This window comes from Argiope bruennichi, chromosome 1 (assembly GCF_947563725.1).
Source record: "Argiope bruennichi chromosome 1, qqArgBrue1.1, whole genome shotgun sequence".
NCBI lineage: Eukaryota > Metazoa > Arthropoda > Arachnida > Araneae > Araneidae > Argiope > Argiope bruennichi.
In genome coordinates, this window is record NC_079151.1 from 142,199,465 (window position 1) to 142,259,881 (window position 60,417).

General features: G+C 28.1%; 3 protein-coding genes across 4 annotated transcripts; 1 reads left to right on the forward strand and 2 right to left on the reverse strand.

Moving 5' to 3' along the window:
• Positions 1-1,802: 1,802 nt before the first annotated feature.
• Positions 1,803-23,811, reverse strand: LOC129976656 (polyadenylate-binding protein 2-like). Of its 2 annotated transcripts, XM_056090346.1 has the most exons (9): positions 23,654-23,811; positions 18,772-18,881; positions 14,239-14,341; positions 10,977-11,041; positions 9,672-9,778; positions 9,054-9,141; positions 8,426-8,553; positions 5,566-5,642; positions 1,803-1,886 (listed from the first exon to the last, which is right to left on the reverse strand). In XM_056090346.1, the coding sequence occupies exons 2-8, from the start codon at positions 18,877-18,879 to the stop codon at positions 5,615-5,617; spliced, it is 627 nt and encodes a 208-aa protein (XP_055946321.1). In that variant the 5' UTR covers positions 18,880-18,881; positions 23,654-23,811; the 3' UTR covers positions 1,803-1,886; positions 5,566-5,614. The 2 variants fall into 2 exon arrangements, with proteins under 2 accessions (XP_055946321.1, XP_055946330.1); XM_056090355.1 differs by lacking the exon at positions 5,566-5,642.
• Positions 23,812-28,239: 4,428 nt separating this feature from the next.
• On the reverse strand, positions 28,240-34,535 carry LOC129966652 (COMM domain-containing protein 2-like). Its single transcript, XM_056081156.1, has 5 exons — positions 34,340-34,535; positions 32,230-32,307; positions 30,685-30,767; positions 30,349-30,522; positions 28,240-28,733 (listed from the first exon to the last, which is right to left on the reverse strand). The coding sequence occupies exons 1-5, from the start codon at positions 34,404-34,406 to the stop codon at positions 28,536-28,538; spliced, it is 600 nt and encodes a 199-aa protein (XP_055937131.1). The 5' UTR covers positions 34,407-34,535; the 3' UTR covers positions 28,240-28,535.
• A 258-nt stretch (positions 34,536-34,793) lies between these two features.
• On the forward strand, positions 34,794-52,232 carry LOC129962260 (serine-rich adhesin for platelets-like). Its single transcript, XM_056076007.1, has 5 exons — positions 34,794-34,884; positions 41,745-41,825; positions 42,630-42,747; positions 43,274-43,365; positions 44,361-52,232. The coding sequence occupies exons 1-5, from the start codon at positions 34,852-34,854 to the stop codon at positions 52,035-52,037; spliced, it is 8,001 nt and encodes a 2,666-aa protein (XP_055931982.1). The 5' UTR covers positions 34,794-34,851; the 3' UTR covers positions 52,038-52,232.
• The last annotated feature ends 8,185 nt before the right edge of the window (positions 52,233-60,417 follow it).

Sequence of the window (60,417 nt, forward strand, 5' to 3'; positions counted from 1 at the left end):
AGGTTTGCGATGTGGATTTATGAGTAGTATAATTTGTTTGAATCAATTCGGAAATATGAAATAATAATTATGAGGTCTTTATTACATACTTATGCAGTAAAGATAACGGTCCTTTTGAGATAAGGATTGAAAATTTGTTTTAAAATTAGCTACTACCTTACCAATTAGGCACAAGAACTTATAACCAGTTTGTTAGTATTTCTCATGGGCAGTGTTTATAATAAATTTTTAAGTTGTCCATATCCAAAACTATTAAACTAGAAATTCTACAAATCAAGATTGTTCGACAGAAACTTGTTTTCATAGCACAATTATCTTTCTCTTTTGCATTATGAAACCAAAATAACACACTTTTTCTTAAGTTTCATTAGTCTGTGCAAAATATGGACATTAAATCACTGAACAGTACAAAATATTAATGACACGCACAAATGAATATTGAATCAAAAATCAAAGTTGACTGAAATTTGATTCCCAGAGTTATTCCTTAAATAGTATAAGCAAAAGTCTGCATGCATTGAAATTAATCTAACAAAAAGATTTTTTTTTTAAATATCAAAACATACGAATTGGAATAAGATACCTTGTATCCTTACTTGTGCATGTTTTGGTAAAAGACATTATTGTAAAAGTGACTTTTTAAAAATTAATATTTATAATTTGATATAACTATTGGTAAAGTAAAAATCAATATTTTTAAAATAATAATAAAGTATCATATGGCAGTTCATGTCTAGATATATCATTAATGCCTACACCCCTTCATTTCATATACGAGGGGTGATCCAAAAAAAAGTTTACAAGGCAAAGGAAAAATGCTTTATTAACAATAGACACAGGATACAAATGGTAATTAAGAGACATATGTGGCAGTCATTTCTCTACATAATCACCAAACCTGTTGAGGCATTTATCACACCACTAGACCAATTTGTTTAACCCGTCTTGGTAATAATCAGGCCCCTGGGTATTGAGCCAATACTCGACACCTTTTTGAACATCACCATCTGATATGAACCGTGTTTCGGATAAGTGTTTCTTCAATGCCGGGAAAAGGAAATAGTCACCGAGAGCCAAATCGGGGCTGTATGGGTCACCTAAACATTTCCAGCAATCTCAGTACTAACACTATCTGCTCGAACGACCGGTCTAAGACAACTATCGCCATCTGTCTCCACTCTGGGTAACAATATTCCCATCCACAATTTCTATTTTCCAAATACTGCTGCTTGTAAACTTTTTTTTTTTGGATCACCCCTTGTAAATATCTCAAAATACTATTTCAATGCACATTCTTTGTGAGAGTTCCCAACATCTAGAATGCCATCAATAAGCATTTAATTCCTAACTACACTCCATTTTTGAAAGAGATAGCAAAAACTATTTCTTTATGAGTGAGGGGAAAAAAAAATCAGGAGTCCTAACCCCTGAACCAATTATTATTTCACGTGGAAATTCATGGTGACTGTATACATCAAAGATTGCTTAAACCTAATTATGCTCCATTTTTGAGAGAGAATGCATAATAAACCATTGATGGAGCCTCCAGCGCAACAACTGGACCAATTTTATTTTTTACAAGTATAACTTAACAAACAAAATGTTCTGTTTCATTGTGTAAATATATATTAAATAGTATTTTCCACTGCTGTGATATATCAACGTTACCAGGTATAACTATATTAATTGTGGTAAGCAAACAATAAATGAAACAAAGGCAGTCATGTAATTTCTTGCATATTTTATATAAAATTCTGTTTTTAAGTGAATGGTGTGATGGAACTGAAAGAAACACACAAATATTCTTTTCCCATATTTTATTTTCTATTTTTTCTTCTTTTTTTCTCATTTTTTTCTTTTTTGGGGGAGGGATACAGCATATTCACCTGTAAGAAAAAAAATCTTAAAGGTTATTATCACTAATTACTTACTTGGGTTAGATAAGCTGGGAGCCAAAAGAAAATTTTATTACAAATTTTAATGAACAGCAATTTGACAAACAAGACTTAAGCAACATGAATGTACTACAAAATAAAAGCAGAATGAAAAAATAATTAAACATGAGTTGCAACCAATTGAAAGAAACAGGTATCTTTTTAGACTAATTTCATAAAAGATGGAAAACAATGATAAAGGATGAGAGAATTATCAAAGATAATTTTCAAGATTCCTCCTCTTTATATTTTAAAATCAATAAATATAAACAACCACAAAAAAAAAAAAAAAAAAACAATATAATTTTTTTTAAAAATTGCATGACAAACTTAGAATAGAGGTTTTGAAAAATTATTAATTGTTCTGATATATCAGTCATGTTTTTTGTACTATTGGAATTCTATAAATTTCACCTTGTATATTTCGCATACTTTGTTATTCTTTAATTTTGTCCATTTAAAGTAAGAATTTTATATACATATATATTTTGAAATTATTGCTCTGTTTTCAATTATAACCCCAAATGACATAAAAAAAAATCATACTATTTTGCCAATTTTTAATATTAATTAGGAAAGCATATTTGATTTAAAGTAATTCATTCAATTTATTATTATTCCTATTCAAGAAAAGTATTTATATGAGAGTCTTTATTATTTTAGCAATTATTAAATAAAAGTTATTTCTTATTAGCATAAATAAATAATTTAATATACAAATATATTATTGTACCATGTCACATATTTTATGGTTAAAATATATCATAACTCAACTCCTTACATAACTGACATTGACAAGTTCTAAGAAACTCCTGGTACAAATAATCAAAATTACTATAACAGCTAAATTTAAGGAATTTGTATTTATCTAAGTTACTAATGTATTAATCTAAGTTACTGATGGATAAAAACTACAATTTGCAAAATAGACATAACTTGCAAAGAGACTGTTTGGTCAATTTCAGATTATAAAATACTATAATTTAAATAATAATAATATAATTGATACATCCCAGTTCAAATCAACAAGATTTTTTTCTTTTTTAGAAACACCTTCATAGCTTCATTCATTGCATATATATATTTTTTTAATTCCCCCTTTAGCTCTTATTGGGATTTTTAATAAATTATACCCGCACACCAAAATCCAAAACATATTTCACATCCATGCTTTAGCAAATCATTACAGTTCCCATAGCTTAAAAAGAAATAAAAATAAGTAATGAAACATTTCTTTTAGTTTCCTTTGAGTTATATTGACATTAATTTTATACATAATTCAATGCCAGCAATTCATTTTCATAAAAATTTTAAAACCTAAGCTTTCAGCTTAAAGCTAGGTATGTTAGAGTTCCAAAACATTAACGTTTCTCATATTTAAAAAGAATCATACACAATAAACGAGGCTATTAATATATATATTAAAATACCAGATTGGCAATATTATTTCAATAAAAAAAAGCAACAAAGGTATTTAAAACATTGCAACTGTCAGTTGCCTAAATCTTGTTCATTCAACGAAAATGTTTGAAATTATTCAGATTCCAAGATATATGTTTGAAAATATATAATATGGGGAGGGGAATAATAATATAAACAAGCTCCTTTCCCTCTATAAAAAAGAATAAGCATTAAAAAATATATAAGATGAAAAAATAAGAATCCAAGAAGTTCTAAAATTAACTGTGATCAGACATATCACACATAAAAATCACACGAATGACAACATTTGGGAGAAATCTATAATTATATAATGGCTTTTGGTTTTATAATGTTTCAATGGAGGGATCTACAATATTAAAAAAATGGACTTATAAATTATCTGTAATTACAAAAATATAATGCACAATATAAAACTGAAACAAACATTTTCTTTAAGAAACTATTAATTTATGTAGCTTGACCTCATGGTGCTGATCTTTTTTTAAAGATTTGAATTCTTCATGTAAATATATTTCAAAGAAAAGTTAAAGCAATTATAAAGCCTATAGCATAATGCTTAAGATATTCCACCTTTTACCCGACCCTTCTCTCTTTAATTGGTCCAATCTTTACAACCATGCATTATCTGGTGTAAAAAATAAGCATATTGTAAGGGAAACTTTTTTTTAAACTGAAGTTTTTTAGAAGCTGTTTAATTACCAGTGCTTTAATACTCTGGTAACGGGATCCTAATACTATTTTTTCATTATTGTCCTTTCTAAAATTTGATCTAGTTTGTTTCTATGAATCCTGATTATATGAAATGACAATCAAAATAAGCTTATGAATGCACCAATTTCCTCTTTCCATTAAATTTTTAGAAATCATTTTGCATTTTCCACGGTTTCAATTTTTTTTCTTTCTTTTTTTCTGCCTTATCGTTTGAATTAACAGCAAAAATTTTTTGCGGCATTTTCTCTAGGCATAAATTTTTATTTCCCTTCTTTATCTTGTAAACTTTAATAATTTTACTCAATTTAAACTTGATTCTAATAAGAAAATATATAAATTTTTTTAAATCATACTGTGTTTTGTAATCTCAATACGTATTCTTAATCATGTATTTTATATTAAAAAAAAGATAAGCATCCAACAGACCCCAAGGAACCAACACAAGCTTGAAAATTGATTAATGGTCAACTGGCCCATTCAAGAAACTAAAGACATTCTGATGTAATTCATGCAGATGCCTAATCTAAAACCTTGAAATCACTATGAAAATGATAGTTGCAATAAAATAATATTAAAAAGATACTGTAATGCACAGAAATATAACAAATCAAAAGTGAGAATTCCCCACAGGAAAAATCAGGAGCTGCAAGAAGAAAATACCAGTAAGTTTTGTAAACTTAAATATTAAAAAAAGATCCCTAGAAAAATAAAATACTAACTGGATGAAAAGATTTAATTTTCAGAACAAAGGTACAACACACAACTACAATTCTGCTTTAAAACTTATCACCTACTTACTACTCTTGCTCTAGAATAAATTAATAATATGTAGAATTAACAAAAAGTACAATTTTTACATTTCAAAACAAATAAAAGAAACAAAATTGTGGTTTAAAAAGTCTTCTCAGCGCTAATATATATATGTGTTCCCTGTTTTCAATTGTTGTACAAATACAAAAGAATAAATTAAAACAGGCTGCAAACTGAAAAGGTTACTTTAAAATTCTATCTCGTGCAAGATCTAAATAAGTAGCATGAAAAGTAGGTAATTAATAAATTTAAAAGAAATGAATAAGCAAAACTTGTTAAGATATGCTGGTTAGAGAGGTTTATTGGGATCAGGTTAAGTTTGGAACAAAAATATATTACAGTGAAATTAAAAATAATAATTATAATGCAATTATTTAAATATAATTTCCTAAACGGCTACCAAGATGGCAATTTAAATATGAGTCTTAAATTTAAAGATGTAATAATTTTGCCATTAAGTATAAAATGTATTAAATGACTGTTCTTTAATAAAGAAATTTTGAGACTGCCAAATGAATGATTTAAAAAAATTAAGGCCTTCAAATTTGTAAAATTTTAGAATATCAACAAAAATTTAAGAAAAAAAAATCAAAAGCCAATAAAAAATATTTTTTATTACAAAATTTTAATAAAAACAATAAGAATTACAATTAAAATTATGACTCACAGTAAAAAATGGGATGATCTGATCTTTAAAAAATTCTGGCCTTATGATATCAGTAGGGATAGTACCAGCTTCGTCTCCTACAATGAAAATAAAAAAAAAAGCAAATGAAATAAAAGAAATTAACAGAAGTATATATTTATATGCTTTCAAAGAAAAGCTAATTCATCCCTCTATAATTAGCTTAAATCGAAAATTTTTTTCAAAAATAAAATGAAATCAAAACTCAGGTGAACTTAAGTTTTTAATTGCACTGTAACCAGCTATTATTGGTAGTCTTTTCAAACAAACATGGGCACTTGGTTATTGGTTAAATTAAATTATAAAAAATAGGTTAAATTATTGAAAATATAGGAATATTATTCTACAGATTAATTCTGAATTATTTGGGGAAAAAAATGTTAAGGCAGATAGAGAGAACTGAGATAAACAGATTTTTATGTGCAGAAATGGTATGTGTATTTATCTGTCATTTATACTTACCAATTGTTCTTATCTTTAAATCATGTAAAAAAATTTTTTTTTTAATGATCCAACTTTTAAAAACAGGCATCTGAAAACTATGAACATCAATAAAAATATGATTCCTACTAACATTCACTAACAAATATCTCGGGTACTTTGCAGCAATAATTGAACAGTCTAACCAACTGACTCAATGCTATTTTCCTAAAAGAAATCCATACACATCAAATCTTTGAAAATAATTATGGTGAACTAGGAATGGATGCTATTTTATCCATTGAGACCTGTAAAAAGTAATTTATATTACTGATTATAATAATTTTTATTTAGCTTTATTTTATTTTATCTAATTTTTATTTGCCAATATTTCTTTTTGCTTGAATTCTTTCATGATATTACTTCAGGGAAACATTCCAATTAAGTTCCTTTAACTTTTCTGGAACTCAGATTTCCTCAGGAACAAATGCACATCTTGATTTGCTGAATGATTAATGCATAGATGCATCACACTTTTGGAATGAAATGTGATACAATTTCATCTAATGGTAATTTTTATCAGATGGTGTTATTAGTCCATGTGTTTTAGAAAGATTTGGCCAGTATATTAAAATTTATCTCTTCAAAATCAAATTGCAGTTGCATAAGTAGCTGTGAATAATTGGATTTTTGCAAAAACAGAAGCAAGCTAGGAATAATTCTCAAACACTGTAATACATTGTTTTATGAAATTTAATGCACTTTAGGCTTAATGGGAGAATATTTTCCCGTCTACATAGACATTTGGTGCTTGCTATGTTCTGACCTGTGAGAGCACATCTTTCCAGGCACATAACTTCCTAAAGATATTAAAATATTTTATTGAAAGAAGCCAGCCATAAGTAGGTTGAATGTGCAATTCTACAAAGTAGACGAGCCACGCTAGCCTAGATATAAATTGAGAATCTTTCCTAGTAAGAATAAAATTTCATGCAATGTAGATTATCGTGTTCTTAAAGGTGAGAACTATGAGTGTTAAAAATATGGTTTAATGATTAAAGTATGTAAATATAGCTTCATCATTCTCTTGTTTAAATATATGATATAAGCAAGCTCATTCCATCACAAAATCCATTTATTTCCGTCCTTTCTATGTGCCTTTAAATTAGACCCTAATATTTCAGAATTAATTAATTTTACAACTAACAAGCAAATCATTATCAATGAAGACAGAGAGAAACATGGAATATTTAAAAAGGAGAAAACATGGATATCGATTCTAAATAAGAATATCCTAACAAAGCTTAATATTTCAAATAAAAATATTTCCCAATGCTATAAAAAGAAAAGCAACAACGACAACAACAAAAAAAGTAAAACTGAAACATACAGTTCCCAATTATTTAAATTATGTACAAAGTCAAAAGCCAAAAAAAGATTTTTCCCCTTTAGATGTGCCTTATACGCTACTTCTTCGATTTATTTTTAAACTGTACTCAATTCAGTTTCTACTTTTTTCAGCTATCTTAAATCAATTGCCTGTTTCAACTGCCATGAACCTTTTAAAAATGATGAAATTGGTGCTATAATCCAGAAAAGTGAGATTTTCCCTTGCAAGTCAATATTTGATCATGGCGATTATCCATCACCATATACCCTTATTTTAATTCATTTCATTCTACTTTCAATATTATTGGTGGATTTATGTCTTTCCAGTTTTAAAACGCTTATGGGGTGACTTTCAAAATACTTAATTTGAAAGTCAGAAAAATAAATATTTTGTAATTCAAATATTTAAAAGAAATATTTTAATAATAACTAAATAAAATAAAGAATAAATCTTAAGCCAACTTAATACCCGATACAAAAAACACCTCAAAATTTTATAATACCTTTTAAAACCAATAAAAGGAAAATTTGACAAAGGTTGAAGTGCCAAAAAGTTGCTTAATTTATGAGGTAAACTCACAGAAAATACACACACACACATCACTCATTACAACTTTTTTAAAAATAAGGAGTTAAAACATTTTTATAGGACAACTTTTCCTAGAACTAAAACAATCCTAGAATCATGAACATATTATGAACTATATTTGAATCATAATTATTAAGGACAAAGAATATTCATTATATGTTCAGTTTTAGGAGGTTAGGGAACAAATGTTTTCTCATAATCTGATAATTTTGAGGAATTTTCTCCCAGCAAATGTGATTCAGTTCAAAGAAATAAAAATAAATAAATAAAAAAAGAGCAACCATTAAAAAGAAATACATGTTTATCTGAAATTTGGTGTAAAAGAGAAATTTAAAAAGTATTTTCTCTGTATTTTTCTTTTCTAAGCATAAAAATGCAAGTTACATAATTTTTCCTTAAACATTTGGCTCCCAATAAAAAGCAGCAATTTAGAGAGGTGTTTACCTAAAGGATCGTCTCATGGGTCTATATCCCCCACCATAGTATGAAGGTCTGGCTGCCCTACGAAATCTTCCCCTAGGTGGTCTATTAGTGGTGCTAATTCCTGGCCGATTTGTACGCTTTGGTAAAACCTGAAACAAAACATTTCATTCATTATGTAATATTCCTTAATAGCAAAACTTATTATTAGGAAATACACACACAAAATGGATATATAATTTTCCATTTCAACCTACTTTTAAGATATTTTAAGTATGATGGATGAAAATAATCCAGCATACAGGTTATTGCAGGAAATTCCCATTTAAGATAAGAATAATGGTAGTATAGCAAAAAAAAAAAAAAAAAAGTACCTTTACTCTTTTCAAGTCATTATAAATTAAGTTTACTCCATAATATAAGCTTAATAGATTATACATTTTAATTAGCATTACGCATATCCATTTTATTTGTCACAATATAACAAAGGAAGGACATTATCTATTAAGTAGATTACCTAATTAATTATTGGTGTTTAGAAAATCATGAGGGAAATTTCAATGACCTAAGCGTATATACTAGCATGTATGCAGTGGTGTAAAAATCTATTCATACAGCATCTATATTATCATTACAGCAAAAAACAACTAACCTTAATTTGTCTTCCTCGGAATAGGGATTCATCCAGAGCAGTTGATGTAGATACAGAGTCTTTATCGGCAAATTCAATGTAAGCAAACCTAGAGAAGAAGGAAAAATTGTGTAAATAATTTCATGGCAATTTTTAATACAATAATCTTTGCTCATTTTGCAGTTATTTGATAAATCTGGCTTGAAATAATTAGACAAACACTCACAAAAAATATACACGATAATGCCAATGAAGAAATCAAATTTGCTAAGCTAAAATCCTAATATTATAAGTAAACTTTCAGCCAAATAGTTGTAAAAATGCCTCCTCCATTAACATCAATAATAATAATTTTAAAAAAAAAACATGACATTAACATAAATCATGACAAGAAATTTAAGCAATTAAACTGAATACCAACATCTATTAAAAATGGTCTCTATTATCATTGAAAACTAGGTATCTTAAAAGACTTTATAAATATTAACTAATATTTCACTTATGAAATTAAGTCAAAAATTCATAAAACATATGTTCAGGAAAGATTTCTAAGTTTCATAGAAATTGCATCATTACAAGATATCTAAAATAAAAGAAAGCAGTCATAAATTAAGCAACTAATATTAACTTAGTATTTACCCTTTGGGATGACCACTATATTTGTCACATTGTATAGTCACTCTATTTATAGAGCCACATCCATGGAAATGTTGTTCCAATTCTTCAGCTGTAGCGCCATAATCCACCTAAAACAAATAATTTTTTATGAAGAGTCTAAATACAATGGACAATCAATTAATGGTTCAGCTAAACAAAATATAATTATCCTTAATATAATAATAATAGAACTGTATTTCATATTTTTTGTACTAAAACAAAGGAGAACAGAAAAATATGACCTTAAAAAGCTTTTATGATAAAAAAAAAAAACACTAGCTACTAATAAAGGTAAGAATGAAAATCAAATAAAATTAAATAATAATAATAATAAAAGAGCAATAATGTTTGAGCAATGTCTAGAGCTAGATTTTAACAACTGTAGATGAAACTTTTTTCTATGTTACATAAGTTTTCTAAATTTTTACACCAATTGTAATTTTTTTTTATTTATATATGTAATGATATTTTAAACTCTAATTTCAATTTTAGCCCATAGTAACTTTATTCTAAAATATTCTCTTATTTCCTGATCTAATTCCACTTTCTGTACTTACTTAATTCAAAAGAAGCTTTGTAAAATTGCTGAATCGGCTAAAAGCCTAATTTCCCACACTCCGAGTGAAGGGACAAAATACCGCTGTGACAAATTCTTTTTTAAAAGATCTCTGTGTCTCCCTTGCCTTGTAGGCACATGGAGCAGAAATTCCTATTGAAATCTCATTGTATATAAGCACTATGGAGAAATATTTTCCCCATCAATATCTCAAGACCAGGGATAAAATGTTAAAGAGCTTTTTCCCTCATTTCTTTCTGTGTTGTGTGTGTGCTCATCGCTTCTACATAATGATTGTGTCTCCAAGATGAAATAAAACGCCACAAAATCGAAAGTCTCTTCCCTGTCTTCGAAACTTCATTTTGCTTCACATAAAATAATGCTTTTATACATTATATATATTATTGGCTCTAAAATAATGCAGTCTCAAGCACTGGAAACAAATTAGAAATCAATTTAGAAGTAAGCATTACTATAATATAAATAAATGAATAAAGTATAAAATTATATAATTTTCTTATTTCATTTTGAGTTTCCAGCATGTGATTAAGTTAAATTACCAAAAAATTGTTAGTAAATCAATAATTATTGATTAATGAACAATTTAGAAAATAAAATTTTCTTTTTGACAGATAATATACATTAATTATTTATTCAGTTTGTATTAAAAATATATTAAAAATTTTTTTTAATACATTTTAAAGTAGAATATACAATCATATACAACTTACATTTCCAACATATATAGAACGGGAATCAATTTCAGCCTTCTCTTCAGGACTCAAAGCAAGAAGTCCTATTAGAAAAATTATCAAAATAAATTACTAACAAGAATATAAATCATAAAGAATTTGAATTTATAAAAAATTATTATCTACTTTTGTAATATAATCAAGTATACAGAATGTCTCAGTTTAGATATTAAAAAAATAATACCTCATACTAGCAAATTCATCAGGGATATTCATGAATTTCAACTGCATAAAAAAGGTTTATAGAATAAACTTGTTTTCAAGCCAATGAAGCCATTAAGCATTATTAATGTTTCTATAATAGATTTACAGTGCTCCTACTGTTATTGATGGGAAAAAAATTTAGGACCATAAAATTACATCATTTACATATAAAAATGCAATTGATAAATTAAATGAAATACATTCACCATAAATGTTCAAATGCACCATTACTTTCCTACATATTATTTCTAGACATTTAAATAAAGAGCATTAAGCACACCTGCTAGATCATTTTGCAGCTGTATATGCAAACTTGCAACTCTAAGTGGATATCGAGATTACAATGCTACATCCTTGCTATCAGTTATTGCATAATTTACAATAACTAATTTCACAAAAACTACTACAGGTGTTTATTTCTGAAACAATTCACACTTTAACTTAAACAAAATCCATTAAAAACTGTAAGAATTTTTTAACTTATGTTTGACCAGTGCACAGTAGAATAAAGAGAAAAGTACAAGAGACAGATAGAAATTAATAACTCTATTAGTCAAATGAACTGCAAATTACGTAACATTAAAACACTTTAAATTTACAATTTAGGTCTTTCTAATAAAGACCCAAACTGACTTCCTCATTTGATTCTGCTATCCATTGAAAATTTCTATTCTTTCTTCCTTTTCTATTAGCTTGTTCACAGATTTCTATAATAATTTGTAAAATTTTATTTCTAATTTTAAATCATTTAATTGTAATGTATTTTCTAATTTTCTCATCATATTGAGAAGGTAAAGATTATAAATAAATGTTATATATTTAGAGAAGGAATTTTTTGCCAATAATCTAAGCTCTTGCATGACTTAAGAAATATTTTTTAATATGTCTAAAACCTAATATTTCAAGAGTTTAATTTTTTTTTTTTTTTTTAGATTTAAAAGCTTGTTTTCTTATTTGAAGAAAATACTTTTTTACTATGACCTGATCATGTGACAGAATCATCATAATTTTAATGTCCTCTAACAATTAAACTTCTAAATGCTTTGAAAAAATTTATTAGTTTGATTAATGGATATTTCAAATTTTCCAAATTCTACTTAATTGCAAGACATATTTTTAAGAAAATTTTCTTCAAAGTCAAATAATATATAATCGCATTGTTTTTCTTACATTCTGTTGATATTCACAAGAAAATAACAAGAACAAAAAGCCCTTTTATAGAGGAAATGGACTTGTTTGATCAGTTTCTTCGATTCTAAACAACTCATATTTCTGACAAACACATAGTTGAGAGGGAACTTGTCAAAAATTCAGCAAATGTAAATAAATAGAATATCTTAACTTTCATGAATCAAATCTCATAACCGTTTCCCCCTTCCCTCTGATTAATACAGCTTATTAACATTCCTTTCATAGTGAATCCCATACTAACTTTGCTGATATCAGCATATGAATCTATTTAAAAAACTAAATTTTTAAATGTAATAGTTGTTTATTGAAGAAAATCTTTTGAATGAAAATTTTGAAATAGAGAGTAATTATCTTTTTTTACATTCTGTGCTAAAATAATAATTGCTTACAAATGGATATTTATTGGCAGTGACAAAAAAAAAAAAAAAAGCTTTACAGTTAAAATTGGATTTCTGCTATAAATTTATATGATTTAGATTTTAGTACAGGAAACTCCTTTTTCAACAATCTCAACACAACAACATTATCAACACAAAATTATCCTACATTTTGAAAGATCATTTGGCATTAGCTGCATTCTCCAGCCACCTGATTCTGCAAAATACACATTTGTAAACAAATGAACATTTTTTTTTGCAACTTTATCTTTCAATTAAAAAAAAAAAATCCAATTTAATGACACATCCATAGTGATAAATAAAACCTATTTCAAATCCAATTTTTCTAAAAGTTTACAAAATTCTTGTAAATTTTCATATGTGCATTGAATGATTTCTGAAAACACATTTTCGTCTGTTTGGTTGCAGAATGATCCAATGAAAGTTGAAGCACTGTATATGTGGTTACAAGCTCCCTATTTTTTCACTCATAAACACAATATATAAATCCGAATATAACTATGCGTAAAGAGAAGTGAATGCTTTGTCAAACACCAGGTTATACACGTTAAGATCATTCAGATGTTTTAACAAAAACTCTTAATAAATGGAGCAATGATAAGGCAATTTAAATAAAAGCTATCTGATAGATCATAGGAATACTTTTAGAAAAAAATATATGGCAAGATTTCTCGAAACAAGTTTGATATACCTTAGCAAGACTTAAAACTATTTTAGTTTTGCACTTAATAGCTGTCAAGATACAATATATAGCATAATCTTATTATTTTTCACAAATGGAAATAACAGCTGCTGAAGATTTTTTTAGCAGTTATGGTGATAGTCACTATCCCTTCTGTCTTCTCCATCTTCCTCTAAATTATATATAGAGGGGACTGGCAATTTATAGCATCTTAATATAAATACCTTGTTCCTGGTGGAATTTTCAAAGTAAAAATCAAGTAACTCTCATATCTCCAAAAGTTAATGGATATGAATTTTACCTACTTCTCAAGGAATTGGGGGGAAAAAAAAAATCAAGAGCCCTTTTCGGGCTCCTGTAAATCGGGGCTACAGTAAATCAAGAAATTCTCAAAAGTAGAAAGAACCTTGATCATCACCTTATTGTAAAAGAATTCTTACAATGTCATTTGAAAAATTATTAAACCAACCGTTGAAGAGATGAGTAATTTCCATTAATCTAAATAGGGAAATTTTTACTCATACACAATCAATTTTAGGAAGCCAAAAAATAAACTGAAATTTCCTACATATTAAATTGTAGTAATTGTATAACTGAAGGAAAAAGGAGTTGTTGATAATACTTATTTAGATAAATAAACATGTAAAGGTTTAATACTAATCATGTGCCACTCTCTCACCCTAAATTACTACTTGTAAATGACACTTTTACTAGATTCCAATATAGACATATGGCTCATTAAACTGTGTATAAAAATGCAACTAACCAGGAGTACTATGAGCCATCTTTTCAACTTCATTTTGCATTTGTTTAATCTTTTCCGCTTCCTCTTCCATTTCTTTCACACGAGCTTTTATCATTTCCAAATCCTGAAAAATAAAAGGAAAAATAATACAAATTTAAATACAACTCACAGAAACAATGTTAATAGAACAGGGTGTGTAGTGAGAAATTTCTGCAAAAATTAAGTATTTTTAAGCGTCTTAGCGCCCAAAATTAAGCACCTTTGTAAAGTATGCATATGTAAACTATGTGTTTTCTAGCATAGTATTTTTTTTTCTGTTTTATAATAATGCATAGTTTTTATTGCAAAAATTTTTTAAAATTAATTTTAAATGCTTATTTTTTAAATTTTAATATTTATTTATTTATTTATTTGTAAAACATCTTCTATTGTAAAATTATGCCTTTTTGGATTTGACAAAAGCATAGAAATGATCATAAAAATGAAAAAACTATTAATATTAAAAAAATTAAGTTAACTTTTATAAGATTAACAATAAAGATCTGTGAGCTTTTATAATATTTCTTAAAATTAAAATAAAATATTGGATACAACATTTTTGAAAATGTTGATACTGATGTAGAAATTCAGCAGGACCACAAATCTTGTATTTGATTTCTATATAAGTAACAACAATTAAGATTCAACATGGCTGAGATGGAAAGAGTAAATTTCTCCCTGCACTGAATCATTCTATTAAGTAACTTTATTTGCAATCTTATAAAGTTTAAAACTAAAGCATTTCTATGACTAGACTAGCATAACTGCCATGAAATTTATGATCGAACAATGCCCAGGGCCCGACTTAGCCTTACTGGAACCCAGAGCAAAAACTTCTTAGGGGGGAGGGCTCCCTCTGCTTCACTAATTCAGTAATGCAGAACATAACTTTATGGAGGTATTTAAGTTTTTCATCTCATAATAGATATACAATAAGAAAATCGACCAGAACCTAAAATAGGTATAAAGGCTTTTGATTCACCCCTCCCTCCCCATGTGGTATGTAAAAAGACAGGCTTTTGATTCGCCAAATTTGTACATTCTCAATTGCGAAAACTTAGCTAAATTGAAATATAGATTTTTTTGCTTTTTTTTTTGTTCACACAATAAATTAATGAAGAAGCTAACATAAAACCGACGGATTCTACACTGTACTGATATTTTGTTTAAAAAAAGTTTATTAAAGAAGAAAACATAAAATAAACTTTCTATTTGATTTGGGGGCCCAGGGCAACTGCCCCATATGCCTCTGCCTTAGCCTCTGACAATGCCATGTTTTCTAAATAAGTTTTTAAAATCATTTTTAATAGAAAATAATAGCAGCGTTCACAAATGATAAAACTAAAAAGAAATTGTCGTATCGCCGCTTATTTCTAAAGTGTAGTAAAAGTCTTTTTTGAATGTTTAATGTTTCTAAAATTTAATGAAAACTTTCTTTTTACCTATAAGAAAAAATTCTTACATGAAAAAATTACAGAAGAATATGTTTTTACGAAGAAATGAAAATGCTTTAACAAGTTCTTGTTTTCATAAATAACGGAAACAAATTAATAAAGTAAAAAAATAAATAAATAAAACAGCTATGCAGTTAGAAGCAAAATGGAAATAAATCAGAAAGAGCATCTTGCCAAAACTTTCTCGCATATTGCCAGGAAATGCCTTGTGTGGCATTGGCGTACAATAGTTACAGAATACCAACACTATGCGTATATTAAATATTTTTACTAATTCTATCTATCGTGTGATCGTTGGCAAGTGTTTTAGGATTAATCTCTGGCAGGCTGTTGAAAATATTCAATAAAGCAAACTTGGGTTTTAAGGCACATTCTTCCCAATTGATTAAAACAAAAATCTGACTCAAAAGTACACTTGCAGTCACAAAATTACATACCAAATTTGATATATTTAAGTCACTAAATTTTTTAGCTATCACATTTACATATTTCTGAAAGTATAGACCAACATGAGGTGAACCCCTTGTTGGATTTGGGTTTAAATTCAGCTGATGTTTATTCAATAGTTATTAAATCTGTGTACCAAATGTTTACGATATAGCTCTCTTAGTTATGTAAATGCTAACTTATATTCCAACAGCTGGACAGGTAAACAGATTTCCTCTGAACGGATGTTGCTGAAAATGTGATTGAAATCTACAAGTTTGGTGTGAAGACCGTATATCAAATTTCATCCATCTGGTTCAAAATGTTTCTTTGTCACAGACAGATATTTTTCGAAAATGTATTTTCGAATTCAAGGAGGTACGAAATATGGAGATTCATTAAAATCTTTAGTACAAATTTTTTGATAATTGCAATATTTTCATTAAATTTTGTATATGAGAAATTAAACATGTTAAACAACATTTAAAAAAGTCTGCACTGAAACCAGCGCGAGACAATATATTGCATTACTTCAAAATTCAATAAATAAAGAATTTTATTCAATGAAGAAACTTTAAAATTTTTTAAGTTTAAATAAAAGCAAAAAAAAAAAAGCACCCCCCCCCCATTTTACTATAATTTTAACAGCTACGGAATAATATGATTCAATGATTTGAAGAAGCAATATCATTTTCAATTTCCTTATAAAAAAAATCTTTGTTATAAACTATGTCCCAAACAATTTTCTCAGAAATTATTAAAAAATACATTCAACCAAACATTTTTTTTTCATTATTTATTTTTAATCTTTATTTATATTATTTTTAAACTTTAAAACGGTGTAAAATAATTTTTATGTGATAATATGCTTTGATGTTATGATGAAAACACATTAAAATTCTATTTTTTAATTAAACTTCGAATTAAAAGTTTGATAAATCTGTTCTTAGTGTGCTTCCAATACCCAAAAAATAACTTCCCAGATTTCATGCTCCTAACTTCAATGACTTTATGCTGGGCGTTGCTCAAGACAAAACTTTATATATAAAGAGAGATTTCACTGGGAAAAAATTTCTATAAAAAAATAAAAATAAAAAATTATTATAAAATAATAGAATATAAATCCTTAAAAAACACATTTTTTTTTATTTTTTTAAAAATATTTAAGTAACAGATCCAACAGTTTCTTTTCTTTCTTTTTTTTTTCTTAATCAAAACAAATTTGACAAGATTAGTCCAACAAACAAACTTGTTGAAATGAATAGGGACATACAAAAAGTATCGCGGAAGATATCACGATCATTGAAAATTTAAGACTTCAAGTTAAAATTTCATACTGCAATTAATTACAATTCAATATAGTAATTAATATTGAATGGTATACCTATAGTAAGAATACCTGTAATAGGTCGTTCAAACAACTGCTCCAAAACGACATATTAATGAGAATGATGATTGAATATGCTAGTGTTTTTAAAGCAGCTTTTTCTATGTTCAATATATCGTTTTGGTGCATCAAATTCATTCTGCTTCTTTTATATTTTCCATTGATTGGACCATATCGCATATTCATCTTTAACAACACATAAAATTTTAAATATTCACTTAACCAGGTATAACTTAAATAAATTCTTCAATAAATAAAATATTAAGAAATTGAAATGTTTTTTGATTTGCAATAAGTATGGTATAGTACGCATTTCGTATTGCCTCTTCCATATAACTATTCCAGTATTTTAATAAATGGCAATGCACATTGTTGATGAAAAAGGGGAAAAAAAAAAGAATCATTAAACGTTATCTTAAAATGAGCTGGAACCCCTGAATGGTTCTTCAAATTCTTCCCCTTTGTTGGCTTCCTTTATTGATACATCCAACAAGCCTTTACGACCATGATTTCAAATTATCATATTTTATCTTGTGGGGAAACAAAATAAAACGAAAAGCTTTCTTTGTTTTCACGAGAAAATTAAGCACTTTTTATGATGCTACGCACCCTGTAGTAGTATTAATAACAAAACTCATTAAATAAAAATTATATATATAATAGCAGACAAGATAGTGAACATACAAAGTTTAAAGTGCAAAGGTTTACAATAATTGCACTTTGAAAACATGTGTTATGGAAAAATATAAAAGGGTCTTATGTTCAGCTATTATTCATTGTGATTTTCAAAGCTTTCTATAACAGCAGTTTAACCAGCATGAATGGAATAGGTCATTTTTTATACTCAAATGCATAGAAATTACATAAATACTGAAAACATTTTCCTCTCTTCATTATAGCCCAAATGTTAAAAAAAAATTAACACAGATGTTATTAAAATAAGATAAAATACGATGTTATTTTCCCCCTTTAAAGAATTAAAAATTTAGTGAGAGTTCTAAACATTACCAGTATTTTAAAAATCATAATTTTTTTTAAATTTATTTTTCACAATTTTTAAAAATTTATAACTTGGTAATAAATAGTTTAAAAAAATCTGAAAGTTTGCAGTTTCCATCTTCTTGGACTATTTTAGAGCCAAAAAACATGAAGCTCGAGTAGTAAGTGTGGAATTACTACTAATATTAATCTCAATAGCATACCCACAAATAAATGCACATGCACACACACACACACAAAAAAACTTACTGGATCTTCCATTTCATCAGTCTGGTTAGTTGCATTTAAATCATCAGTATCTGGTACACCATTATCAACTGCACTGATAACATCATTATCTGTAATTTCATCAGCCATTTCTGCAAAAAAGTAATTCAAGTTTTTAAACACCAACGTCTAAGGGAACTTTATCCATATGTAATTTTAAATCTATTCTTTAAATCCTACTTGGTAAACAAACAGAGCAACATGATTTAAACTTAGCTATCCAATTGGGAATCAACTTTAAAATTCTCATTTTCAATATTTTTTTTAAAATTACAAATTAATAATTTTAAAGTTGAGATTCCAAAAGAGATTGTTTTATCTAATAAATGGCCAATTTTGGATAGCAAATTCACTTTTGGAATAATTTGTATAACGGTAATTATTGATTACATAATTGATGAAAAAATTTGAATGTAAAACCTGCATAGAAAAATAAAACTTATTAAACAGCATATGACAGATTCCTAACTCTATTAAAAGCAAATGAATGCTAAGACATTAACAGAAACTCTAATTTAGAGAATCAGAAGTATTTGTGCTCAGCTGAAAAGATTAAAAACATTGATTTAAAAAAGGATAAGCAAAGCTAAATAAAGAAAGGGTATAATGATACACATAATGAAATTAGTATTTGTGCATTAACCACATGGCAGCAATTTATCACCAAAAAAAAAAAAAGAAAGAGCAAATATGTCAGGTTTATTGCAATAAAAAAGTAATCACAACAAAGACAACTATATACAGCCAAAACGTACACACAGCAGCACACTACAACAGGCAGTAGCCCACAAGTAGCAATTTGATAGTAATAACGATCAGAGCACACAAAGCGACCAGACAGAATTCAGTAGGAGAAGGAATCTTTGGAGCTTTGCACTACAGTCTCTCCAAACGGCTGAAATTCTCTACCGTCTCTTCGGTTTAGCTACACCCAACTGCCATCACTACTACATGACTGGCTCAACAACTCATTTCATGACTCCACCTAAGACCATTCATTGCAGCTAGTAATGGTGGTGATTTAGGAGGGCCCGCTTCAGTCTGAAGCTATCTCCTGTATTGGCGGAAAGTTGGAGTAAGTGGCCTTGCTTTTGGTAAATGCCATAGACTTTCTGTGGTCTTGACTGTTGGTGGTTGAAGTTGAACTGGCACTGCTCTCTTGTGGAGAAGGAGAGGAAGGTATTCATTGCAGCTTGAGAGTGGCAGCCTTTTATAGCTCCCAGGAGGCGGGCTGAGAAGGCCCTGGACCAATCAGACATATCTTGGTTGCCATTGGATGGATCGCTAAAATTCTCAAAGTTTCCATTAATATCTATTTTGTTGCCAAAGCCCCCAAGCTCTGAGATCACTGATGCGGCAACCGCAGGGCTGATCGTAAAACGGTCTTTTCAGTAATTAATCTTCCGTGCTGGGAAATAACTTTACAGGCTTGTAGCAATATTGTTAATCATAGCTAAAATGTGACAATGATATGCAGTTAAGCCTAACATTCAGCAATGCCAAGTGGTTAAATAAACCAAGTTGTAAAGGTGTTTTTTTTTTCTTTGAAAAACTTTAATGATATAATGATCACAAATTCGTAGATTCTAAAACAGTCTTTATTTTTAATATATGTAAGATCGAACTATCAATACATTACAGATAAAAATTAAAACTGTACACATTGATATTTTCAATAAGAAATTAACTGCCTATTTTATTTTTACCTACAATTCTGGAAAATAATACCTAAATTGTTTACCTATCCAGGCACAGTTTGTTGCTAGTTTTCAGGCAATTCTTTTAAAAATGCTAGAAAATAGCATTTGTTTTCAGTGTATTTAAATGATCTAATGTGAAATACATTTTTTAAATGCATTTTCCGAAAACTGAATATTTCACTATGATTGGTTCACAGAAAACAATATATCAAAAGTAATTCAATAAAATTTTATGAAATTTGGTATGCTTATGTCAAAACAATTTGGAAGTATAACAGATCACAGATTTTAAGATAGCTTCCTTTAATCATGTCTTACAGACATTTTCAGTTTAAAACATGGAAAAATTAACTTTCAAATCATTAACAACAGCTTCAAATGCCACAAGATATTTATTTATTGAAATAAAATTTTATCATGTGATCTATCACAATTTATATAGTTTGAGAATCACATGTGAAATAAAGATTAAATATATTTTAATTTATGCATTGAAAATTTCACAGAAATGTAATTAACTAATAGTTTTTTCTTTTTTGAAAAATTAATGATAATATGTATATATATATATTCTTTTGAGATTAAAAGATAACATCTGTGTTAGTTGGCATGATAATTGAAATAAAATTTTATCATGTGATCTATCACAATTTATATAGTTTGAGAATCACATGTGAAATAAAGATTAAATATATTTTAATTTATGCATTGAAAATTTCACAGAAATGTAATTAACTAATAGTTTTTTCTTTTTTGAAAAATTAATGATAATATGTATATATATATATTCTTTTGAGATTAAAAGATAACATCTGTGTTAGTTGGCATGATAAGAAATTTTTATATCTCATTTTTTAGATTCATGTCCGAACCTAATTGGAGATGAATACACAAATACCAATAAAAGATATTTTCATTAAATCACTTTCATTAAGATGATCATATTTTTTTTTTAACTGCAATTCAAGAAACTCTAAATATCAATATGGAAGAAAATAAGGGAGGGAGAGATCAGTCTGGATGAAAGATATACCAGTGAAAATAAGTTAATGTATACAGAAAGTTAATATATAAAATCATTAGAGAACTATCAAAATGCAATTTAATGAGGATGATTCTTAAAAAATAGTTAGTATAACTTATTTTATTCAACTTATTATTATTTGTGGCATTTGCCTAGAGAAATCTAAATCATTGGAAATATACTAAGCTGCCACTTATACAAAATTCGTCTCTAAATAAAGAAAAAAGTTGAAAGTAATTAATATTTTAACAATAAAAAATTGATTGATTTATTATTCTTATAAGACTTTCACCTTTAATCATTGTGCACGTATTCAAATTACTTTTGTTTTGACCCAACTGCAAAAGATTAGTGGGGAAAAAAGTCACCCCCCGCAATTCTTTTACTCCCAAAATTTGATAACCATATTACATAAGTGGCAAAAGTTGGAAAAAACTTTTCAAAAAATAATTTTAAAAATTTAATTATAAGAATATTTTCTTATTTAAAGATGTTAATATTGTTTACATTAATGTTAATATTTAAAAATACTTCGCCAGAAGATAACTTCCTGATTTTAAATATATTTTTTCTCTATAAATATAAAATATATTTATACAAAATGAAATTTAGGATAAATATTCAAAATCTAAGTGAATCATATGCCAGCAAATATAGGAACTTCAGCCATTTTCATAAAAGAAATCTAATCTTATCAATATTCAATTGACATTGTTCAATACACTATTACAAAAAAAAACCCCCTAAAAATAGATGAGTACGCTATTGTGAAAGTCTAATAATAATTGAACTTAATGTATCTGGAAAACTATTCTATAAAATAACAAATTGCTGCATATGCTCTTAGGATTAAGAATCTTTCTCAAATTTTAAAATATAAAAAACAAATTAGTAAACCAATATATAATTTAAGCACTTCAATGGAATAGTAACAAATTTCTTCTTTAGTTCTTTATGATTTTGAAGTCACATTAAATTAATGTCACTACACAGGCTGAAGATAAGTTTCTATATATTTTAGATCTCATAATGGACTTCACCAATCAATTTTTTTGTTCTCTGCAATATAAACCAAAGTTAAGTATAACATTACCATTACAGAGCTTTTCAAGTATCCCCCCCTTGTATTAGAAATAAACGATAAAAAAATGTAAAACAAATAAACTTATTTTGCATTAAATTTATAATCCTTATCAAGGAAGGATATTTCACCTTCACATGAAATTATTTTTGTTAAAAGGTGAATTGTCAATTATTTAATAAAAAGTAGACATTTGCTTATTATTTGCAGAGAAACTTGTTGACTGGTATATGAAAACTAATTTTGGTATACCTCATTTTCTCATACAAGAAAATTGTGGAAAAAACATTACATTGACTTATATTCATGGCTTGCACATTTATCATAAAAGCATTGCTAATAATTCATTAAAATAATGATAGAAAATGGATTAATTTTAATTCACATTTAGTTAATTGGGCTAAAATGTATCATCTAAATGGAATTAACAATATTAAATTTCAAAGGTTTACCAGAAATGGTTGTTTAAGTGATGGTACAAGAATTAATTACATGTAAAATATGCATAGTTTTCTATGGAAAAAAAGACCAAATTACTAGCATAAAAATTACATATTTATGGAAAATTAAGAATATTTTAAATACATGATGCCCAGATAAAGTTCCAGTCATTGACTTTCGATTCTGTAGCGTCTGGCAAAAATATACCAGATAGATTTTCTATAATCTTTTTATATTTATGTCAATCTTGCAAAGAATAGTTTTCTTGGATGAATTTAGTACGCTTCATATTATTTCTCAAGTATAAAAATTACCATAGTGATGCAGCATAAATTACTGAGATAAAAAGTTACTACAAGAGAAGGCCTGGCACATGCTAATAAAGGACATTATATTTAAAAGGATTTAATTAAATGATGTTTTATATCCAAAAAGCAGCCTAACATAATACATTACCGAAAGTCATTAAAAAATACGTATAAAATACAACAAATATTTTGTTGCAAAATGTAAAAACTAATATTTTTTGACACGATATCAGTATTAAGCACAATGATCTGTGAAAACCAAAGTTTTGCATATTGATAGTAGCAAGAATAAATATATTAGTCAACTCACTTCATAAATATTGGAAAGCACACTTCCTAAAAATAAATTATACAGAAAAATAAATTGGAAGACAGAACTTTTTGAACTTAAGACTTCCTATAATTAAAAGATGCTAAGCCGCATACAGAAAACACGAACATTACTTCACTTCGCTTCATCAGGAATTATATGAATAAAAAGTTGACCAATCCGATCCTTTCTCCGTTGAGTTCGTATTTGACTCTACTGCTGCGGTGCCTATAAAAAAATCAATGAGTAACAATCCTTTAATTATAGTTCATATAAATGAGTGTATAAGCTGTTGTCTATTTATTTTCTCTACTAAAAATTTACATGAACGCTTAAGAAAAGAAACGGAATTTTATTTATAAAATTGGCTTTTTTTTTTTTTTGGTAAAATTTAGTAAAACCGGCATGGCTATCTAGGGATGACGAATATTTTCAGAGCGGTTATTATGTAACCAATATCAAAAAGTCACAAATACAAGTGATCAATACTTTTCAAAGAGGGGTGTGATTCAAATCCTTGATACGATCTTACTGATGATATTTCGATTACAGGTTTTGGATCATGATAGAAAGTAACAATCGATACGATATCACTGGAATTTGCCGGAGCGGTGACTTTACTGAAAAGTAAGAATCGATACGATCTGTCCAATGGAAGCTCTCGAAAGAAATCTGTGATTGGATTGAAAAGTGAACGGACCGGTTATTGGAATTATCGTATCGTATCATTAAATTGCATATCACTGAAATTTATCGGAGCGGTGATTTTACCGGAAAGTGCGAAGTCACCGCTCCACTTTACGGTAGTGACCGATATTCGTATTTGATGATGCGCTATTCCATACAGATCATTTTTAATTGCTCGTGACATGATTGACTTTGCTTACATGTACTCATTAAAGTTCCTTTGTAATGAGAATCATTTTTTTATACTGTCTATGAGGTACTACAAACAAATTCCACATATTTTATGCACAAATAATTCTATAAAAAAAAAGTTTGATCCTTAAATTATTTCTAGCAATATGTTACGAAATTGAAGCAGTCTCTCAGTGAATATCTTCTACTCTTACCAGCTTCCCAAATTGGTTTTTTCCCATCCATAATCATAAAAGACCAATTGAAATGTGAGAATAGTGCAAGTGAAAACAGACATGAGAGGAAATTAGTATGGGTTGGATATTATGCCTATGCCTATATATATATATATAGTTTTTGACGTGAGCTTACAGAGTGGTAGTAGGGTATGCTTACTACACCTGCTATTTCATTGATCTTAAATTATCACAATTTCATTTTGTCTAACATTTTATGATTAAGTAAGATTCTTATGTAAAAATTTTACTTTCAGTTCGCAAAAACAGCAAAGATCATGCTCATATCAAAGTAGATTTTAATTTATTAGTTTATGCATAAAATTATATAATTTTTATGACCACTTCATACAATATATTTAATCATATGAATGCATTGTATTAATGTTTTAACAAAGAAATAACAATAACAAATGTTTACCACCCCCCTGCAATTTCTTTTTGGGTTATTCAAAATTTCACTATTCCATTTTTATCAGAAAAATTTTATTGAAAAAAAAAAACTTTTTTTTTACCAGAATAATTACAAAGATACCTTTACTTTTCTAACAAGGATATATATTTAAGGTGATGAATGTTAAGAATTCTGTTAACCACATGGTCTCACTGTTAATGCTAGAATATTTTTTTTTATACCAGAAGCAAACCTGAATATCATGGAACTATGTTGGGTGTCATCTCGGCTCTCAGCTGAATTTCATGGTATGTGTAGCTCTTTAGGCTGGCTATACCTTTTAATATTTTCTTGGATATGATGTATGTATTAATATTGAATTGTCCTCAAACGGATAATCAAGTACCCTTTGTTTATCAAGAAATTTTCAGTCCATATTTGTTGTTACATTTCTGTTGCCAATAAACCACAAAAAGACAAAATTTATGTCAAAAGAAAAGAATGTGTTTTCAAGTTATTAAAAAACCATTCACCAATCCTCACTATTAAAATAATTATTGTGAATCAAGAAATCAATAATTTCCAATAAATACATGAAGTGAACGAAATATGTGATGGAACCAGCAACATATTGTTTGCCAAAGCGAAAAAGTTGAATTAGGAAATAAACAAAAAAACTGTCCATTCAATAATTTACAGAGATTTGTTGAAAATTTCTAATCCCTAGATTTTATAAGTTGATAGCTTCAGTTACAGACAAGTGTCATTCATCTATAAGACCAAACCGTTCCAATGGCAAATGTATTAAAAATGTCAATTCAAGCAGAATCAAAATTAGAAATGGAATGAATTTGTAATAATATTAATGTAGAATTTTACAAACAATTTCTTTGCAGGTGTGAAACAACATATTTGCCCTAACTTTTGTGTGTGCTTTCAGTGTTTGTTTCTTCTCTCTATTGGAAAGATTTCCATATATCTATAGGAACAGACCTCCATTCCTATTCATGAGAATGGAAACCATACTTGTGATTTTCAATTCTGTTGCAATTAATTTAATTCCAGTCTTTCAAAGGTAATGACATTGTTAACAACAAAGTATTTCATAGTAGTGTGATAATAATAACATACAAATATGGGAATTTTTGAAGTTGAATTATTTGTGTGTATGCACATGGTATTTCATACTGAATTTCCATAAATCAAAATTCAGAATCTGATATACGCAAGGCTATTTTTTTTCACTAGGGAAATTTTTAAAACTAATTTCTTTATAGGATACAAATTATTATTACTTCTTTTACAATATTTTCCAGTTTGCAAGTACAATTTTAACTAAGCACATTCAGTATAATGCAAAACAATAAATAAATAAAACCTCTTATTATTTGAAGCTAACTTTATCAAGTAGACTTCCATAGTGCAATTCAATCTATGCTATAGAATATGTCAGTGAATTAAGGCAGTATGGTTCTTTAGATGGAGCCAAAGACACATCAAAGTCGAAATATGGTTTCAAATAAATAGACACAACTTAGTGGAACTGAAGAAAATGAGAGTATATATTTTATAGTGTAAATGATACTGATAATCAACATGTAAAATTCTCTACAAAAATATAAATTTTATCAATTTTGGAAAGTTACACATGAAATCTGAATTTAAGCAGTTATGGAAGTTAAATATATTTAACTCCCATAACTTGCAAATAATACTGAGAAAACATACCTATGCAGGTAAATGTTAGGCAAAACTAGAAAATTTGCATTAGCATTATTGCAGAAAATGTTAATGACAGGTTTAATAAGTTAATTTTCTTAACTTAAGATGTATAAAATTTAAATAAATTTTTCTTATTTCTCTAATTTTACATCCTTGAGAGCTATACTGTTTGAAATAATATTAATTCCTCAAACATATTCAAACAACATATTTAGTAAATGCAAGCTTTCAAACAATAATAATAATAAAAATAATTATTGGTAAAAAATTATAAGATAAATTATTGTTGAATATGTCTGTGGAATGATTATTTGGAATTAATTAATAAAAATTATTTGGATAAATTATTAATTTATCTTAAAGATAAATTTTTTGAAATTAATTTATCTTTAAGATAAAAATAAATTAATTCCAAATAATTTACGATAAATTATTTGGAATTAATTAATAATTGCGACTACACAGTCTTACTAACTGAAGTATGATTTAAACTGATTGTCTCATTAAAGATGATACAGACTGTTTTTTCCCTTTTAAATAATTCAATTCACAAGGAATTACGCAGAGAAAAAATATTTAAGATTGGTAGGAAACATTTTCTTCTGAAATGAAATCTATCATACCAATATACTTTATAAAAGGCTATGCATGGAAGATCTTGACTACATTCCCTTTTTAAAAACAAGTAGCAAATTTTAGCTTGCATGAGATTACTATATAGAAAATATTTTTATGCAACTTTAGCAATTATTAAAATATTTTTTTTAGTATTTTAAAATAGATTTATCTAGAAGAAACAATGGGCCAAATTAAGTCCAAACAGTGCATCTAGAATAAACAATGAACCAAATCTGCTTTAATGACACAATGAGCTCTTCAATCCTTTCTTAAAACCTTTTTTCAATCCTTACAAAAATTCTTAAGACTTCTCAAAGAAAGTTGCTTTTTTAGTTTTTAAAAATTGAAATAAATAAAATATCTTAACTTTAAAATTAAGATGATAAATTGTCAAGATAATATGATAAAATTTTTCCCTTTCAATGAAAGTAAGTAATATTTTCTTCAAAACATAACTGACTCATTCATTTTAATACTAAAAATGAAAGTTTCTTCTTAAAAATTTTACTAATTAGTAACAACTGACATAAACAGAAAAGTTGCTGAATAAAAGGGGGTCTTAACTTTAAAATTAAGTATAGTTTATTTTTAATTTTCTACAATGATTCCTTCAAAAAAGAGAAAACAGAACTAATGCATATAATTAAAAAGCAAAGCTTCTCCAAAAAGATTTTATTATTCACTGATGATATTGTTTTAAAAATTAATGTCATTAAGAAAGTTAAAATACAGTGATACATACAAAATATAATTCACAATTAATTAATGAATTCAGGAAAAACAAAATGTTGTAAAAAAGTGTAAAGCATTATTCAAGTACAACTACAAAAATATCTACAGTAATTATTCACTATCATATAAAGTTCATTCAACAGTTAAAAAAAAAGTAAATATAATAGAAATTACCGAAAACAATATTAATAGAATATTGATTCATGATATATAATATAAAATATGCAGTAATAACAGTGAAGAAACAGAAATGTACTTGCTTATGTACAATATAATACAATTCTTCTTTAGTAACTAACAACTTCATCATTCAATTTAAGAGTTATTTTATACTTCTCATTACTCTTCGGAAGTGTTGCGATTTTGCTTCTTGAAGAGCTTGATCTAATACTTTAGTCATATTTATGATATTAGATGGATCTGCTTCCAGAATAATATTTTTTAATTCCTTTCCTTCTTCTAATTGCAACTTTAAAAGCATTGATGGTTCCATTGGACGTCTTAAAGATCGACTAGCAATCTAAGTAGAAATAAAATTTCTATATTATATATATATTCTGGCAATTTTTTAATTGATTGGAAATACTTTAATCCCCCAAAAAAGTTTTTAAACATAAATATTTTTGTAACATAAGTGATCCCCTTCACTTGAAAATAATAAAAATAAGTAAATATCATTAATACATGAAAATATTACAATATATGTTAAAAATATATATAACATATACTTTTTAAAATAATATAAATGATTTTTTTTAAACAATTGAAACAAATAAAGGGCAAAACACATTTTTATTGCATGCAATAGACAGAGAGAGGAGAGGGTGGGGGGGGGAGAGGTTATTATTGTAAGTATTGAGCAGTTTTAAATAAATTGAAATACAAATACTATTAGTTACTTTTCCTGCTCAGGTAGTTCTAGTGCAACATGGGGAATAATTATGTAACTGGAAAGTGCATTGTACAGGACATAAATTGTCAGAAAATTACATGTAAGTTAAAATAGGGTTCAAATTTATAACTTCACATAGGAATAATGGGATATTACTTTTTATAAGCAATCAACTTCATGTCTATATACAAAAAACGAGAGAGTGTATGCATGCTTTTCTAAATAAAAATAGGAAAAATTATAAAATTTTTACATTTATCTTAAGCATAATATAAGCTTATTTATTACACCTGCAAGAATAGTCACAATTTTTCAAAAAATGTTGGAGCACATTATATGATAGTCTATTGCATTCTTAACAAAGCACTTTTTATTTCTCTTTATAATTATACCATGCTTAACAAGCACTTTCCGTTAGCAAACAATTTGCAAATGGGCAAAATAAAATGTAAAAAAATGACTCTCTTAATGAGCAACATTTTACCGAATGAGTGACATGGAAACAACATGAAATGACATGCAGGATTGGTCTATATTTTGGCCATGAGTCTGTACTAAATGCTTATTTAAATCTTTTTTTTTTTTTTTTTTTTTACTGCATGGAAGGAGCTTTGGTTATCTGCATTTTGGCTATGAGTCTGTGTTGAATGCTTATTTGAAGAGAATCTGTTTTTCACTGCATGGAAGAAGCTTTGACTATATATAATTGCTGTAAACAACTCCAAGGAGCTGTGAAATCTTAATTGACGAAATTGTGTTTCTAGCCTATCTAGAGCTACAAGCAGATAGCAACAACATTTATGAACTAGTGGAAGTCAGTATGAACTAGTGGAATAGTTCATAGCCAGAAATATTGAAGCGCTTATGAATCTTTCCTTTTGGCTAAAGTTGTGGATTCTATTGCAGAAAGTTGTGGATGAGATTTGAACAAGAGAAGGAGAAATAAAAAACTTCAGTGAACTTTCCAGTGAAATAAAGTAAATGCTGAAAGCATGGGAAATAATTACTATATATATTGAGAAGCATTATCCTAATCATGCAACAATTCTATGTTTCATTTTCACTAAATTTTGGAGCACAGTTAAAAATAAATGTCTCTACACAATATAATGTACACTTTAAACTTTTTTTTTTAAAAAAAAAAAAAAAAAAAAAGGATAAATCCACTCAAATTTCTAAAACAAAATTAATTTTTTTTAAGCATTCAATAATAGTAATAATAATAATAATAAAAATTATTTACTTGAACATCAAGTCTCCATTCAAGATTTTTATAATGAGGCACACACATTTCTAAACTAGAAAGGAGTGATCTAATATTTTGGTTATTTTCTAGATAGCATTTAACAAGCTCCTCTTGAGTTTCACTATTGAAGCTTAGCACAATGATGGAATCACGGAATTCCATTTCAGTGACCTAAAAAGAAGAATTTCAACTATAATAAAACTAAGAAATTTATTAACTCAAGGTAACTTTATTAATATTTTCATTTCTTTTTTATGAAATAAATAAATAAAATAATTATCAAATTAAAGGCGGAGAAAAGTAATGCTTTTTAAAGATAAATAATAAAAATACCATCGCCTTTGAGGCTTCAATCAACAGCTGTATGATACCAGCAATAGCATTCTGAACAATATCTGTTTCCACATTTAGTCGCTCTAAAAAAAGAAAATATTCATGATTAATAAATCAGACCATATTTTCAAAGACAGAAAAGAATGGTTACACAAAAATCTAAATTTATTTTCATAAAAAATACAAAGTAATATTGTTTATTAGATTTTACATAAAATATGAATATTCTTTGATTACAGCCATACTATATATTTTTTATAAGGAATTAGGTGCATTTTAGATTGTATTTTTTTCATGTGGTTTTTGCAAAATACTTAGATTCAATACAGATCGGTTACTCCTAATGTATTGGCAATACTATTAGATTCCTGTTCCAAGTCAGAGCTACAATGATAGTTTTTTAAGCTATAAAATTTTTTCAGATACCCATTTAAGATGCCTTGAACTCTACATGCTTGATTTATCTGCCTTATATAATACAAAACAAATAAAACATATTATTAATTTCAATCCATTGAGAAAGCTATAAGATTCCAATCCCTTTTGCCAGTAAAAAGATAGGATGCTTTCATTAGTTGGAAAAAAAAAAAAAAAAATTCTGGTCTCAAAAGATTCTGGATTTTTTCTGTCTTTCCTTTCAAAAGCTAAAGACACTGCAAACTCTGTTACAATTCTTTATTATAAAAAAAGCACAGATGGTTTGCAGAAATTCCCTATTTTAGACTTCAAAAGAGAGAAGAAAAAGTTACCTAGATGATAGGGTTATAATCAGGAATGGATTAAGTTCTACAGGGATACTTAGATATTGTAAGTTTTTGAGCTCCCTCTTTAAATGCCTAAACTTCAAATATCTTGAATTTTTTTAAAAATTCAACTTAATTTAATTTTTATGTAAGTACTACTTTTTTAAGTAACATATATTGCAATGAATAGAAATAGCAAAACATTGAATTCATGAGAGTCATTTTAACATCCTACATCTAAAAATTTTATTGTTTAAAACAAAATTATAAAAAAATACCCAATAATACTTTCTTTAAAAGCATATAACATTTAGCAGTCCTCCCGACAGAAATTTATCAGCCAATCAAAGGGAGAAAAAGAGAGAGAGAGAAACAAAGGAAAAAAAATCATTAAAAATAAAGAGTCCAAGCTTGAACAATACCCGATTTTATCTAAATATATTTGAGCATCTAACTATAATAAATTAAATAAGAACACAAAATTATATAACCTTGAAAATACCACAAAAATTTCGAGATATTTCACATTATAAGGTCTCTAAGCAGTTGTCAACTTTTTATGTTTGATAATTGAATATAATAGAAACTATTTTAGTGTGAGATCTTATTTTACTTTTAGTACAAAAATAGCACAGATAAACTGCAACACTAATGGAGCAATCATAAATGCAGTTGAAAAAAAAAAGCTTTTTTTTTTTTTTTTTTTTCTGCAAAAGTATATCAGTATATCATGCATTTTTTTAAATGCTAAAATTATGGACAGCAGATTTTTGGAAAAAATGAAAAATATGCAATATCTTACGTGCAGCACTTTGATAAACCTTTGGGTTACTACCTTTAAAAAGATGTTCAACAGATATACGGCAAAATTCTCTCACAACTGGAAAATTAAAAAAAAAAGTTAAAAGAATATATCAATACTGTTAGCATATAATTTGATTATATCCCTTATAATAGATAATTAGAATAGTGTTATTTTTAAGAATTATTATAAAAGTAAATACTTAAGTTAAAAGTAATAAATGGAAAAAATTATTTGGTTTAAAAACATTTGATTAATTTACAAATAAAGGATGCAGAAAGAAACCATTTTGATGGTGCTTTAAGAATAAATGTGCTGATACAATCTGCTAACATATTATTTTCTAAATTAATTAATCTATAAAATAAAGCTAACCTAATAATACATAATGAATCAAATTCAATTTAAACTATGTAATACTGTCTATCAGATAAATTAAGTTAAATTCATTCAACTGTTTTTGACAACCCTTACTTTTTAACTTTGTTTTTCATATTTAATAAGCAAAATGTTCTTTGCAAATACAATATCTACAGGTAAAACATTAATTGCAAGTACAGTGGAAAATGACCATTTCTCATGTAACATTAAGCAGCATGAAGAATGGTCAGTACATGGAAGGATGGCAGCTTGGAAACACTGCATGTTGGTAAATGTTTTTTTAAAATCTTTTACTCATGAACTTGGTAAGTTGGAATTGATTAATAAGAGACATGCAAATCTTAAATTAAAACTTCACTTGCACTAATATTTACAATTAAAAAATCCCAAATGAATGAAAGTTTGCTTTTATTTATTTAAGACTGCTAATTAAGTTAATAAATTAATTAAAATTCATATTGATTTCATATTAAGAAAGAATTAATGATAAGATAATGAATACTCATAATAAATTCAACAAAAATAATGGGTACTTATTAAAAGTAAAGGATTGATGATTTATTGGTGAAAACAAACAAAATATTTATTAGTGTGTAACAATGTAAACAGATGTTTGTTTTCTCCTTACAAGTTAGAAGCACGTTCATAGGGTTGCAATGCTAGACAACCAACAATGTTTTCTCCTCAAGCTCTAACTTCATCCACTCCAGCAAATTTATCTCACCCATAGCCTACCATCATTGATCGTGGATAATAGCGCTTTAGGTTGTGGATACCACAGCATTTTTTTTTATGTCTAGGGTTGCAATGCCAATTTGGTTCTGATGCTACATTTGAGGAGTTTTGGTTCTTTCACCTTATTAATTAATAAATATATATTAAATGCCATAATTAGCAACAAGTTATTTATGCTTTTAGTAACACAGTAAAAATATTAATCTAGATATAGCATGCCATATAGTTATTTCAAGATGTAAATTACAAATTTAAAAAAATACAAATTATCACAAAAATTATCCATTTTAATTCAAAGTGACAAGTCAGACACGCCTGAAAATACATAGAATATTTTAAATGATTGGAAAACTGTGAAAGCATAGGTGGAACTATGTTTGGGCATCATTGACTATAGTACAATCCCTCCCATAAAAGGCATACTATGCCAATGGCAAGGGTAACCAAACGCACATCATTTCTGTACCCACCAGAATGTTGAGAACAAACTATCATACCTGAAGTTCATCATCCCCATATCTGAGATGCCCTCTGAAAAATCCCTCAGCTGTAAAATAATTTATAAAATATGTCTCCTGTATAAATAAATAATTGCTGCTCTGTGAGCATTAAATTATAGGTGGGGATCTACACAATTTCTAATTGCTTGAATATTTATGCTTGATCAAATTTATAATATTTTTGACGCTATATTTTCAAAAATCAAATAAATATTTTTGCATTTAAAATTTTGAGAATAAATTATAAAATGTTAAGTCAATAACAAACTCAATTATACTTTGCTCTTGAAAATTGTCTCGTTTATTGCTTAAGCACAATTTTTCAATTTATATTTTCTGCCATTGTGAAAGAAAATGCAAGGGCCATTATATATTCCAGATTAATTAATGATTTATCAGTTTATGGTATTGAATCAAGCCGACTTAAGAGGAAGAATTACCTCTTTAAGCCGAAGACTTAAAAGAGGCAATTAAATGTTAGAAAGAAACCATACTTTTTTCATCAATGGTCTTTAAAAGTTCCAAATGTAACTTGTGAATATCATCAAGAATTAACAGCATTTTTTTTTTTTTTTTTTTTGGCTGGGGAAGCTAAAATTTCAAACTCAATCTTAAGTGGTCGGAGATTACTTTCACTCGTTTCTGCTCCTAAACAATCAGAAAAACACCTCCAGATTGATTTGACTTTACTGTTTTGATTTTAGTAGTAGAGTAGACAAATTACGGCGAAGACTACTTAACATTTTCAAAATATTAGCTAGCGAAAGTGATTTCTAAAACTACGCTGCCAGACCAATACGAATTTTTTAAATTACGTAATTATTATTCCAAATGCTGTCTTTTTGTCAAAAATATAGATAATATTTTGACAGAATGTTTTTACTTTTATTTTATAAAATTCTGCTCAACATAACTTCAACTTTGACTGTCAAATCGTAGTCAAAATATTTTTGGATGTTTACAAACTGCAATATTGTGGACGCTTTGAATACGTCCGATTTCAATCATGGAAAATTCTGATTCAGAGTATGAAACTGAAGTAAGTAGTGAAGTATTTTTGAAAATAATGTGTTGTAAGATACTTGCTAAACTGTTATTCAATTCTGCAATGAGAAACCATGCTTTTCATTTTATTGATGAACCTTCAGTACTTGTCAATTGTGAAAAAGACTCTGTTATTACATATTGAAGGGGGGAAAAAAAAAAAAAACTTTTTTGATAATATAATTAATTGCATATTATTCTTTCAACACTATAAATGACATTACTTACCTATTGTTTATTTAGACAAATATTGTCTATATTATGACATTAATAAAACATTTTTCTGTGGAAATATGCTATTGATATTTGTTATTTGGGAAATTTCAATTAATTAAATTCTTGTATTTAGTGTATTAAATTATATGTCAAATCCATTTCGTTTTATTATTGAAATATAGTTTAATTGAATTTTATTGGATTTGTATTTACTTTTATGATATAAGCAATCAAAATTTTTTTTAGGTCTAAATATTTTAATTATATTTATATTTGAATAAATTAAATGAAATGCCATTTATCAAATTAAATCAAATTTTCTGAGCAGTGAAAGACAGGCTAAATATATTGAAAATTGAGTCTGAACAAGGATTCAAAACTAGACTGTTTCAATATTTCCAGAATATTTGATAACTTCTTGCAAAGTTCGTCTTTGAAAAATAACTATTTCTTGTTATGGAGGACATTTCATGCTCCTAGTGCTGATTGATTTATTATTTCTGTGTACTTTTTGGTTAGCTGGATGCAAGGGAAAAGTCGCCAAATAATTTGCAACTTTTCACTTGCTTTCAAGTCAGCAGACGAATAGACTGTTTGAAAATTTTGAAAAAATTGAAGCATTAGATTTGTAGTAAGTTAGCGCAACTCTCAATGATTTTTTTTTGGCATATGTCAAAATTATTTGGCGAACTTTCACTTGTGCTCGGCCAATTAAAAAGACCTATTTCTCCTATGCCTCCCACTTTTTATCTTTGTTCATGCTTATATTAAAGCTCATTTTTTTTTCCTTTTTACAAATCATAGTGTATATAATAAGCATGTTCAGATGTGAAAGAATCTTCATTTTAATATACATGTTCAAGGAAATTGATGATATTTAATATGCATTAAAAGTTGTGATATAAAATATTTTAAAAGCCAACTTTTGAAATGTGCATGTAATTTATTCTTTTAAAAAATAATATTACAAATTAAATAATATATATATATATAGTAACCAATCTAAAGTAAGAAAAAGTTTGAAAACGAAACTAAAAAGAAAACGAAACAAAACAGTTTCGAAATCGCAACTAAAATTTATTACCTATTTAAACTAAAACCAAAAAGGAACTTCATAGTATTTAGAGAGCGCAATTGCAGCTACTTCTAAAACACAGATGAATTGATACAAAAGTATTAGAATCAAGTTAATAGGAAAAACAAAAATCAAAGAAAAATTAAACCAAAAAAATTATTAAAAAATATTAAAAAAGAATCCGGCCTGAAGACTTTTTCAAGGGTCACCCTCAGGCAGGGATTCAAATAAAGGGATTTTTTCTGTGAGGACATACAGACATTAAGTCTAATAATGATTCCTCGTGACCCGAAAATCCCCCGAAATTATGCTCAAGAGATATACCATTTTAACAGAAAGGAAATACTAAATAACAAATTAGAAAAAAAAAAAAACCACAAAGTAAAAATACAATAAAAACAAAAACAGCATTAAAATTAAAATTAAAATTAAAAACGAAAAGCCAGAACATACCATCCAACAGTGAAGTAAACTTTAAACAATCGATTGTGATTTCCTGTTTTTGAAAGTTAACGGTAAATTATGTAAACAGAGGTAGGCACCCAGCGCCATCTATTGAGTGATCCAATATGCAAGTAAATTTCTATTTTTATTTAAGCCAAAAGATTAATCCCAAACCATACCTTGTTTAATTAAAAAATTGACATTACAGTAATTTCTAGGAAAATCATTTTTAATTAAATTTTTAAGGAGGTTATTTGATGCTTCAATATAAGAATTTTTATTATTGCAAACCCTTTTGATCCTGTTAACTTGTGAGAAAATTAGATTTTTGAAAATTTTAGAGTTTAGATTGGAATGGTAGTTACATAGTTTTAGTAGTTACATAGGTACCTTTCTGGATTTAAAAATCGAAATTGCTAATGATAAAACAATAGTTGGTATATACGATAAAAGGGATGATTTCAACTTTAAAATAACAAAACTATGTAACTACCATTCCAATCTAAACTCTAAAATTTTCAAAAATCTAATTTTCTCACAAGTTAACAGGATCAAAAGGGTTTGCAATAATAAAAATTCTTATATTGAAGCATCAAATAACCTCCTTAAAAATTTAATTAAAAATGATTTTCCTAGAAATTACTGTAATGTCAATTTTTTAATTAAACAAGGTATGGTTTGGGATTAATCTTTTGGCTTAAATAAAAATAGAAATTTACTTGCATATTGGATCACTCAATAGATGGCGCTGGGTGCCTACCTCTGTTTACATAATTTACCGTTAACTTTCAAAAACAGGAAATCACAATCGATTGTTTAAAGTTTACTTCACTGTTGGATGGTATGTTCTGGCTTTTCGTTTTTAATTTTAATTTTAATTTTAATGCTGTTTTTGTTTTTATTGTTATTGTTTTTATTGTATTTTTACTTTGTGGTTTTTTTTTTCTAATTTGTTATTTAGTATTTCCTTTCTGTTAAAATGGTATATCTCTTGAGCATAATTTCGGGGGATTTTCGGGTCACGAGGAATCATTATTAGACTTAATGTCTGTATGTCCTCACAGAAAAAATCCCTTTATTTGAATCCCTGCCTGAGGGTGACCCTTGAAAAAGTCTTCAGGCCAGATTCTTTTTTAATATTTTTTAATAATTTTTTTGGTTTAATTTTTCTTTGATTTTTGTTTTTCCTATTAACTTGATTCTAATACTTTTGTATATATATATATATATATATATATATATATTACCAATTTTAACTGCAGATTGCAAAAATATGATTAGTCTTAAAATCTTAACATAACAAGTAACATACTAATAATACAACAGAAAAAAATACAATTGCAAACAAGTGACTCATGTTGACTTGAATATATATAATCCACCCACCAAATCAAAATCTCTTTTTCATTATGAATGTTTAATTCAGTTTGTATGCACACTAATTTTGAAGCAGATCTTTATCATTTGTGTAAATGATAAATGTTTTTTTCCTGGTGGAATTTCCTTTTTTCACCCATAAAACTTCTTTTGAAAATAATGTATTCTGTTTATTAAAAGAAATTCTTCAATAAAAAATGAAGAGAGTTGTTATAGATTTGATTTTTAAGAAAATCAGAGTTTTTAAAAGTTTATAAACATATGGTTTAAACTATTCCACCTTTTTGGCAAATCTTGCAATTTTTAATAAATCATTAAAATTTTAAATGATTTCTTGTCAATTTATGAAAATAAAATATGGTTTAAATTGTTATATGTCTTTATTTCAAAAAGAAATATTATTAATATAAAATGTTGCATTTATATAAAGCCATACTGTTTGAACATTATTTCTTGCTATATAATCAGTACATGCTTCAATATGAGGGTATGCAATTATTTGTATAGTTAATTACAAGTTAAGAAGCCTGGTAGCATAGTGGTAGTGCTTTGCGCTCCCAACGCACAGGCCTGAGGTTCGATCCTCGTGCTGGGCAAGGTCAACTCAGCCTTTCATCCCTTCAGTGGGTCAATTAACTGAGCACCAAGCATGCTTGAGAATTAAACACTGGGGGTTCCGCATTAGGCTGACCACCTAACCAGGACATATACTTTGCACTCCAGGGCCCTCAGTCAAGAAAGCAGATATGGGTACAGAAGGTCTTGTCCCACATGCGTTGTCGTGCCACTGAGTTTAATAATTACAAGTTGAATTTCATTTATACAAATGCCATTTTCATTTATAATACCTCATAACATATTCTTATTTCATTTAAATGTGAAATTTTCCCGAAAGAAGTAGTTTTTTTGGGGTGTATGTTTTATTTTAAGTACTTATTAATTATTTCAGATTTTTAAAAATGAACTATATTTACCACATAGATAGTAAAATCATTTGGGGAAATAAAAAGTTTTAATTGTTTATTAAATTTATCAATATCTATTTCAGTTTTAATTGTATGTTTGTAGTAAATTGGGGTTTCAAAGAAATATTAAACTAAGCTATTATGATTCATTTCTACTGATGCAATTTGATAGGAAAAAACATGTACTGATAAATTGAAATCATTATTTTTTTCGAGAAGTCATATTTCCATATTGAAATATAATTTAGATTTCCATTAAGATGCTTAATGATATTTTAGAATATAAATTTATTATGTTTTGTAAATATTTAATGGAAAAGTAGTCATTAAAAGTTTCCTTTGCTGTTATATAAGTAATTAATTGTGCTGCATTTTATTCCTTGTTAAAACTTGCCCTGATTTTTACTTCAGAGAGTTATTACAAAATAATGAATACATAATTTAATAAAGATATTTTATAGCAAAATAAACTAAAAACGAACAAACTAGCTTTAATTAAAAAACTTTTCACCTTGATCTTTTAAATCTATATGTCAATTGATGCTAGTCAATAAAATATCATCTGCAGAGAAAACATGATCCCATTATTGATCCATCCTATCTTTATGTTTTCTATATTATTGAAAATATTTCTAGGCTTTTGTTAGTTGTGAATATCTTTCAAGTCAACAGATGAATAGGCTACATTTATAATATGCCTGGCAGACTATGATTACCTGACATAGTCGTACAGAATTTCCAAACAATGTTTGCAAATTGATAGAATTCTTCTTTTAGTACAAAATGATATAATGGCCATTCCATAGTTTGTTTTTCTTATTTAAACACCTTCAAATTGTATCAGTACTTTAGATATTTCTTCCCATACTGTAAGTGATTCTAAACTTTTCTAAAATACCTGCATCATTTTGCTCCCTGATATTCTTTCTCTGTTAAGAATAACATCTTCTATTAAGGTCAGAGCCTGATTAAGACAGGGACATACGGGCAGTTGCCCCGGGCCCCCACATCCGAGAAGGGCCTTAAATTGAATAGAAAGTTTATTTTATGTTTCCTTCTTTAATGAACTTTTTTTAAACAAAATATCAATACAGTGTTAAATCCATCAGTTTTATGTTAGCTTTCTCATTAATCTATCATATGAATACAAAAAAATCTATATTTCGTAAATCCATGGCTTTTAAGGCAGAATTCAGCAAAATTTTTGCAATTACAATGGACAAATTTGGCCAATCAAATGCCTGTATTTTTACATATCGCAAAATGCAATATGTTTACAAAAATACGGGCTTCTAATTGGCTTAATTGAGCCGGGGAAGTAAAAAGGGAGCCCCAAAGAAGTTTTTGCCCCAATTAGGCTAAGTCAGCCCTGATTAAGGTTACCAAGATTTGTAGTAGATCTTTATAATACCACTTTTCATATTTTATTTCTGTTTACCAGGATGTATTATATGAAATCTACGTTGTCTTATTTCAGAAATTTATATATGTACTGTCTTTCAACAGAATGGAAGTTTTTCATAGTTGCTATTAGACATTTTTGCAAATTTCTTGGTTGTAAGCTTTTAAATACTTTTAAAACTATATACACTGTTCTATATATGTCACTTGAAGTTAAGTAAGAATATAAGTATTTTAATTTATGAACACACATATGGTATATTCATGTAATGAATTAATATTTGAATAAATTCAGTAATCCATATTGGTACGGAAATATTCTTGACAAAATTCTGTAAAATTTTTGATAATCTACATGTTTATTATAATGGGCACATTATGAAATAGCCAACAGATTTAATAACAAAGAATGGCACTTCATTCAACATGAAACACACATTTATGGCAAAACACAAACAACCACACAAAGCGGGCAGACAAAACTCATCAAATAGAGAGACTTCACACAACTCTTTATACACCTCAAACATCTGATTTTCTTCACTGTCTCCTCGCTTTAGCTGTATTCAACTGCCAACTCATTACTGACTTGACTATACAACTGCACACAACTCGATGCTGCTTCAAAACTTGACTTCAAGACTTGGCAAGTAGCTGAGCTCATAATTCACTAATTGTTTGAGCCCCACTCAACTAACTTGTCACTTTCACTTTACTAAAATAAACCAACTTTGATTTAATATTGATTGATTTGTTGTTGACTGCTTCCAACACAGTCTTGACTTTTTATAGATTCTGAAGCAGGGCACAGAAAGTTCCTGAAATATCTTTGTAATTTGCTTCTCAATGGTCTTATTGCCCAAATTCCTATTCATTTTAGAGACTTCCATTATAGCCAGGAATCATTGGTCTGTTATCTGTTTAGTATCAATCAGAGCTATCCATAGAATTATCTTTTGTGCTGTGCAACTAACTGCACTGGGAAGCAATGTTGCAAGTTCATGACAATATTGGAGCTGGTAACTTGGTCTGGTCTTTTCTGATGAATTAGAATGAATACAGTTAATTTTTTCTGTTTAATATAAGTCATAATTATTGTCCTTTACAATGTTTTAACAGAAATAATAATTTAATGAACAACGTGGAAGCTATATCATTAAATTTTATACTAACTTTATTTACACATTCAGCCTTAAAAATATAGTTTTATTTTTATTATTTTTGTCATTATTTTGAAAAATTTCAGTTAAAAAAATTATAGTTATTTTGAGATAAGTTTCTTCCTTTATGTAATAATGTATACTTTTATTTAATTAAAAAAATATTTATTAAATTGTTCTACTTCCTTAAATATTAACTTTAAATTATGTTTTATAGGAAACTGTGGTCCTAGTAGAACTGAATGGAATCATAGATACAGATCTACTACTTCAACCACAACCTTTAACCAAAATTTTGGTAATTATTCTTGCCATTATTCTTTTTTATTGTCTTTTACCAATATGAAGAGAATATATTTAATCTTTAGATGGCCAGTTGAAGGGAAAATCTCTAAGCATCCTGTTACAATGGAAATTTCACCAAAAGAACAGGAAGTTAAATAAGTTTCCCAATTATTATTATTATTTTTTTAATAAATAATTGGAATATAAGATTTAAGAGTCTCCCTTGACTATTCATGAAATTACTATTTCTTGTTTACAATGATTAAAATCCAATCTTATATTCAGACATTTTATCTATTATGGATGACTGCTTATGATAAGAAAGTAAAAAAAAAAAAAAAAAAAAAAAAAAAATCCAAATGATTAAAGAAGAGATAGATTAGTTTGAGGTGGGGTGTAGGAAAATTGAAATTATAAATGGGTTTAGTAATTCTACAGTTCATAAACAAGTTAAAAAAATTTTTGGTACAGTATTTGTACTGTTTCTGAAGAAAAGATTAACAATTCTCTTTAATATTTCTACAGTGGAATTTTATGTCAGAATATCTTTTAAAACTTTTTTACTTGTATAAAATTAAAATTAATTTGATTGTCAGGAAATTTATTCTTGTCTACCAACATTTTTTATTGTAATTTTGAGAATCATTGTTTAAGAAAGAATTTGATTTAATTATTATTCTTTTTAAACTTGACAGTAATTAGCAAATATTTGGTAAACAAATGTTAATATTAGGAGGATATCTATCTGATTTCTTTATTTGTGTTTCCATCAATATATTTATCGAATGATTTATTTTTTAAAAAATGTCCATTATAGGGTATTGATACTGATGAACCCCTTCTTCAGATTGGTAATTGTTTGTTTAAAGGAGAATATGAAGATACATTGGGAACAGTTGTTGTGTATGAGCCAGTAGATGGTTCTAACAAAGATGGTAATGCTTAAAAAATTATTTGAAATATATAGAAAAAAATTCATAAAGTCATTTCCCCTTTTATTATTTAAAATAATAACTGATGCTTAATTTATTATTATTTTAGTAAATATGGTCTTATGAAGCAGAACAAGGAATTATTCAAATTTATCTAAATTACTATTTCTGATATCTTGTAAATGATTATCTGTATTATATATGATAAAAACAGTCTAATTTAGAAACATTTTTTTTTCATTAAAATTTATTATAAAGGGCAGGTAATAATAACTTTCTTTTATTCAATAATTAACTTTGAACCAATTAATGTATTGAAAATAATGTATGGAATTTTGTAAAAAATATAAAAAAAGACTAATTATTTAAAATTGGAAATTCTGTTAAATTTTTTAAATCCGTAACTTGTATAATAAATTTTTAATTTAATTAATAATTAATTTCTTATTTTTGGGGATTAAATATTATTGGCAACCCCCCACCCTCCCTACAGATTCAACTGAAATAATTCCTTTTTTTTTCTTCTTAGGGCCGGAAAGTGTCGAAAGTGACTTCAAGTTTTTATGTAAAACTGATACAAAATTGACTATGAAAAGATGTTTTCCTCAAGAAAAATCTATGGTAAAATGCAAAACTTTGTTTATGTTGTTAACTTAATATAGTATTTATTATTAAATTAAAACATTATATGATTTCCTGATAAATGATTGCTATGTTCTGAGGGTGAAAATTATTTTTTAACCCTCCAAGAGACCAGTTATTTTGATGAAAGATTTTAAGTACTTATAAATGTATTTTTTTTATGCTGACAAATCATTGTTTATGATATGTAATCAAAATTTTGAATTCTCAAAAATATTTATAAATATTATGAAATAATGTGCTTTTGAGCTGAACATGAAAAATTAAAGAATCAAATTAGCTTGATTGACTTGGCAGAATAGATAAAATAAATCATATTTTTTTATATTTATTTCCAAATTTTAAAATTATCTTAAATTTATTATTAATTTATTTTTATTCGTAAACTTTAAAAGAAACATGAATCAATATAAGATAGTAGTTTTGAAACTGAATATGCAAAATAGAAAATACCAGTTTATCTGCTAAGACAGTTAATTTATATTTAACAGTTATAACATTTAATTGTAGTTTCCAAACTGAAATTTTAATATAGTAATTACAATGGAACTTAAATGGTCCAAATTCCAGTTGTCATTTTCTTTGACAGAATGAAAGAAATCTGCAAACAAATGCTACTCAAATAAAAACAAGTAAAGACCGTGAAACGACTGACTTTGACTGATATATTCAAGCAGTGATATTGTTGTTTGTATACAAAATGCAATCAATATTGTTTTTGTTATATTCAAATTCATTTACTATAGAAAATTTATTATCTGTAAAGAAATAACATTTATCAATTATCAGATCAAATCTTGCCGCAATTAATTGGTGTTTGGAGTTCTGCTGTACTAAATATATTATGAAAATTGTTGATGAATTTTATTTGATTTATGTTTTATGAGGAATTTGATTTATGTTTTATAAGGATGCATGATGTATTATTTAATGTTTAAATGAATGAATTTTTTTTTTTTTAAATTTTCTTTTAGGATAATTTGAAATCAGCTGAAGTTGCTTCTCCTGTCGCCATTCAAAATGATAAACCAAAAAAGTCCGTTACTGCTTCTAAAATGAAAAATGGTAGTAAAAAGAACATTATTTCTAAGAAAAAGAAGCTTACCAAACCAATGCCAAAAAAATTTGTGAGGTCAAAGAAAAATAAAAAGAATAATAAGATAAATTCTGTTCAAAATTCAGAGAAATCTGAAATACCTGAGCAAATTATTGAAAATATGACAGAATCAATAGTAAATTCAAAGAATGATGAGATGAATCTTTTTGAAAACCAAAATACTGAGAAATCTGAGCAATTTATTGAAAATATGACTGAATTAACGGCAGATAAATCACCTGGTAAAATAGATGCGATTCCTTTGGAAGCTTTGAATCTGAAGAATTTAGAAGAAAAAGTTGATCAAAGTAAATTTGTTCCATTTGGAAATATAGAATTACAAACTAGAAATAAACAAACAGAAGACCCTAAGAGAAGAAGGAAGCGTTATTGTGATGAAATGAATGATATTACCAAAAGTTCTGGTCAAAATATCGAAGCTTCTGCCACTGGAAGGAAATTAATGAAAATAGAGAATAATGAGGTTCAGGCAGTAGACAAAGAAATAGTAACTTTTGATAAAGATAATGCAGAATCTAATAATGCAAGCAGTATAAGAAATAATGCAATTTTGAGTGGAACTAAAGATTTTGAATCTGAAGCAGATAGAGGAGATGAGCAAATGTTTGAAGAGGAAAGTGTTATTGAAGCATTGGTTAGTACTGTAATTAATAATGAATGCAAAATGCAAGAAAAAAGCACAACTGCATGTGCATCAGAAATGGATGAAGAAGAAATGACAGAAAAAAGTATTTCAAAAACATTAGAAAGCACAATGGCAAATGATGCAAGAAAAACTGCTTCTGTTTCATATATGGATGGAGAAAAAAGGTCTCTGATTAAGGAAGAGGCATTCTTTGTTCCAGCAAAATTGGGTGATACAATAATAAATAATGAAAATGAAATTCAAGATAAAAGCACCTTTGCCAATTTATCAGAAGTGCATAAAGAGCCAGTGATGGAAGAAGAAGAAATTATAGAGACAGTGGGCAACATAGTGGAGGCAAATGAAAAAGAAATCCACAAGAAAAGTATATTTGCTAGTGCATCAGAAATGGATAAAGTAGAACCAGTCATAGACGAAAGCATTACAAAGGTAATGGAAACTATAGTAGTTAATATTGAAAATGAAAACCAACAAAAACATGTATCTATATTGGAAGTGCATGATGATAAAAAATTTATAGTAGGAGAAGAAAATACAAAAGTGCTAAATAGCACAATAAACAACCATGTAAATGTAACCCATGGAGAAAGCTCACATTTAAATATTCTTGATGATGGTATGAGTGACTCATTAGCTGAGGAAATTGAAGAAGCTAGTTTGGTACTTAAACATGGTGATGTAAAGGATAATACTAATTGCTCTTCATCCAGTGATATGGAACATACCAAAAATGAAAATATTTCTGAACCAGCTAGTATTTGTGCATTATCTGATGATGAAGTTTTACATTCAGTAACAGAAATTTTAGAAAAAATTGATGATAACAATGCTTCTTCATCTTGCCAGGAAAATAGTGAAAACATACTGTTAGAAAAAATTGTAGTAGTGGAAGGCAATGTGGATGACGCAGAATTAATTACTGCATCTGATAATTTGGTTGGATTAAATTCAATAGAAAAAGATGATATTTGTGTTGTCAGTCAGTCTGTAAATAATGAAGGTGATACAATAAGAAAATTAGACGAATTTGAAGGTCGCTATAAACCTGTCAATTCTGCAGGTGAATTAACCATAGATACTGTAGATAATTTGAATCCAGTGAGTGCATCTGATATGATCGCTGTTTCAATTACTGGACAAACTTCAGCTTTAAGTTCAAGGAAGCATTCATCATGTGAAGTTACACAGTCTACAAATTCTGAAGGAGAATACTTAGAAAATAAAGACTTGGTGAGTGATTATGAAGTATTTTCTGAATCTCTACAAGATGATAATTTAGAAAAGAATGTCAGTATTGAAGTGGATAATGAATTTCAAACTGCTGATATTAAGTATTCAGAAGCGCTTTTTAAATCTGATAGTATTGCATCGGAAATCAGCCAATCTTGCCAGGAATCCAAGTTTCCAAAAGAAAGATCTGAAGTAGAATTTGAAATAGATGGCACAATTTGCAGTCAATCAACTGATCAGTCAATAGTACTACCAGAAGCTCAAACTGAAGGATATTTATGTGTATCATCTTGTGATACTGATGATAAAACTGAATTCAAAGAAAATATTGAGGAAGATATTCATTATAATTCAGGGGAAGATGCTGAACCTTCCAATTGTGAAGAAAGTGAAACTAATGTGATTTGTGAAGTTAGCCAATCTGATGAATCTGAAAATAATATTTCTGTTCTTGCAGAATCATCTGAAAGTGAAGCTAAAATATTATCTAATGAATGTGAAGGCTCATTTTCAAATACAAGGGAAAATCTGAATAATACCATGATAAACCAATATACCTCTGAAATAACGGGTAGTTTTCAAAAAGCTTTCAATGTTCCATCAACCAGTAGCATCCATGAAGTAACACAATTTTCTAACATAAAAAATGTAAAACATTCTGACATGACTACCGAGGAAAACATTTTGGAGGAATGTGATAAAAATGAAATAACTCATGCTCCTGTTGAATTATCTGATGATAAACTGAAATATGAATGTGTTTCATCAGTTGATGGACCTACAGTTTCTGAAACGTTGTTAGAAATAGAGATAAATAGTGATGAAAAAGATAAAAATTCTGAAGTTAGCCAATCTTTTAGGCTTGTAGAAAATCAGCAGTTTAATGAAACCTGCAATACTTCTCATTCCAAAAATGTAAGAAAATTAGGAATTGAAGATATAGATGTAGAATTTAAATATCCTAGTGAAGTTAGCCAGTCTGTTGAATTTGAAAGTTCATCTCTGTATAATCAGCAGTCAGATATCAATGAGTATGATCGGACTAAATCGAGTTCCAATAATTCTGTTGAATATCAATCTGAAATTTGTGAATCATCTGATGATGCATCTAATATTGAATCAAATTCTCATGTTGAAGATGATCAGCCTGTTAAAAATTCTATGTGTGAAGTTTCACAGTCTTTCAGATCTGAAGAAGTTGTTTTAACAACAAGACATATAACTGATTCAGAGATGGAAAGTTCAAATGAATGTGAGGTATATGCTTCTTATGTGGAACCTGAAGCAGAAACTAATAAATTAAATACAAATGAAAAAAATATTTGTGAATCATCTGATGATGTCAATAAATTTGAATCTGAAATAGTTATTGACGAATTCAATGAAAGAGAGAAGAACATTTGTGAATCTTCTGATGACATTAATGAAACAGAATCTGAAATAATAATTGATCAGATCAGTAATAGAGAGAAAAATATTTGTGAATCTTCTGATGATATCAATGAAACAGAATCTGAAATAATTATTGATCAAAACAGTAATGGAGAGAGAAATATGTGTGAATCATCTGATGATATCAATGAAATAGAATCTGAAATAATAATTGATACAATCAGTGACAGAGGAAAAAATATATGTGAATCTTCTGATGATGTGAATGAAACAGAATCTGAAATAATCGTTGATCAGTTAAGCGAAAAAGAAAAAAATATTTGTGAATCTTCTGATGATATAAGTAAAAAGTTTGGAAGTGTTCAGCAACATACTTCTATCCATCTTGAAGAGGATATTTCTGATGAAGCTTGCCATTCATCAAAATTTGATGAAAATGTCTTGTCAGCTAATGAAACCAAATCTTTCACATCAGAAGAAAATTTTACCAATTGTGAGACTTCAGTTGGAAGAAGTAATATTAAAAATTCAACCATTTGTGAATCATCTGAAGATACTACAAGCAAGGAACTTAACAATAAAGAATTGGACATTAATGCTTGTACATCATCAGATAAATCAGAGATGGACTCATCAGATGCAGTAGGTAATTTACACGATAGTAAGTCTTTTGATTCTGTTGTAACTGTTGGTGAAATGGAAAATAATCAAATTTCTCAGTCAAGCAATGTAGCTTGTGATTTTATGGATACATCAGTGAATGGAGCAGAAAATAGTATGATTTCTCAATCAGGGAACTCTGTAAATATTTCCATTTACAAAACATTGAATGAGTCAGAAAACTGCCAAATATCTCAATCAGGGGGTTATTTAGAAAGTGTATCAGTAACTGAAACAGACAATGAAATTTCACAATCAGAAGGTGTTACTGATTGTTCAAATGTTGTAACATTAAATGAAACAGAAAATAATCAAATCTCACAATCAGGGTGTATCATAAATTCTCTAAACAATGTTATTGTGGAAGAAATTGAAAATGATCAGATTTCTCAGTCTGAAAATACTATTGGTCATTTGAGTGATATGTTTGTGATAGAAGTAGGAAATAATCAGATTTCACAGTCTAGCAATAATGAAAATGCATCAAGTGAAATAATATTGAATGAAGTAGAAAATAGTCAGATTTCTCAGTCTGGTACTGTTGCAAGTTGTTCAGCTGATATATCAATAACAGAAACAGAGAATAGTTTGATTTCTCAATCGGGCAATGTACCAATATATTCAAGTGATGTTTCCAGAAATGAAAATGAGAATAGCCAAATTTCACAGTCTGGTAATGCTAAGGAATTTTTGTATGATATATCTATAAATGAATCAGATAATAACCAGATTTCACAATCAAGCAGTTCTTCAAATTTATCAAGCAATATGATATCCAGAGAAATGGGAAATAATCAAATTTCACAATCTGGTAATTTGACAGATAATGTAAGTGAAACAGAAAATAATCAGATATCTCAAATTTCTCAATCAAGCAATAGCAGTGGTTCTCAAAATATGTTATCATCTAATGAAAATGAGAACAACCAAATTTCCCAGTCTGAATGTAATGATAATATTTATCAAATGAACCAAACATTACCCTTTGATTCCTCATTTCAGGCTGAGGTTGTGAGTATATCTTCTTCTAGTGACATTGTTAGTTCTAATTACATAGATGTTACTAATTCTTCATTTCATGTGTCAAACTCAACAATATCTTCAAATTCAGAAGTTAGCCCTTCATTAACAAATGTACGCCCTCATATCTGGGACAGAAATTCTTTGATTACTAGTGTTACAACATCTGAAATGAGAACTTCTGTGCTGTCATCAGAACAGGCAAATGAAATGGAATGCCAGGTTGCTCAGACTTCAGCTCATTTAGCAGTCAGTAGTTGTTCAATTGTAAGCGAAGAAAACAGGGAAAATGTGACATCTCTTGATCAAGAAATGTCTTCTAGTAATAATATCAACGAAATAGTTGAATCATCTTTATCATTAATTCATGAAGAAGAAGAAATCATTAAAGTTATCCCAAAAGATGATTCACCCATGAGTGTAAGTGAAAGTGTTGTAGAAGAAATGCCAAGTACTTCTCAAAACTTAGTTAGAACTGATGAAGATAGAATACAAAAGAGAGAAACAAATCCCAAGAATACCAATTTAAGGAGAGAAGATTTTCAGGCAAGTGTTTCAGGCAATTCACATCTACAAAAGCAATACAAATTTGATAATAATTTGTTACAGACTTCATTCCTCCCCTGTGTTTCTTCCCAGTCTGATATTGGAAGTAATTCTTCCAGTGCAAGACCCTCATTTTTAGAAGTCATGGCTTCATCTGCAAGTGATTTTAGAAATTCATTGCTGAGTGACAACAGTTTTGGTAAAGATAAAAGTCATAATTCATCAGTCCCTGAATCTTCTGGGAGCAACATAGGTTCCTGTGGTGAATTTTCTGAATCATTTATTAGAGAAGCTGATGGATTGGTTAGGAATAGAAGCAATGATGATGTATCTCATGCTCCAGAAAATTTGTCTGTTTTAGCTGATAATTCAGACCCTGCTTATTCAGAAGTGTCCAGATCCTCTGGTGTGAAAAGAAAATACAGTGACTCTGGGGAATTTGGTTATAGTCATTATCAAGTTAGTCAATCTTCAGATGTTGTCAACTCTCTTTCATCTACTAGCAGAACTCATGCTCTGATTCCTGATAATAGTCATTCTTCTCAACAAGATTTTGTACAATCCTCCAGCAATATATTAAGAACATCTGTTTTGGTATCAAATGATTCTATGTCTGTAATTGACCAAGTTAGTTCTGCTGATGAAAATACCTCTTTTATTAGCAGAAATTCAGAGAATGCTGATATCTTGGAATCATCCATTGGTGTAGATGCAGCTGTACCTTCTTGTAGTCAAAACACATTTTCTTTGGCTAACTCTAATCAGTTAATTGAGTCTTCTAGTGATCAGCCTACATTTATAGAAGATACGTCTGATTTTAAATCAGAAAATACTGAAAGTGAAGTGTCATCAACACCATCTGAAACACAATATACAGGTTTTAAAATATTAACAGATGGAAAACGGCAGCTCTCAGTTATCCAAGGAAATATCATAATTTTACCTGGAACGAGCCATGTTATTGATGAATCAGATGTTGATATTTCAACTGTAGAAGTTACTTGTCCTGACAGTGACTATATTCCTGTTAGATCAGATCTTAATTCTGAAACTGTATTAATTTTAGATAGTTCTAATGAAGCAGAAATACTAAATCACAGCTCAGTGGCCTCACCACTGACAGTACAATTAACATCATTTGATCAAACAGCTCTTTCAATTGATGCATCACAGGCAAGGATTGCATCTGGCACATCTGGTTCTCCTATAAGTGTAGTTGAGGTTGTCAACTATGAAGAAAATAGTGAAGTTTCAGAATCTCTGATGGCAAACCAAAATGATATTTCTCAGTCTTCATTATGTGATAACAATGTCTCTTGTTCTGTGAGTGAGTTCCCTACCAGCCACAGTGTCATAAACACTAATTATTCTTTTCCAGATATTTCACAAGAAGCTGAGTCTAAATCATCTGATGAATGCATTTCATCTTATCATGGTACATGTGATAACATATTACCAGTTCCAAATTTGCAGTCATCTGCAGATAGAGAATTTTACTCTCATGTGGGTGAATTTGATGACTCAGTTCAGTCTTCACTTGATGAGACTCATATGGCTATAAATGAGCAAATAAAAGCCATTTCATCACCACCAAATTCATCTGATAGTGCAAGTTGTGAAGAACAAAGATCATTAAGTATCAATCCTTTTGTTACATTTTCTTCGCAGTCTCATGTTTTTTCAACTAATTATGGTGCAACATGTAGTAAAATCACATTAGGTTCAAATAATTCACATGAAATTGCATTGGAAAGAGATAATTTGACTGAATCACATCAAGTGATAACTACTACTTCCAATAGTGACATAATCATATCTTCATTTGATCCTGAACTTTCAAATATGCCTCAGTCTCCTCAAATTTCAGGAAACATATGCTCACCAGACCAATACATTGAACTGTCTGAACAAATAGTGCCTGCAGTGCAAATTGCTGGTGCTGATTTTGTAGAATCTTCCAATGATCAGCTTGATGACAGTCAGTCTTTAGAAGACAGTACTTCACAAGATGATATACTGAATACTGATTCTGAATCATAGTTGCATAGTTAAATATTTATCATATCATCTTAGAAAACATTGGAAGTTATCTTTTGTAAATATACTTTTTTGTACATATGTTGTTATATTTAAATCGGGATAATATATTATTGTTAAAATCCATACAAATGTATCAAAATTTTCAATAATTCTTCCATAGATAATGAATAAATTTTCATTTCTTTTTAGAATCCATATCTAAGATATTTTTCCTGAAATATGCTATAGAAGATAATTATTAAAAACAAATAAAATATATTTTATCAGTAAAGGCATATATAACATACTTTTATAATCCAAGCCTACTAAACTCAACAACAAAATCTACAATACAAACAATTCTTTCTTTTTTGCATCAAAAAAAAAAAAAATGCACTTTTTAATATATTATTTTAGAAGCTGCTTTTGATGTCCAGTTCATTGGGAATATTGATTTATTTAGTTTTAATTAAATCTCTTATGCATAGCTTGATATTCATGATTTTTTCAATAAATGCTTTCAAGCATCAAATTATGATAGACATAAAAGCTGCATTCTTTTAATAGCCTTACACCTGTTCTGTTAATTATGTGCATGAATATTCCTAATAGTATTAAGTTCCAAGGTATAATGGTGCCATTAAATATATATATGTCCATTTAATTTACCTTCTAATTGCACACTGTTTTTGTGTTCTGTAACTTTACTTTCTTGTTCTTATTGTAAATCATTCAGATATTAAACAGTATCTCTCTTCCTTGGCTTTCAGCACTGGAAGAAAATTTTTCACAGAAACATACATGCAATAAAAATAAATTTTGTGCAGTTATATATTTGGAAGTTATAGCAAATAAATAACAAAATCATGATTAATTTGCAATTAATTAATTAAAAAAAATCATTCAATGTGGATTCTTTTCCTCCAAAATATATTCGCTCTAAATTTGATAACTCTAGGTCAAACATTCTGGTCCTTACAACACTAACTAATACATACACAGACACACATTTTCCTTTTTTAGTAGTACAGATTCCCATTTGTTAAATGCATCATTCAGTTCTTTTTCTTAACCTCTTAAATTTAAATTTTGAGTTCAACTCATCCTGAACTTTCTTGAGTAAACTGACAATAATGAGTGGCACTCACTAGAAATTATTGAGTTGATGCTTTTTATGATTTTTTTTTTTTTGAAAAAAATTGTAGGATTTTATATCAATTTCTCCTTTAATTAAATTGATTGCCTGAGCAGTGCTGACTGAAAATAAATTGCTGTTCAAAAAATTAAAGGGAAAGTAAATCGCTTATATTTTTCCTCCTTTTGCATGCATTTGATACATTTTTTAATTTCATCTATTTAAAAAGAATTTTTAAATAGATGAATTAATAGTCATTTCAGTTAATAATTCCAACTCCAAAATTAAATTATTTAACCAACTGCAATCTATTACCTTGAAGTAGAGTAATATTTATGATACCCACATTGACCTAACTTGAGAGGATATAAAGGGAGAAAGAGGAATATAATGTAACCTTTTGCACTTGATGAGTTTTCTTTAAATAACATAAGTACTTTTTAAAATAGAATACATTCTTTGAATTTATGGAGTAGTCTACTCATATCTTCAAAATATGAATAAAGAAATGGTTTGATGATCTGAAGGGTGAATGTAATGATTATTTTGTAACTGAAATATAAAACCATTTTAATCAATAATAATAAGTATTTACTTAATAAATGGCATACTTTATATTTGTTTAGCATAGTTTTTAAATATTTACATCTTAGATGTAGTATACATGTATAAGAAAATGCAAGATTTATAATGAGAAATTATATAAGAACAGTTATTTTAAAAGATAGCAAGTTATTTTTTTTTTTTTCCTGTTTAATAAATTTTGATGAAATATTTTGACTTTTTTGCCTTTGACGATCCATTAATTCACTGAGAATATTGCCGGTGTTTAATTTTAATTCTATTTTGTATAATATAAAGTTATATTTCTCTGAAGAAAGTGATTTTAAACATCAAATTGTGATGTATATATAAACATGCTCTTTTCCTTTCTGTTTATTGCTCACCGGAAGTGGCGGACGGCTGAAGTTTATTGAAGAGGTGCAAAACAAATCTCTCCGAATGAGGGGGGGGGGCAAGCACAATTTCTCTAGTTTAACTTCAAAATAATTCATAAAAATTGTTTTTTTTAAATGAAAAACAATTATTTATTAGTTCAATAAAATTCTCCACTCACTTATTTTTCATTTTTATTCAAATAGTGACACTAATTATTTTTCTCATTGTTAAAAATTTGCTAAGATATTTGTAAAAAACTGTTCTTAGTTCTTTTGCTGACCATCAAAGGATTGTTAGTATTTGAATATATGTTTTATGAGACTTGAAATTTAATTGCATTAAGATCTAATTGCAGAAAAAAAATACGGTCTCATCAAATCTCTCATTTAGTCGTCACTCAAGAGACTAAAAATTTTTGACGGAATGGAAATTTTTGAATATATATATATTCATGAATTGTTGTAGGATTCTTTGACAGAAGCAAGATTTTCAGAAGTCAATACAAGGAAATAAATAAGTAAAGGAAAAAAAAAACTTTTTATAGTTATCAAAATTTATTTTCTTTTAACTGCTTTCGTACATTAAAATAATCCAAAAATATTGATTGATTAAGATGCTGATTACTGAAAATAACTTTCTTTTCTAATATACTTAAGGTTTTAAATTCTTCGTCTGTACTAATGTTAAATACTTTCAAACTTTCTCTAAGGCTTCGACTGTTTCTTTTTGAGTGAAGTTTGATCTATATTCTCAACATTGTTATCCTTACTTAAACTGTTTTGCTTTTCTACCAAAAATTCAGACGTAAAATTTTTACAGTCGCTTGTGAGCAAATTGCGATGTTTATAAGTGTTAACAAACGCATTAACGTCATTGATTGTGGCCGTGCAATTTGCAGCAAAGTCTCTAATGATTCTGGGTCGATGATGCTTTTGCTGAGGATTTCATCCGATTCGATGCTTGTCGTATGTCGGAAACAATTCGAAACAGTTTGTGATAAAACGGAACTCTTTAACTTTTGTATGCATAGTTAATCGCATCAAAAATCGAAATTTTTCGCTCATATCCAATGCTTTTATCAGAGCCTTTACATGTTTTTTTTGTACTTTCGTTTAAAGTCGTGAATTATCCCTTGATTTTAAGGCTAAGGAACTCCAGTTACATTTGGAGGAAGAAAAACAATTTCAGTCATTTTTTCCGAGTTGAATTTGGACGGTACAGTTATCGACTGTGATGAAAATTTTTGTTTTCTGACGCGAAAACTGAGAATCCAGTTTAAGAATATGTCGTTTCTAAATCGTTATAGTCATCCATGCATTTTGATTTACTTCTTATTCGACTCGAAGGAATTTAACATTTAATTTACAAGTATTGGAGATTTTTTTTTATTTATCACAAGTGGTTTTAGTTTCTGATTTCCTCTCATATTAGTTCTAGTCAGAAGTGTCAGATACTGTTATCTTGCTTTTCCAAAAGTATATAAATAACATATAACCCTTAAATAACAGATTTATCAGCAAAAGACGGTAAAATAAGCCAGTTTCATCAAGTTTAAAACATTCGATGCATCAAACCTACTTCCTCCTGTCGTCTGTAACATCAGCATCACTTGCTGCTGCATCTCGAAAATCATTTTAAAAGAAAGGCAATGTTTGTCTTTCAATCATTGCTGCCGCCGAAATCTTTTATCTTCAATCCCTTAGCAAATTCTGTAGTTTTATTTTTGAGAATCGCGGCAGAAATTGTCATATTGGCGTTCTTTCATGTTTTAGCCTTCGAATTATAACTTCCTCAATCTCGTCGAGCTTCGATTTCCTCTTTTGTCTTTGCAGTTACCGTCTACAATTACTTATTTCAATTAAAGAATGTTGTTTAATGCTCCTGGGAATATGACATTTTTTGGCAAAAGTTGTTTTCGAAACATTAGATTTTTCAAAAGTGCAATTAAGCCCCCCCTCCCCTCCCCTTTAATAGTTTACGTTTCCCTGGCTTGTAAGAAATGTAATTGAACAACGAAATTGCACGAGAACAAATAGCCCTTATTGCGGGGCTTACTCGCTGTGAAATGAAGTCGCAGTCAAGTAGCGAATCTGAGTAGCAGCGAGTACACGTGGGAAGTGAAATTCCAAGAACCAAAATCCCTCAAATGGGTGTTGTACGGGGAGGAATGCTTAACAACAATACCGGACCTACATGTGTTTTGCTGAAGTGACAAGCGTAATCGAAGATTGCTATAAATGCTTGGCTTTCATAAAGTGAAAAGGTGGGACTGAAAAGAGAATACGATGGCATGCAAAATGGAGAAGAGTTGTTTTTGATCCGTTTTGAGATTGACGAATTATCCGGAGTAGAATTAAATTTAGTGATGAATAAAGGAAGGTCATTTTATAGTATTGTGTGTGACATTCTCGGAATCAGGGAAATGACGACTTATCCGTGTGATAACTTTTTGAGGTTTTACTGCATTTCATATTAGATTTTAGTATATAAACAGAAACAAAGGTTGTAACAATAAAGCAGCTAAATTTGTTACAGCTTAAGTATGGAAATATTTAATCGAACTTTAACGAGGAATATGTTTCTAATTATTTTGAATTTGATCTGAATTTAACAGAATTTTTAATCTTTTGCTTTTTTTTAATGCTTATTTTTTAAATACAACAAAAATGAATTAATTGAAAAAGGCTATTAAAATTAATAAATATTTAATATTGAATAATGATGAACTATGTAAAATATTACCTGATATAATTAAACCTAAAAATTTACAAAAACATTTTCTTAGTTAATTTTCTTGAAAGTGGACAACGCTTCTAGAATATATTCTTTTTCTTTTTCCTTCACACTAAAACCGGAACTGATGGAATTGTTGTACTAATTTGAAATGCTTCATATGTATGTGTCTTTTATGACAGTCAATGTCAAAGCATTCTTGACAAAGAACATATTCAACATTGAATTCATTGCTCCTGAATGACATGTCATGTTAAATGAAACGAATTTATGCTATTATAATGGAGGCTATATAAAATAAACGTCGAAATTAAATTCAAATGTTTTTTTTTTTTATGAAAAAATAAATAAATAAAAATTGAAATCTGCTACCGCAAATTTCAAGTTATCATGAGAGCATTTTTTTTCGATGAATTGCTTAGAGCTAGAAAGCGATATTTGAAATTCAGAATCGAAACGGAGACGTTTTGCATTGAACGTCGAGGTTGTGATTCAGAATCCAAATGGACACGTTCTTTGTTTGAAGTTGAGTGTTGCGATTGAGAATCTGCAACACACTGCATACGATTACGCTTTCTTCGTTCCCGTTGTAAAGCTATTTCACGTTCATGTTTAATTCGATCAGCTTCTAATTTTAAATTTTCACCATTCGTTTTTGTTGATTGAAGGTTTTGTTCCGGCCTCTGTTTGCTCTTTCGTTCCCTTTCTTTGCAAGGCTTTATCGGGAGAAAGCTTAGGACGCCCCATTTATGATTTATTCATTGCCTACGCGATTTCGAGTTTCAAAAACCAAAACATGTTCTGTTTCCGTTTCTCGGCTCCTAATAACGTGAGCGACGTAAATGTGGTATCCTTCGAAAGAGGACATCGAGTAGAGTGTATCGATGCCAGTCGTAAACAGAGTTTTTGCAAAATCGAGGTCGAAAATCCAAATTTTTATAACTTTGGGAGCCCGTATCTCGCGAATTACTAGGAGTAGCAACGTGAAACTCGTATCGTTATGTGCATTTCAGCCAGTACTATCCAACGATACGAGCAAATGTAATGTAAATCGAATTGAAATTTCGAGACCCGAGTTTCAGTAAAAATGTCATTCGACTCTATTCATCGAGACGAGTGTTTAGACGGGTCGCACTCAGTCTCTCTGTTGCATAGAAGCCGAGATATAACAACTTCCGATCTCACCGGAAGTTGACCCAAGACCCATAGGAACTCTATGGTATCGATCCGACATTGCTTGGACCAATATTAAGCAAACTCGTACTGCGCATGCGCAATGGATCCGAAATTTTGGGGGGCTTAGAGGATACTTCTAAGTGAAAACCCCATGTCTCTAACATATGTAGTTTACGAGATATAACGAAAATCATCCGCGCATGCGCAGATGACTCCATGGGGGATCTTCTATAGCCCCTAGGATTACTATGGTGAAAACCCAATGTTTCTAACAGCAGGTCAACCTTTCAAAGAAGCATATATAATAATAATGCAATATTGGTAAAAGCAGATGAAGATGAAATGCTTTATTCATAGCCTACGCAAGCTTCAAAACTCCCTGACCAAAACAATATCATGTCCTCATATGGTAAAACAAAACAAAACAAAAAAAGTTTCAGACATGTAGAATGATTAATAAAAAATATTCGATATTTTCGCCAAAAATTATTATTTTTTAGCTTAGTCATCTACATAAAAGAATTTTTTAATAAGAATTGGAACAACGAGCAAGAATTTCGGTGTGTTTCGAGTCTGATGCGAATAAGTTTGCATATACAAACAAAAATTTATTATTGTTCGGACACGAATAAGTTACGATATTTTTTTTTAAAGAAGGCCATAGAAAATTTTTTGTACATGTATATACAAACTTACTGTCTTATATAATGATTAGTAAATTATCAAAAATGCAGTAGCAGTATAAACTTTCAGCATGTCGGATATATTATTTAATATCTTTGCAAGTAGATTTCTTCAAAATATCAGGAAACTAAGATAAAATAATAATTCTAAAATTGCATTTCCAAGGAAATGAAAAAAATAATTAGGATTTTCATTTCTTGGCTTTACAAATTTTTATACAAAGAATGAGAATTTTTTAAATATTGCAACAATGAAAAATGCTGTCGCAAATATTACAACAAAGATTTTTAAAATGATTGTCAAAAATCAAGGACAACTAATTTTATATTATTTTTAAAATTTTAAGATGGTCTAAAAATCTTTCTTGTATCATAATATTTCTGGAAATTATGAATGGGAAATGGTAAGATTTTATTAAAATTTCCAACAAAAATTAGTTGAGGTATACATTCTCACACTCCAGAAAAGTTTGAAATTCTAGATTCAGTGTTCTGTCCTTTAGAATGCCAACAGACACACATTTATTATTAGTAATCCAGCAAATTGATACTTTTTATGTCTTTTCAGAAATTTATCCAGATTTGTTTACTTGTAGTTAAAATACAATTCATATTACTTGAATTACAATTCTTTTCTCATTTATAAAATTCTCAGAGATTAACCTTTGTTGATGGGGGAGGGTATATTGAATCATACTCTTTTCAACAGAGTGATTAAATATAAGTGATGAACTTATTTTTATCGATTTAAATTGATAATAGTCAGAAATTTCTTCTCTCTAAATGATTTTAATAAAAAATAATTCATGCTACAATTTAGGAAATAATTTTTGCTAAAAATATTTCTAGATTTCCATCATTAAATCTTTGTTGGTTTCAAAAGTATTATCAGAATGAATATTCTATTTTAATTGAAATTATTATTTGAATGGTCATAGGAATTTAAAAAATATTTTACATTTTCTGAAAAGTGAATTACTGATTTAAAAAGTTTTCATATTTATACATTTATTTTCAATCAAATTTAACATAGTCATTTCCATACCTTATTTGACTCATATAAAACTAAATGGTCATAAAGTTATCTTTCAGAGACATAGGTTTTAATGAAATTTTGAACAAAAAGTATTTAGTTTCAAAATCTGTAGCAAAGAGCAATATGCTAAACAACATATGCAATTTATACGTAGTGTAAATTAATTAATTTTTATGTTGCTAAATGAAAGAATATCTTTGAACCCATATCAGTGGAAATAGTCCTCTTTAATTCATTGGATCCATTGTTGCATTTATGAAGCAGCCATTATTTAGAAGGTATTTGTATCCTGCTGATTAAATAAATGATTTTATTTGCTCCCTTTTTGATAATAGCCATTATACTTACAAAAATGTTTTATGATTTATCTAGAATAATGTTTAATAATGACAAAGAACTTACCTTCTTTTGGGGGAAATAAGATTCAAGTTTTCTATTCATATTTTTATGTTTAACATATTTTGATCTATTATACAAGAATTTCATCTGCAAATTTTAAAATTTCCAAGATAACAAGCTAATCAGGCAGCTCATAATAATAATTTATTATTAGCTGCTTTTATATTGATTTTGCATTTGGTTTGAATTTATTTTTAGTTGTTTGTAGTAAGTCGATGATTATTTTGGGCAGATATTGTAATTTTGAACCTTGGTGAGACAACTAAGTCAGGAATCCCCCTGCCCCCCTCTTCAAAACAT

Excerpts from the sequence above, each read along its gene's own strand:
- LOC129962260 (XM_056076007.1), top strand. The coding sequence starts at position 34,852 with ATGGAAAATTCTGATTCAGAGTATGAAACTGAA. Across the intron at positions 41,826-42,629 it reads AACCTTTAACCAAAATTTTG|GGTATTGATACTGATGAACC; the intron begins GTAATTATTCTT and ends TGTCCATTATAG. Across the intron at positions 43,366-44,360 it reads TTCCTCAAGAAAAATCTATG|GATAATTTGAAATCAGCTGA; the intron begins GTAAAATGCAAA and ends ATTTTCTTTTAG.
- LOC129966652 (XM_056081156.1), bottom strand. The coding sequence starts at position 34,406 with ATGCTGTTAATTCTTGATGATATTCACAAGTTACATTTGGAACTTTTA. Across the intron at positions 30,768-32,229 it reads GGTTTATCAAAGTGCTGCAC|AGCGACTAAATGTGGAAACA; the intron begins GTAAGATATTGC and ends TTCTTTTTTTAG. Across the intron at positions 30,523-30,684 it reads TTGAAGCCTCAAAGGCGATG|GTCACTGAAATGGAATTCCG; the intron begins GTATTTTTATTA and ends TCTTCTTTTTAG.
- LOC129976656 (XM_056090346.1), bottom strand. The coding sequence starts at position 18,879 with ATGGCTGATGAAATTACAGATAATGATGTTATCAGTGCAGTTGATAAT. Across the intron at positions 8,554-9,053 it reads TCCGAGGAAGACAAATTAAG|GTTTTACCAAAGCGTACAAA; the intron begins GTTAGTTGTTTT and ends GTTTTGTTTCAG. Across the intron at positions 5,643-8,425 it reads CCCATGAGACGATCCTTTAG|GAGACGAAGCTGGTACTATC; the intron begins GTAAACACCTCT and ends TTTTCATTGTAG.